At 38.1% G+C, this 72,089-nt stretch overlaps 1 protein-coding gene, 1 long non-coding RNA gene and 1 pseudogene across 3 annotated transcripts; 1 reads left to right on the top strand and 2 right to left on the bottom strand.

Moving 5' to 3' along the window:
* Positions 1-13,383: 13,383 nt before the first annotated feature.
* LOC146477057 (dedicator of cytokinesis protein 7-like) lies at positions 13,384-59,576 on the bottom strand (annotated as a pseudogene). Its single transcript, XR_014865521.1, has 42 exons — positions 59,500-59,576; positions 58,699-58,846; positions 58,069-58,154; positions 57,742-57,808; positions 53,918-54,142; positions 53,185-53,358; positions 51,811-51,978; positions 50,446-50,539; positions 49,439-49,509; positions 48,395-48,486; positions 48,116-48,230; positions 46,958-47,028; positions 46,501-46,651; positions 44,652-44,753; positions 44,091-44,177; positions 41,968-42,190; positions 38,289-38,465; positions 35,906-36,171; positions 33,162-33,232; positions 32,548-32,685; positions 31,907-32,020; positions 30,647-30,934; positions 29,680-29,958; positions 27,671-27,795; positions 26,674-26,873; positions 25,915-26,002; positions 25,208-25,304; positions 24,699-24,837; positions 23,924-24,090; positions 23,451-23,521; positions 22,470-22,557; positions 21,997-22,065; positions 21,723-21,766; positions 20,929-20,992; positions 19,583-19,855; positions 19,234-19,368; positions 18,145-18,325; positions 17,401-17,549; positions 16,904-17,046; positions 16,239-16,364; positions 15,137-15,292; positions 13,384-13,817 (listed from the first exon to the last, which is right to left on the bottom strand). The product of XR_014865521.1 is annotated as a dedicator of cytokinesis protein 7-like (transcript).
* LOC146477058 (uncharacterized) lies at positions 42,781-48,188 on the top strand. The gene is made up of 3 exons (XR_014865527.1): positions 42,781-43,430; positions 43,605-43,785; positions 48,088-48,188. It is a non-coding gene; the product is annotated as an uncharacterized LOC146477058 (long non-coding RNA).
* LOC146477056 (dedicator of cytokinesis protein 6-like) lies at positions 58,065-62,255 on the bottom strand. Its single transcript, XM_085113917.1, has 4 exons — positions 62,214-62,255; positions 60,791-60,969; positions 58,699-58,846; positions 58,065-58,154 (listed from the first exon to the last, which is right to left on the bottom strand). Exons 1-4 carry the CDS (start codon positions 62,253-62,255, stop codon positions 58,065-58,067), a joined length of 459 nt encoding a protein of 152 aa, XP_084970043.1.
* Positions 62,256-72,089: the final 9,834 nt, after the last annotated feature.

Genomic DNA, 72,089 nt, shown 5'->3' with positions numbered 1-72,089 from the left:
CACTTATTACTTATGAGTTGCGCATGAGCATCAGCAGTCATTACTGATGAGTTGCGCATGTGCAGAAGCACTCATTAGTCTTGAGTAAGGCATGATTATGAGCAGTTATTACTTATGAGTTCATCATGAGCATCAGCAGTCACTATTCTCTAATAACGCATGAGCATAAGCAGTTATTACTGATGAGTTGCGCACGAGCATGAGAAATTATTACCGATGAGTTGCGCATGAGCATGTGCAGTTATTTCTGAAGAGTTGCGCATGAGAATGAGCACTTATTACTCTTGAGTAACGCATGAGCATTAGCAGTTATTACTTTAGAGTTGAGCATGAGCATGAGCAGTAATTACTGTTGAGTAACGCATGAGCATGAGCAGTTATTACTTATTAGTTGCGCATAAGCATGAGCAATTATTACTGATGAGTTGCGCATGAGGATCTGCAGTTATTACTGAAGAGTTGCGTATAAGCACGAGCACTTATTACTCTTGAGTAACGCATGAGCATTAGCAGTTATTACTTATGAGTTGCGCTTGAGCATGAGGAATTATTACTGATGAGTTGGGCATGAGCATGTGCAGTTATTACTGAAGAGTTGCGCATGAGCATGTGCAGTTATTACTAAAGAGTTGCGCATAAGCATGAGCACTTATTACTCCTGAGTTACGCATGAGCTTGAGCAGTTTTTACTTATGAGCTTTGCATGAGCATGAGCAGTCATTACTTATGAGTTGCCTATGAGCATGAAAAAATTATAATTAATGAGTTGCGCATGCGCATGTGCAGTTATTACTTATCAGTTGCTCATGAGCATCAGCAGTCATTACTTATCAGTTGCGCACGTGCAAAAGCACGTATTATTCTTGAGTGAGGCATGATCATGAGCAGTTAATACTTATGAGCTCCGCATGAGCATGAGCACTTACTACTCTTGAGTAACGCATGAGCATGAGCATTTATTACTTATGAGTTGCGCAGGAGCATGTGCAGTTATTACTTATGAGTTCTGCATGAGCATAAGCAGTTATTACTTATGAGCTCTTCATCAGGTTGTGAAGTTTTTACTCTTGTTGACTAACGCATGAGCATGAGCTGTTATTACTTATCAGTTGCGCATGAGCATTTGCAATTATTACTTATGAGATCTGCATAAGCATGAGCAGTTATTACTGATGGGTTGCTCATGAGCATGAGAAGGTATTACAAAAGACTTGCGTATGAGCATGTGCAATTTTTACTCTTTACTAACGCATGAGCATGAGCAGTTTTTACTTAAGAGTTGCGCATGAGCATGAGCAGTTATTACTGATGAGGTTTGCATGAGCATGAGCACTTCTTACTCTTGAGTAACCCATGAGCATGAGCAGTTATTACTTATGAGTTACGCATAAGCATTAGCAATAATTACTGATTAGTTGCGCATGAGCATGTGCAGTTATTACTGAAGAGTTTTGCATAAGCACGAGCACTAATTACTCTTTAGTAACCCATGAGCATGAGCAGTTATTACTTATGAGGTGCGCATGAGCATGAGCAATTATTACTGATAAGTTGCACATGAGCATGTGCAGTTATTACTGAAGAGTTTTGCATGAGCATCAGCAGTTATTACTCTTGAGTAACGCACGAGCATGAGCAGTTATTACTTATGATTTGCGCCGGAGCATGTGGAATTATTACTGATGAGTTGCGCATGAGCATGTGCAGTTGTTATTGAAGAGTTGCACATGAGCATTAGCAGTTATTACTTATGAGTCCCGCATGAGCATGAGCATTTTTACTGATGAGTTGCGTATGAGCATGAGCAGTTATTACTGAAGAGTTGCGCATAAGCATGAGCACTTATTACTCTTGAGTAACGCATGAGCATGGGCAGTTATTACTTATGTGTTCCGATTGAGCATGAGCAGTTATTACTTATGAGTTGGGCTTGAACATGAGGAATTATTACTGATGAATTGCGCATAAGCATGTGCAGTTATTACTGAAAAGTTTCGCATGAGCATATGCAATTATTACTGAATAGTTGCGCATGAGCATGAGCACTTATTACTCTTGAGTTACGCATGAGCATGAGCAGTTATTACTTATAAGCTTAGCATGAGCTTAAGCACTCATTACTTAAGAGTTGCGCATAAGCATGAAAATTATTGCTAGTTAGTTGCGCATGAGCATGTGCAGTTATTTCTTATGAGTTCCGCATGAGCAGCAGCAATTGTTACTGATGAGTTGCGCATGAGCATGTGCAGTTATTACTGAAGAGTTTTGCATGAGTATGAGCACTTATTACTCTTTAGTTACGCATGAGCATGAGCAGTTATTATTTATGAGTTGCGCATGAGCATGAGCAATTATTACTTATGAGTTACGCATGAGTATGAGCAGTTATTACTTTTGAGTTTTGTATGAGCATGAACACTTATTACTCTTGAGTAGCGGATGGCCATGAATAGTTATTACTTATGAGTTGCGCATGAGCATCAGCAGTTATTTCTGTTTAGTAAGAATGAATATAAGCAGTTATTACTCTTGAGTAACGCATAAGCATGAGCAGTTAATAGTCTTGAGTAACACATGAGGATGGGCAGGTATTACTTATGAGTTGCCCATGAGCATGTGCAGTTATTACTTATGAGTTCTGCCAGAGCATGAGCAGTTATTACTGATGGGTTTCTCATGAGCATGAGCAGTTATTGCTTATGAGTTGCGCATGAGCATGTGCAGTTATTACTTTTTACTAACGCATGAGCACGAGAGGTTATTACTAAAGAATTGCGCATGAGCGCGTGCAGTTTTTACTAATGAGTTGCTAATGAGCATGAGCACTTCATACTTTTGGGTAACGCATGAGCATGAGCATAAGCAGTTATTACTTATGAGTTGCGCATGACCATCAGCAGTTTTTTCTGTTCAGTAAGGATGAGCATGAGCAGTTATTACTCTTAAGTAACGCATGAGCATGAGCCGTTATTACTCTTGAGTAACACATGAGCATGAGTAGTTATTACTTATGAGTTCTGCATGAGCATGAGCATGAGCACTTATTACTCTTGAGTAGCGCATGACCATGGGTAGTTATTACTTATGAGTTGCGCATGAGCATCAGCAGTTATTTCTGTTGAATAATGCATGAGCATGAGCACTTATTACTCTTGAGTAACACATGAGCAAGAGCAGTTATTACTTATGAGTTGCGCATAAGCATGTGCAGTTATTATTTGTGAGTTCTGCATGAGCATAAGCACTTATTACTCTTGAGTAACACATGAGCAAGGGCAGTTATTAGTGATGACTTTTGCATGAGCATAAGCACTTATTACTCTTGAGTAGTGCATGAGCATCAGCAGTCATTACTTATGAGTTGCACATAAGCATCTGCAATTATTTCGGTTGAGTACCACATGAGCATGAGCAGTTATTACTCTTGAGTAACGCATGAGCATAAGCAGTTATTACTTATGAGTTCCGCATGAGCATTAGCAGTTATTACTCTGGAGTAACGCATGAACATTAGCAGTTATTACTTATGAGTTGCGCATGAGCATTAGCGGTTATTTCTGTTTAGTAACGCATGAGCATGAGCAGTGATTACTCTTGAGCAACGCATGAGCATGGGCACTTATTATTCTTGAGTAACACATGAGCATGAGCAGTTATTACTTATGAGTTGCGCATTAGCATGTGCAGTTATTAGTTTTGAGTTTTGCATGAGGATGAGCACTTATTACTCTTGAGTAGCGCATGACCATGAGTACGTATTACTTATGAGTTGCGCATGAGCATCAGCAGGTATTTCTGTTGAGTAACGCATTAGCATGAGCAGTTATTACTTATGAGTAACGCATGAGCATGACCAGTTATTACTCTTGAGTAACACATGAGCGTGAGCACTTATTACTCTTGAGTAGCGCATGACCATGGATAGTTATTACTTATGAGTTGAGCATCAGCATTAGCAGATATTACTTATGAGTTGCGCATGAAGATAAACAGTTATTACTTATGAGTAACGCATGAACATTAGCAGTTATTACTTATGAGTAACACATGAGCATGAGCAGTTATTACTCTTGAGAAACGCTTATGCATGAGCAGTTATTACTTGTGACATGCGCATGAGCATGACCAATTATTACTTATGAGTTACGCATGAGTATAAGCAGTTATTACGTAAGAGTGGCGCATGAGTATGTGCAGTTATTACTTATGAGTTGAGCATCAGCATTAGCAGATATTACTTATGAGTTGCGCATGAAGATAAACAGTTATTACTTATGAGTAACACATGAGCATGAGCAGTTATTACTCTTGAATAACGCATGAGCATGAGCAGTTATTAATCTTGAGTAACGCATGAGCATAAGCAGTTATTACTTATGGGTTGCGCATGAGAATGTGCAGTTATTACTTATTATTTTCGCATGAGCATGAGCACTTATTACTCTTGAGGAACGCATGACCATAGGTAGTTATTACATATGAGTTGCGCATGAGCATCAGCAGGTTTTTTTGTTGAATAACGCATGAGCATGAGCAGTTATTTCTGTTAAGTAACGCATGAGCATGAGCAGTTATTACTTATGAGTAACGCATGAGCATGAGCAGTTATTACTCTTGAGTAACACATGAGCGTGAGCAGTTATTACTTAAGAGTTGCGCATGAGCATGTGCAGTTATTACTTTTGAGTTGAGCATCAGCATGAGCAGTTATTACTCAGGAGTTGCGCATGAGCATGTGCAGTTATTAGTTGTGAGTTCTGCATGAGCATGAGCAGTTATTACTGATAAGTTGCGCATGATCATGGGCAGTTATTACACTTGAGTAACGCATGATAATGAGCAGTTATTGCTTATGAGTTGTGCATGAGCATTGCAGTTATTACCCTTGACTAACGCATGAGCATGAGCAGTTATTACTAATGTACTAATGAGCTTTGCATCAGAATGAGCACTTATTACTCTTGAGTAACGCTTGAGCATAAGCAGTTATTACTGATGAGTTGCGCGTAAACACAACCAGTTATTAGTTGTGAGTTCTGCACGAGCATGAGCACTTACTACTCTTGATTAACACATGAGCATGAGCAGTTATTACCTATGAGTTACCCATGAGCATGTGCAGTTATTAGTTATGAGTTCTGCATGAGCATGAGCAGTTAATACTGATGAGTTGCGTATGAACATGAGCAGCTATTACACTTGAGTAACGCATTCGCATGAGAAGTTATTACTTATAAGTTGTGCATGAGCATGAAGAATTATTACTTATGAGTTGAGCATGAGCATGAGCAGTTAGTACTTATGAGTTGCGCATGAGCATGTGCAGTTATTAGTTATGGGTTCCGCATAAGCATTAGCACTTATTACTCTTGAGTAAAGCACTATAATGAGCAGTTATTACTTATAAGTTGCGCATGAGCATCAGCAGTTATTTCTGTTTAGTAACGCATGAGCATGAGCAGTGATTACTCTTGAGTAACACATGAGCATGAGCAGTTTTTAGGTATGAGTTGCGCATTAGCATGTGCAGTTATTAGTTGTGAGTTTTGCGTGAGGATGAGCACTTATTACTCTTTATTAGCGCATGATTATGAGTAGTTATTACTTATGAGTTGTGCATGAGCATCAGCAGTTATTTCTGTTGAGTAACGCATCAGCTTGAACAGTTATTAGTTATGAGTAACGCATGAGCATGAGCAGTTATTACTCTTGAGTAACACATGAGCATGAGCAGTTATAACTTAAGAGTTGCGCATGAGCAAGTGCAGTTATTACTTATGAGTTATACATGAGCATTAGCAGTTATTACTTATGAGTTGCGCATGAGCATGAGCAGTTATTACTTATGAGTAACGCATGAGCATCAGCAGTTATTACTTGTGAGTAACACATAAGGATGAGCAGTTATTACTCTTGATTAACGCATAAGCATTAGTTATTTCTGTTGAGTAACGCATCAGCTTGAACAGTTTTTAGTTATGAGTAACGCATGAGCATGAGCAGTTATTACTCTTGAGTAACACATGAGCATGAGCAGTTATAACTTAAGAGTTGCGCATGAGCAAGTGCAGTTATTACTTATGAGTTGCACATGAGCATTAGCAGTTATTACTTATGAGTTGCGCATGAGCATGAGCAGTTATTACTTATGAGTAACGCATGAGCATCAGCAGTTATTACTTGTGAGTAACACATAAGGATGAGCAGTTATTACTCTTGATAAACGCATAAGCATGAGCAGTTATTACTCTTGAGTAACGCATGAGCATAAGCAGTTATTACTTATGGGTTGCGCATGGGCATGTGCAGTTATTACTTATAAGTTTCGCGTGAGCATGAGCACTTATTAATCTTGAGTAACCCATGACCATGGGTAGTTATTATTTATGAGTTGCACATGAGCATGAGCAGTTATTTCTGTTGAATAATGCATGAGCATGAGCAGTTATTTCTGTTGAACAACGCATGAGCATGAACAGTTATTACTCTTGAGCAACGCTTGAGCATGAGCAGTTATTACTTTTGAGTAACACATGCGCGTGCTAGTTATTACTTATGAATTGCCCATGAGCATGTGCAGTTATTACTTATGAGTTTTGCATGAGCATGAGCAGTTATTACTGATGAGTTGCGCATGAACATGAGCAGTTAATACACTTCAGTAACGCATTAGCATGAGAAGTTATTACTTATAAGTTGTGCATGAGCATGAACAGTTATTGCTTATGAGTTGATTATGAGCTTGAGCAGTCATTACTTATTAGGCTCGCATGAGCATGACGACTTATTACTCTTGGGTAACGCATGAGCTTGAGCAGTTATTACTTATGAGTTGCGCATGAGCATGAGGAATTATTACTGATGAGTTGCACATGACAATGAACACTTATTACTCTCGAGTAACCCATGAGCATGAGCAGTTATTGCTTATGAGTTGCGCATGAGCTTCAGCAGTTATTTCTGTTTAATAACGCATGAGTATGAGCAGTTGTTTCTGTTGAATAACCCATGAGCATGAGCAGTTATCACTCTTGAGTAACGCTTGAGCATGAACAGTTATTGCTCTTGAGTAACACATGAGCATGAGCAATTATCACTTATGACTTGCCCATGAGCATGTGCAGTTATTAGTTATGAGTTTTGCATGAGCATGAGCAGTTATTACTGATGAGTTGCGCATGAACATGAGCAGCTAATACACTTGAGTATCGCATTAGCATGAGAAGTTATTACTTATAAGTTGTGTATGAGCATGAACAGTTATTAGTTATTAGTTTCGCAGGAGCATGAGCACTTATTACTTTTGCGTAACACATGAGCATGAGCAGTTATTACTTATGAGTTGCGCATAAGCATCAGTAGTTAATTCTGTTGAATAACGCATGAGCATGAGCAGTTATTTTCGTTGAATAACCCATGAACATGAGCAGTTATCACTCTTTAGTAACGCTTGAGCATGAACAGTTATTACTCTTGAGTAACACATGAGCATGAGCAATAATTACTTATGACTTGCCCATGAGCATGTGCAGTTATTAGTTATGATTTTTGCATGAGCATGAGCGGTTATTACTGATGAGTTGCGCATGAACATGAGCAGTTAATACACTTGAGTAAGGCATCAGCATGAGAAGTTATTAGTTATAAGTTGTGTATGAGCATGAACAGTTATTAGTTATTAGTTTCGCATGAGCATGAGCACTTATTACTTTTGCGTAACACATGAGCATGAGCAGTTATTACTTATGAGTTGCGCATAAGCATCAGCAGTTAATTCTGTTGAATAACGCATGAGCATGAGCAGTTATTTTCGTTGAATAACCCATGAACATGAGCAGTTATCACTCTTGAGTAACGCTTGAGCATGAACAGTTATTACTCTTGAGTAACACATGAGCATGAGCAATAATTACTTATGACTTGCCCATGAGCATGTGCAGTTATTAGTTATGATTTTTGCATGAGCATGAGCGGTTATTACTGATGAGTTGCGCATGAACATGAGCAGTTAATACACTTGAGTAAGGCATCAGCATGAGAAGTTATTACTTATAAGTTGTTTATGAGCATGTGCAGTTATTGTTGAAGAGTTGCCCATGAGCTTGAGCACTTATTACTCTTAAGTAACGCATGAGCATAAGCAGTTATTAAGTAGTTATTAGTGATGAGTTGCGCATGAACATGAGCAGTTATTCCACTTGAGTAACGTATTAGCATGTGCAGTTATTACTTATGAGTTGTGTTTGAGCATGTGCAGTTATTAGTTGTGAGTTCTGCATGAGCATGAGCACTTATTACTCTTGAGTAGTGCATGACCATAAGTAGTTTTTACTTATGAGTTGCGCATGAGCATCAGCAGTTATTTCTGTTGAGCAGCCCATGAATATGAGCAGTTATTACTTATGAGTAACGGATAAGCATGAGCAGTTATTACTCTTGAGTAACACATGAGCATGAGCAGTTATTACTTAAGAGTTGAGCATGAGGATGTGCAGTTATTAGTTATGAGTTGCGCATGAGCATTAGCAGTTATTACTAACGAGTTGCGCATGAACATGAGCAGTTATTACTTATGAGTAACGCATGAGCATCAGCAGTTATTACTTATGAGTAACACATGAGCATAAGCAGTTATTACTCTTGATTAACGCATGAGCATGAGCAGTTATTAGTCTTGAGTAACGCATGAGCAAAAGCAGTTATTACTTATGGGTTGCGCATGAGCATGTGCAGTTATTACTTATGAGTTGCGAATGAGCATTAGCACTTATTACTCTTGAGTAGCGCATGACCATGGATAGTTATTACTTTTGAGTTGCGCATGAGCATCAGCAGTTACTTCTGTTGAATAACGCATGAGCATTAGCAGTTATTTCTGTTGAATAACCCACGAGCATGAGCAGTTATTACTCTTGAGTAACGGATGAGCATGAGCAGTTATTACTCTTGAGTAACACATGAGCATGAGCAACTATTACTTATGACTTGCCCATGAGCATGTGCAGTTATTAGTTATGAGTTTTGCCTGAGCATGAGCAGTTATTATTAATGAGTTGCGCATGAACATGAGCAGTTAATACCCTTGAGTAACGCATTAACATGAGAAGTTATTACTTATAAGTTGTGCATGAGCATGAAAAGTTATTACTTATGAGTTGAGCATGAGCATGAGCAGTTATTACTTATTAGTTTCGCATGAGCATGAGAACTTATTACTCTTGAGTAACGCATGAGCATGAGCAGTTCTCACTTATGAGTTGCGCATGAGCATGAGCAATTATTACTGATGAGTTGCGCATGAGCATGTGCAGTTATTACTGAAGAGTTGCGCATGAGCATGAGCACTTATTACTTTTGAGTAATGCATTAGCATGAGCAGTTATTAAGTAGTTATTACTGATGAGTTGCGCACGAACATGAGCAGTTATTCCACTTGTGTAACGCATTAGCATGTGCAGTTATTACATATATGAGTTGCGCGTTAGAATGCGCTGTTCTTAATTATGAGTTGCGCATGAGCATGAGAAGTTATTACTTACGAGTAACGCATTACCATGAGCAGTTATTACTTATGAGTTGCGCATGAGCATGTGCAGTTATTTCTTATAAGATAAATAAGGATGAGCAGTTATTACTGATGGGTTGCTCATGAGCATGAGCAGTTATTACTAATGACTTGCGCATGAGCATGAGCACATATTACTCTTGAGTAACGCCTGAGCTTGAGCAGTTATTGCGTATGAGTTGCGAGTGAGCATGTGCAGTTATTACTGATGAGTAGCTCATGAGCATGAGCAGTTATTATTTATGAGTTACCCATGAGCATGTGAGGTTATTAGTTATTAGTTCTGCATGAGCATGAGCAGTTAATACTGATGAGTTGCGCATGAACATGAGCAGTTTTCACACTTGAGTAACGTATTCGCATGAGAACTTATTAACTATAAGTTGTGTATGAGCATGAACAATTTTTACTTATGAGTTGAGCATGAGGATGAGCAGTTATTACTTATGAGTTGCGCATGAGCATGTGCAGTTATTAGTTATGAGTTCCGCATGAGGATGAGCACTTATTACTCTTGAGTAAAGCAATACCATGAGCAGTTATTACTTATAAGTTGCGCATGAGGATCAGCAGTTATTTCTGTTTAGTAACGCAGGAGCATGAGCAGTGATTACTCTTGAGTAACGCATGAGCATGAGCAGTTATTACTTATGAGTAACGCATGAGCATGAGCAGTTATTACTCTTAAGTAACACATGAGCGTGAGCAGTTATTACTTAAGAGTTGCGCATGACCATGTGCAGTTATTACTTATGAGTTGAGCATCAGCATTAGCAGATATTACTTATGAGTTGCCCATGAGGATAAGCAGTTATTACTTATGAGTAACGCATGAGCATTAGCAGTTATTACTTATGAGTAAGACATGAGTATGAGCAGTTATTACTCTTGAGTAACGCATGAGCATGAGCAGTTATTAGTCTTGAGTAACGCATGAGCATAAGCAGTTATTACTTATGGGTTGCGCATGAGAATGTGCAGTTATTACTTATGATTTTCGCATGAGCATGAGCACTTATTACTCTTGAGTAACGCATGACCATGGGTAGTTATTACTTATGAGTTGTGCATGAGCATCAGCAGCTTTTTTTGTTGAATAACGCATGAGCATGAGCAGTTATTTTTGTTGAATAATGCATGAGCATGAACAGTTATTACTCTTGAGTAATGCATGAGCATGAACAGTTATTACTTATGAGTTGCGCATGAGCGTGTGTAGTTATTAGTTGTGAGTTCTGCATGAGCATGAGCAGTTATTACTCTTGAGTAGCGCATGACCATGAGTAGTTATTACTTATGAGTTGCGCATGAGCATCAGCAGTTATTTCTGTTGAGTAACGCATGACCATGAGCAGTTATTACTTATGAGTAACGCATGAGCAGTTATTACTCTTGAGTAACACATGAGCGTGAGCAGTTATTACTTAAGAGTTGCGCATGAGCATGTGCAGTTATTACTTATGAGTTGAGCATCAGCATTAGCAGATATTACTTATGAGTTGCGCATGAGCATAAGCAGTTATTACTTATGAATAACGCATGAGCATGAGCAGTTATTTCTGTTGAATAACGCGTGCGCATGAACAGGTATTACTCTTGAGTAACGCATGAGCATGAGCAGTAATTACTCTTGAGTAACACATGGGCATGAGCAGTTATTACTTATGACTTGCCCATGAGCATCTGCAGTTATTAGTTATGAGTTTTGCATGAGCATGAGCAGTTATTACTGATGAGTTTCGCATGAACATGAGCAGTTAATACACTTGAGTAACGCATTAGCATGAGAAGTTATTACTTATAAGTTGTGCATGAGCATGAACAGTTTTTTCTTATGAGTTGAGCATGAGCATGAGCAGTTTTTACTTATTAGTTTCGCATGAGCATGAGCACTTATTACTCTTGAGTAACACATAAGCATCAGCAGTTATTACTTATGAGTTGCGCATGAGCATGAGCAATTATTACTGGTAAATTGCGCATGAGCATGTGCAGTGATTACTGAAGAGTTGCGCATGAGCATGGGCACTTATTACTCTTGAGTAACGCATGAGCATGAGCAGTTATTAAGTAGTTATTACTGATGAGTTGCGCATGAACATGAGCAGTTATTCCACTTGAGTAACGCATTAGCATGTGCAGTTATTAGATTTATGAGTTGCGCATGAGAATGCGCTGTTTTGAATTATGAGTTGCCCATGAGCATGAGCAGTTATTACTTACAAGTAACGCATGACCATGAGCAGTTATTACTTAGGAGTTGCGCATGAGCATGTGCAGTTATTTCTTATGAGTTCTGCATGAGCATGAGCAGTTATTACTGATGGGTTGCTCATGAGCCTGAGCAGTTATTACTAATGACTTGCGCATGAGCATGAGCACTTATTACTCGCGAGAAACGCATGAGCATAGCAGTTACTGCTTATGAGTTGCGCATGAGCATGTGCAGTTATTACTCTTTACTAACGCATAAGCATCAGCAGTCATTACTTATGAGTTGCGCATGAGCATGTGCAGTTATTTCTCATGGGTTCCGCATGAGCATGAGCACTTATTACTCTTGAGTAAAGCATGACCATAAGCAGTTATTACTTATGAGTTGCGCATGAGCATGTGCAGTTATTACTTATGAGTTCTGCATGAGCATGAGCAGTTATTACTGATGGGTTGCTCATGAGCCTGAGCAGTTATTACTAATGACTTGCGCATGAGCATGAGCACTTATTACTCGCGAGAAACGCATGAGCATAGCAGTTACTGCTTATGAGTTGCGCATGAGCATGTGCAGTTATTACTCTTTACTAACGCATAAGCATCAGCAGTCATTACTTATGAGTTGCGCATGAGCATGTGCAGTTATTTCTCATGGGTTCCGCATGAGCATGAGCACTTATTACTCTTGAGTAAAGCATGACCATAAGCAGTTATTACTTATGAGTTGCGCATGAGCATCAGGAGTTATTTCTGTTGAATAACCCATGAGCATGAGCAGTTATTACTCTTGAGTAAAGCATGAGCATGAGCAGTTATTACTCTTGAGTAACACATGAGCATGAGCAGGTATTACTTGTGAGTTATTACTGACTTACGAGGGATGTCATCGAATGCGCCCAGGTGTTGTATTGTCAACAACTTCATTCGCAACGAGAGAAAACGCATTGAAGACAGATGCTCCTCAAACGCATCCACAAAACAACTCCTGGGCGCATTCGATGACATCCTCCGCCTTAACAGTTACCCAGAGAATAGTATAGAGCAAACTAAATGCCCACAAAATCTTTAACACAACTCTCAGCCTACAGGCACGGAGTGGTCGTACCTTAAGATCCCTTACATTTTTGAGCGACTCAATCACAAGATCACTAACATTTTTAGAAAGGAAAACATCCAAGTACGCGTTGCGCACAAGTCCTACACGCTCAGACAAGCCCTATCCCACACCTCCACGGAGTGCAAATGCACCAGAGACAAATGCCCCATCGCTAACACTGGATTGTGTTTACGAAGAAATGCAGTGTACCAGCTTACGTGCAACAGCTGTGATCAACATTACATTGGTAGCACAACACGCTTCATCCATGACCGCGTAAGAGAACATATCCGTAACGATAGCTCCTCCGTCAAAAAACACATCTCTTCCTGCCAGAACAACGACCAAAAATTATTATGAGCGAAAACGATCCCGCTACTCTACGCCTCTACGAAGCATTTTATATCAGAAAATACAAGCCGACACTCAATTCCCGAGAGGAATGTTTTGAATTTGCGGAACTGCTATTTTAATATTTAATTTTAGACACTACAATCCATCATCAGAACCTTGTATAACGCTCGCAGTTTATTTCTATAGCTTTCACACATTCGTCACATTTTTTACACATTTCACCCTACACTCTCTTTGTATATATATATATATAGCGCGCGCGGAATATTTTCTCATCCCTGATGATGCCGTTGATCGGTGAAAGCTCGGATTTTAGTTTTTAGTTTTTAAACAGCAGTGTAAGGCCTCAATTGAACAGTTTTTATATATTTTAAACCATGCTGCTGAAGGACAACATGAACAGAATACTATCCTCTCAGTTTCAAGGCGGCCAAGGTTTTTTTTCCTGTTTTGGCGCAGTCTTCAGGAGTACGTTACAATTCTTGAATCCAGAAATGTAAGATCAGAATAGTTTCCTTTGCTTTTTAAGCTACACTGTGTCCTGTATTGAAACTCATTGAGATTTTCCTTAATAAAGCAGATCCTTCGCTGAAACAGTAACAACAAAACAACAAAAAGTTACCATAAGCCCTATAATTATCTCAACACAAAATGTGCATGTTGCTAAGTACGTCTTCTAGACAGTTGGCCGTCGGAGGAACTTACCCTATGCAAAAAAGAGCGCAACATTGCTAGCATTCCCTTTCTTGATAGCCTAGAGGGAGAAGGAATCACTTGGAGGAGCAAAACACACTCGACGAGGCCCGAGTTCTTTCTCGAGATTTCTTTCTCCTTTGTTTCTTAAGCTCGCTGTCCAGACCGTCAAGAAAGGCAATAGCTACGAAAAGAGCACCTGATCACAGATGGCACCACTCCCAACTGTGGCCAAGCTCAGAACTAAAAATTCTTGCATTTCTCTTCGATAAACGGTCATAGTAGCACATGTTCAGGGAAGTACTGCCCAATAGCTCTCATGGGTACACTTAAGGCCCCAGTTGTTCAAAGCGTGGATAATTTTATCTACTGGATACTTTGCTATCCGGCCGATAAATGTGTGCAACCTTTTCCCCGATAGCCCTACACTTTGTGAATACAGTATAAGCATATGTCAAATTCAAATATGGGATTGTGTGTAAAAGTTGCCAAAAGCGTTGGTTGGAGTAAGTTTGCTCCTCTGGATAGCGACTTATCCAGTGGATAAAGTTATCTGCTCTTTGAACAACGGTGGCCAGAATTGAATCCAACTAAAAAATAGAACCACATGGTGCAGCGTATAAAATAATAAACAGCTGCTCAATAGCACTCGTTTGAGTGGTTAGAACCACTCTGTAGGACGTAAGACATTATCACAGGAAAGTACTGCTTATAAAAATCAAAGAAATATTTTTGCTTGTCTGTGATTGGTCGAAATCCGTCACGTGAGGCAATATGTCCCCACTTAAATTGGCAATACAAGATGATATTCCCCCGCTTTTAAAAGTTAGAGTTACTTCAGTGCAACAAAGCTGTTGGAACAGATGAGGAGAGCAAATTCGTCTAAAGTGTTTCTGGAAAACTCCAAAACGTTAGTGCAGTGGTTCAAGAGGTTCGTTATCTAAACATCAAGACTGAAAACCACTGAACAAATAAGAACTCTAATACCCAAAAGTACACCCAATGCGCTTTCAGCTAAAATATTTGAAGGATAATAAACACAGTAGCTCTCATATGGTATTAAAAATTAAAACTTTTGCGTAATTCTTTCGCTTTGGAAAAACTGTTTGCTTCTCGGAACAGATAATGTGCGGGGACAAATGCATGTGAAATCTTCGTGCCAAATAAAGGTTGCTTTTTAGTCCCCGTTTCAATGGGAGAAAACAATACTGCACTTTTGTCTCATGGATCCTCGCAGAGTGCCAAACTTGTTCTTAAGGAGAGGTTCAAGCTGTTCTGTTAATTTTGTGTAATTCCTTTCCAACTCTTTCTGATAGGCACGCTGATCAACAGTAATCAGATGTTTGTTCTTCTGCAGTGCATCTCCGCATCTGAAATGAACGACCAACAAAAGAACACTAAGAGAACATTTTGGATTAAGAGTAATTAGGTGATACACTTGGATGTGTGTTTGGACTGCTTTCATCAAGGACGGTAGCTCCTACCCAAAGGTATTATTACGGGGAAAGCTTAGTCACAAACTGACAAAGGGCTATTGGAACCCAAAACAGAAATTTGGGGGGAACCACGCCATATGTAACGTTTAGCCGGAATAAGCCTCTGTTACCTCAATTTTCGTTTTGGACTCCACTAGCCCTTGTTGAACTATGTTTTCCCAGAGAAGTCATAAACCACACAAAAAGAGTTAATATAAAGAGGCACCATCCTCAAATAGCTCAAGTTTGTCAGACTATCCAGTGATGCGCAGAAGGAACGCACAATAACAAGTGGAGGTACCAGTTCAATAGTAATTTTTCCATGTCTTTTCTTAAGCGTAGAACATGTTTGACAAATGCTCATTCATCAAACAACTGCGATTCTGTTAATGACGTTATTGCTAAAAAAAGTTAGCAAGATTCCGAGAGACCAGCTGTCATTTCTCGCCAATAGTTTGTCAACATGTTACCACGTTTGATGTTTTTCGGTGTCCGCACAACAGAATTCTCAACACGTGCTTGCAAACTATTATTTGTGTTTGAAACACCCTTCTTATTTCAACAATAAGTGTATGTGCTCAGTATGTATGTAGATGTCTACATTTGAAATGTAACTAAAGAAGACTAGTGTCTAACTAGAAAACTATATGGTTAACTTAGGCACTACGACAATAAAAATAAATACCTATAAAACTTTAAATTAACTAAATAAATTATATACATATATCATATTAATATGGTGTAAGGAAATGTGAAATAACTTCCCAACTATCGTTTATAAACTTGGCTCAAATCATGGATCCCAATGCAACAAACTGCCTATGTGTAGAGTAATATTAACCTTTTGACAAACTCTTTGAAGCAGAGCCTCAGTCTGTGATGGTGTCTGGTGAACATCTGAGATTCGCCTTCTTCGTTAGAATCCTGACTGTGACAAAGAAACACCAGAGCTTTCTCCAATGGACCCCGCCGCCGAGAAACATAATCAAATATTGCAACCGGTCCATAAATTGACACCATTAACATGTTACCAATTGTCTTAATTCTTGCGAACATGCTGGACATCATTGGTACTGACAATGAAGTGCTATTAGGATAGGGAAATGCTATGTAAGACAAATCGGCAATTGCAATTGTGACAACTGTGACATGTTAGATGGGGGGGGGGGGGGGTGGAGTTTCAAAAGCAACCTAAGGAGAACAAAGACTATAAATATTTAAGGTAAATTAACCGTCAGCAAGGTGAAGGCCTGAGTGGGACTCAGGATGAGAGGGGGAGCGGGTACCCATAGAGAACGACCACGAATAGTAGGATCAAGGAAGCTGGTAACGGCTGGGAAGCCGGGACAAAATGACTCCGAAAAGAGTAGCCTGCAGGAATATGTACCATGCATGAGTGTGCGAGCGACGAAACGAGCTACTAAACTTCTGAGTAAATGAGTAAATAAACGTTGAGGTGAAAAAGAAAAGTAAATTCACCCTTACAGAGTGAACAAGTAACACACCTGGTTAACTGTAGTACCAATAGAGCCCTGTAGTACCATCTGTAGCATCTCAGGATCAGGAGGCTCCTGTTGTATTGCACTCAGAAGCTCTTTGGTTCGTAACTCCATATCTTCGATGGCAACTTCAATTGGACTAAGCACAATCTACAAAGCATAAAACAAGCGATGTAGAGCAGTTGAGTTTGAGAACAAGAGAGGAGAAGAGGCATGACTGAGTTGCTTACCGAGAAGACCGACACAAAGCCAGTTTAGCCAGAAAACTGACAAGCACACATCTGATAAGTTAATATGCAAACTATGTCAAAGGGTGATAAATGTTAACAGGTCTGATTCAACCACAATGACGAACATTACGCCTCGCTGTAAAACATTTCTCGTCAGCGGAGTCATGAACCCATTCCTCATTCCCACAGAATATCATTGTTCAGTTCCCCCTCCCCCCCCCCCCCCCCTCAACCACTACTGTCTGCCATGAAAAGCAAGTTAGCAACTAATGACCTGTTCACGATGTACAACATTGACTCGGGTCTTGACATAAGGGAATGAATTGGCAGCTGCTGTCAAGATGGTCTTTCTCTTGTACTGGGTTACTAACTCGCTATGTGCCTTACCGCTTGGTGTGAATGGTGTTTCATACACGAATCTCCCTAGTAATACAACAACAACATATTTCATTTCATCAGAACATAAATTTTTTAACTTATCACAACTGTCATCAAATTTAGACAGTAACGAAAGGGAAGTATAGGGAGTACAGGAAACAAGCAAATTAAATTTGGCCAAAGATTGACTAAGATGCAGTCTAAGTGACTTAAATTAACAAATTAAACATTGATGAAGATACGACAGTGTAGCACTCACTTTCTCCATATCCGCAGTGGGTTTGGAGACAATTGTCAGACTTTTACAATTCGCATGTTGCATTCTCACAACTCGCATGCCGGAGAGCACCTACAAGCGTCCATACTAATGTTGCAGGGATTGACTAAAAGCTAATCACACAGTAGCCTCTACACAGCTGGCCACTCTCTGAACAAAAATTGGTTGAGAAGAGCGGAACATTGAGCACAGGCTAAGCACACAGGCAAAAATTTAATTAATATTTCACCACTGCATAAGAAACGCACAAATTCAGTGCACTCGCTCCATTACCTAACAGCAAGTTAGCATAATTTCTACACTAGAACAATGCTACTATAACCTATCCCGTTAAGTACCTGGTGCAGAATAAAAAGAACATACTTAAGTTGAAATTCTTGTCAAAGTATGTAATACGGTCCTTCAGTTCATATTCGTCGAAGTAAGGATCCACAAATGTTAGCTGAATATACGCTTTATCTGGATCAAGCTTGTCCTGTTCAACAGCATTGGAATCTTTTATCACTTCAATGACATCTGGTCCAAACTTTTCTCCGTAAAAAGCCTGAAAACAAACAGAGTTTAAATTTGACAGTTGCAAGGATAAGCGCAAAGGCAATGGAACAATTTCATTCCCAACCGTACTCCAAATGTTGCAAAAACAAACAGCAGCGTTTAACTCGTGCTTCCTACACAGAATGAAAAGTCAGAACCACCTTAAACAGCATAGGTGCTGTTATACCACATACATCACATGTGTAATGAGAATCTATGAGAATTTAAACTGGTTTGACTGTCATCTGTGAGATGCAAGCATCAGGTCTGAACGCCAGGGAATAAGAGTAGACTAGCGGTTAGTTAAATTCTGGATGCCCCAAGTTGAAATCTCGCCCTGACCACTAGCTGAATAGGCCATTTCCGAGTTGCTGTGAGCCTCATTATGAAAGGGAGGCTAAGTGCAAAAGCTTTTCATGTGAAACTGATTATTTTTGTTTGCATATGGATGACAACTAATTTTTATAACAAAAACTTTGCACTTAGCCTCCCTTTCATAATGAGGTTCACAGGAACTCGGAAATGGCCTATTGTTTCATGGCAAACACGTGTTCAACTCTTCAGTCACGCTTGGGAATAGTTGTCAAACGGCCAACGTGATATTTGCATTTGTGTTTTCTTGAGAAAAGGAGTACGTAGATTAGAATTGTACAAAATAATTCTGGCCTTTGATGATTACCCAAACTACTCCATTTTACTGAGAAACTGGAAACAGCGAGCGGCAAATATAGGATAAACATGTTCACATGGTCATTTCTGCAATTTGCCGTTTAGCGTAAACAAAATTCTAAATCTTTCTATTACGTTTTTCTTGGAATAATTTAAGGATTTACTGGCAATTGAGTCACCCCAAAAAGTATTTTTGGTAGACTCTTGTTTTGTTTTTTCTTAAGTTCTTGTTAAGGACTGTCAACAAACCTGCAAACGATGTGAAATTTCTGGCAGCTTTGTGATGGCCGGTTCTTTGTAAATGTACTCTTCACCATCCAAGTCGCCAAATTTTGATCCGTAAAATCCAACTCTGAAATATGTCCCTAACATACGCTTTCCTTCCTATGAAGTCACACAAAAACAGTCTACATCAATAAAATACTTTACATGGAGGGAAGAATCTCCTGGCTTGCAGTGGTCTAAGGAACTTCAATAGTTGCATCACATTCAAAACAAAAGGTACGCAAATGTATAAATTGTGTGCTGGGGGTGGAGTGGGATGGGGAGGACCACTGCGGAGGAGAGGGTATAGGTCAGATGAATTAGAATCCCTTACCGTTTGTATAATCTTACTGAAGGCTTCTGAAAGTTTCTGATGAACGTGTGTTAGCTTTTTGTAGTTACGTCTGGCCTCTAGTGTAGGTATCAGTAGTTTGTAGACTTCATTTACACACTCAAACAGCTGAGCACGGAAAAATGTAGTGGCAGCCTTTTCCAGAAGGGACACCAAGCCATTTTCACAAAAGTACTTTCCGGTACAAATGCCCTCCTCATCCTTAAAGAAAATTATACGAAATGTACACATGGCTGCTTCAACATGGTTATTAACCTACCAAACAGAGTAAAGAAGAACAAATCAACTCTCGTCACTCAAAACCAATGCATACAAGACTCACTCACAATGCCATTTTCATATCTTGAAATTTTCAAACTTGTCTTGAAAAATCAGTTCAGAATGACGAAGGAGAGGAAGTTTCATGATTGGCACTTCTTACTTGTTTAAACCTGTTCTCTCCTGTCCTGTTGTTTTACTAAACAAGAAACTTTGTTCCATAACTTGGACCTGACAAAAACCAGTTGAAGCCTACCTTGGGACTCATTTTAGCCCTTAGGTGCGTTAGAGCCCGTAAAATTAAGGCCATTTTGGCCCTTAGTTAGTGAAGCCAAATTAGATCCCAAAATAGTATTGTTTTTATCGTAGGGGAGTAGGGGAAGCTTTAAGTGCTTTAACCCTTTCACTCTCATGGGAGTTGTCGTATTTTTGTAAAACGGCAACTGTGAACCCCTACACCAACTGTAATACACCAATTAAAAGGTTTTATCTGGGGCATTGTATAAATCATTCCAGCTAAGACAAAGGAAGTAACAGAAAAGAATGAAAAGTGTTTAAAACGAGAAAATATAAACCTTAAAATACATCTCACTTCTTGTATACACTGGGTATACCCCTAAACTATAGCTTAATTTGCAGATCTCAGCACATAGTTTCTTGTCAAATGGTGACTTGGTCTTAAAAGTGTAAGAGGAAAAAGTTAAAAAAAAAAATGGAGGGGTGGTTAATCATGTCTTATGTAGGAGGGGGCTAAGATTGTATGCTTCCATTGTGCAGATCTCTCCAAGATCTGTTTGGTGTCCAAATTTGATGCAAATTGACCCAATATTGGGCACGCAATGACTTCCTGTGCCATATGGCACTCTTGGGAGTGAGAGGGTTAAGTCGCTTTATTATTCAGGAACTTGAGTTCCTAATGGATGATAACGGCAAATAAATAGATAAAATAATAATAATAATAATAATAATAATAATAATAATAATAATAATAATAATAATAATAATAAAACAATCCTATGTGCTTCGGGCGCACTGCTGACTTTACGACTATCAGTCAGCAAAAACTGTACCTCGCCATGCTTGGCAGCCATGTTGTATAGCCAAGTGAGTCGTAAATCCGGCGAGTTTTGATATCTGCAAGGTATAAACATCATTTAGAAAACATAAGTAATGTTCCAAAATCACGACTCAAAACAGCAGCGCATCCCAGCTTCATTAACACTCTTAAAGATTTCATCCAAAGCAAGCACACTCAATGTTAAGGCGCTTTCCAATTGTCAGGTCTGGATGGCCGGAGCGGTCAGTTTGCAGAAGGACTGCTTACATGCCACTTCTTTGAATTACACGGTGCATGCTATTTTCGGAATGTATCATTTTGAAGAATGTTTCGAGCCAGTCCTTCACAAATGACACATTTTATTAACAGACTGGCCAGCCCTATCAGGTCTGATGACAAAAATGGAAAGCGTCTGTAGAATGACCTTAATTGTACAGCATTACAATAAATAAATAAATAAATAAATAAATAAATAAATAAATAAATAAATAAAGCAGTTTCAAAAACCTCCTTTCAATGGTCAGACATAAGGATTTTGTCGTACAATTAAAACTTAGAACTACCTTGTACAGCAAAACAAACAGCACCACTGGAGAGTACTTACCTCAGTTCCTCAACGAGCAGGTAAGCTTATCAAGCGGATAAGTCGCCAAAAAACGAAGAAAATGTACTCCAGCTAATGCATTTTATCCACTGGATAAAGTGGTCTACTCCTTGAACAACTGAGGACAGTTCCAAACAAGAATGGTTGGGGTAGGGAGGGTGAAGCACATAAATGAGTACATACTGCACACCCAGGATACCCACCCTTTGGCAATCCTGTACATCAGATCAATCAACATTTCTGGATCCTGCATAAATACAAAAGTTGAAAAAGAGTACCACTTAATATCCCTATATAATTTAATTTAATTTAATTCTATTCGACTTGATTTAACTCTATTCCATTAAATTACATTATTCAACTTGATTTAAATCTATTCAATTCAGTTTTTCTATCCTCAAGATAAAGAAAATACAATGCAAATTAAACTTGTTATTTGAGCTTATTTCTAATAGCAACACAACAAATAAACACTACCTCTTGATATTCCTTCATCTTGACTGTATCTGACAGAATCATGTGAAGGTTGAACACCAACTCTCTGACCTGTGTGGGTCATATTCAAGATAAAACAATGCCGTTAGTTACACAAGACGGATGATTATTGCGCAACTGAGTCCAACCGAAACACAACTGGCCAATACCAAATAATGGACACAAAAATATTAAGTGGCCACAGCTTACCAACTAAGCAACTTGGAAAGCACTTTTGATTAGGAGACTCATGTGAGCTAGTGCCATTAAAATAGATTAATAGGTTGATAAAACATGTTCACCAGTCACAGTATTCAACAAAACTAAACATAACATCACATTTCTTTCACAAATACCACTCACCAACATTCAAATTTTAGTTTTTCAAATCCTTGCAGTATGCAAGATGTTTGTCACGTGAACCTATTTAAATGACCTAGAGCTGTATAAAAACCATTCACATGTGGTTTCTGTACCTGATCCGAGAAAGTACTTGCTCTCAGCTCCTGATCAGATTCAGCATAAGTTATGATTGTCTTCAGTGAACGCCGGAGATGTTCTTCACTAAATGTAACATTAAGTCAACATTCAGTCAGCCTTCACAGACTGTAGTTTGTATAAACGCACTCGGTGATGCAGGTTTATGTTAAACAAATCATCCACGGTACGACTACAGGTTTTCATTGAATTATTTGCAAAAAATAACTGAGGAGAATTACAAAACCACAAAAATAACCAGCTCAGGCTCTGCTCTTTCAGTTTGGGATATCTAAAAAGAAATAACGTCACTCAATTTATCTTATAGCGAACAATATAGTATATTTTCAAGGGGTAATTTTCCAGTTGTAACAGTGTTTCTACAAAAAGTCCCTAAAGGTTTGCAAGAACAGCAGCGGAAATGTGAAATTTGTATTTGGTTCAAAAATTTTCAGTTTAACTAGCTAGTTCAATTTTAATTTCTTCGTCTCAGATTCATTACAAAAGAGAGAGAAAAAAAAGGGGGGGGGGAGGGGGCAAAGAAAGATAAAATCAAACTGATTGACAAAAATCAAACTGACAAAATCAAACTGGTTGACAAAAATATACTTGAAACAAAAAACAACCTTAAATTACAAGAGAAACAGCAGGCTACGGTTGTATTTCAACAACTCGTCACTCGAACCAACCTCTACAAATACGGAGTGCTGCTACTACAATAGACCATATTCATATTCTCGGTATTGAACTGGATCAAGCTTGCAATGGAGGCTTATGCGGGGGAATATATTAGAAACTATTTGCATGTGAAAAGATTTCCCCGCAGAAGCCTCGTGTGCAAGCTAGTTCCAGTTCAATACCGAGAATACGAATACGGTCTATTGAGCCTGTGGTCAAATATTCTCTTGTTAAACTGCCTCGTTTGCATGTCTTATGGCTCAAAACTGTAATGACAGTTGTTTGATATCAAGATATAGTACAAACTAACGTGTGAAGTTCCAACAAGCGTGGACAGCGACATTGTAACCTACATCTTGACACGAGCAAAGTTCTAAATAACATAAACAAAAGAAAGGAAACTTAAATTTCAACAGCTCTTTACACAAACTTGGGCCCTCAAGTAAGTTTTATGCAACTAAATTCAACGATTCTGTGTTAAACCTGGGAAAAATACCTTAAGCATTTAAATTAATTAAACTCTTTTTTTTTTAATAAATACAGTTTATTTCAAGAACACGGACGCTACAAAATAACATTGGAAGAAACTCAGTGGAAGAAATGTCTGTCAAACCAACTCGTTTCTCGTTGACAGTGACGGATACAAAAGTTCGGATAACTTTATGAAGAAACTTCAAATGTTTAACGCGACATTAGGTTGTTTTTTGCGTGAGAGGGCATGCTTTGATTCAATCAGTGATAGTTATTTCCAGTTATAATTTTACTGCAGACTTACATTTCCAATTTCAAAGTTCTGTCTCATCAGAAGATAAAGAGATGCGCTGGCCTGGGCTCGAATACTGCTGATGGCCGAGCTGCAGTGGTTCAGGAGCCTGGAACACAGGTCTGCACAGAGTTCTGTGTCATCTTCAAACAGCAGTTCAGGGAACAGTTGTGATACACCTTGGAATGACATATGCACCAACATTGAGCACTCTGCTATTCAACAGCTGGTCAAGTTTGATGTTCCACGCGCTTCAGACAGAGCGGTAGCTGTAACTTTTATCTTTTGCGTTAATCTTAAACTCTATTTTATAAACAGGCCTCCACAAGCTTTGTAATTAACATTTATCCTGTTTAAATAAAGGTCACGATCATCCATCCATTTAATATGTAACTTGTGACACAGTTGAAACAACCTGTTTTGACGTTTGGATCTTTATTAAAGAGATGCCATTATCGCATGTTCTGATTTTTTAAGAGCCGGCTGGTATCACCTAACCTGTGAAAATAGGGATTGAAGATAAAGTAGGCACCCACTTATCTGGAACATTGGAGGAAAACAACAATTCATAGGAGAAAACAGAAGTTTATGATAGGAAACTCGTTCTGTTTGAGAGCTCAGATAACAAGCTCTCCAGATAATGAATAACAACCTCGTCAATGTTAAAAAGATGGGTGTCCAGAGATAATTATGGTATTATGACCCACTAATTAGTTCATAAGTAAATAAGTAAATAAATAAATATGGTGATTTTGTGAATAAATCTGTCAACTATACCATTTCGAACTTACCTTGTACACAATGGATCTCTGTGTTGTAAACATGTTTTGTAGCACTCTTTCACTTTGGTTGCAGTTTAAACAGTGTAGCAGCACTTGGAGAATTCCACTTAGAACCACACGCAAAGAATCCGATGTTGCCACCGTCTACAGGACACAAGTAAATGTGTAACAATCACTTATTCACTGACACTGAGGTGAATAATTGTTTTAGTACATACCAAACCAGTGGATAACCAGCCCCAATGAACCACTTCAAAGAAACTCTCAAGGGCATTAAGCAGGGTAGTCTCCAGTAAAGGAGTTTTTTCTGAACCCTATATTCATGGATCCATAAACCGAGACATGGTATGTGCCTCTATCATTTACTGAAATCTGTGGATGAAATCCTTTACTGTGCACACTAAAAAGTTGTTCATGATGGTGATGGTGCTTTTCTCCTTAAGTTAACAAAAATGTCAAAAAAGGAAAAGCGAACTTTGCTAAATGCACCAGCGAGTGATCATGAGTCACACACCTGGACCAAGTGCTCCAATGAATCAAGAACAACTGAATTCACTTCAGCCGCAAGGGCACCTTCAACCTGTGCATTCACCTCTGCCTCGGGACGAAGTCTACCAAGAAGGTAAAGGAAATACAGACTTAGGTCAGTATTACATTGTTTTATTTAATCTCTCCACGTTCAGTCTAACATGGCGGTTTACTGCTACATGATTCAGCGTGAAGATAAGTGCAAAATATTTATTCTTGTCCATTGTAATTTTATACTAACACATAAAGTCTACCCACAGCTTGCAAGCCCACACAAGCAACCAGCACACAGCTGGGTAGAATATTTATAATTTACATGTAAGGTGATTCCATTGAATAGCATAGCGCATTCTTACTGCACATAATTCCCTCCGTCATCGGTGTGCGCTTAGAGCACACATGATGTGTTTCCTTGATGTGAAGCTCAGCCAATTAATAGATAATAATTTCCTCCTAAATGAGCATGGTGACCTATCTTGTTTTGTCTCGTTGTTTTAACTTAGCTATTACCCTCTTTATGTTTAAAGATTTTTACAAAAAATTTACGACAGAAAAATGAGTTATCACCAGAGATACGAGTTTGCCCACCACTTGAGGGGATACATTAAAATACATATAGAGCTTTTTTGTTGCATATGTAGAATTGTGTAAAATAATCACACATGCACCGTTTATGTCGGAATCAAACCCTACCTGTCTTGTTGTTCAGTTGCCTGTCTCCATTGTGTTTGATCTTTACGCCATCTTAATCTGGATTCTGTTGCTGGTGACTGACCCTTTTCTGTTTTTATCACAGTAAAGGTTGTTTATCAGGTGGAAATACTTTATTTCAGGTATCTATTCTGTTCATCAATACCTTAGTGTTAAATCTTCCAGGGAAAGTAAATGTAAAGAGACAAGGCTACCGACAGGAAATTTGGAAAGGAACTCCTAACAGCACTAAATGCTAACGCCCATAAGACGTACAAGAAGAAGCCTTGTTTGGGGAGTCCACACTACATCATACAAAATTACACTGAAAGACTGCTTTGAGCCAATACCTGTGACGACTGTAATGCCTGTACAGTCCACAGCTCTAGGGGCATATTTCTCCTTGGTGACAATATTACTAATCTTTTAATCACGTTAACTTTAAATTTTGATGCGGGCAAGCTAACAAAACTCTACTGACACTGCTGGCCAATTTTGAGAGTCTTGTCTTAAAAAACTGAAGATATACTTCAGATAAGATTGAGAATTTTACAGACTTTTGTGTGTGCTGTTCTCTGACAAGTTTATGAATTGACGGAACTACGTCTTCGCTATTTTATTGACATGAATCTTGGATAATTTCTCACAGTGTCATCGGCTTTTTGTTACCTGGCCTACACAAAACTGATAAATTATTCTGATAAAGGTCTATTGGATGGTGAGAAGAGGAATCAAGAGTTTAGTTCCATGATGTTACATTACCTGGCATGAGTCTGCTGTGACGCTGCATCATTTCCTTTGCAGCTCCCTTGTTTCCAAGCATCATCTCCTCTAGCTTGGCTTTCATCTCTTGTTGTGCTTTTGGCCTTGGTGCAGTTGGATACTGTGATGACTTTTGAATCTTGCCGCCATACTCAAACAGAGTAACACACAGCCGAAGAACATCCAGTAACAAGCCCAATCTAGATAAAATAGATAGCTTTAGACTTAGTGAAACAGGATTTTGCTGTACCAGTTTTCAATGTTGCTTTGTCGAAAATGTTTTATCAAAGCCACAGCAACGCGTTTACTCTTCATGGGGTTTAGAAAGAACTATCGGCTAAGTGTGGGGCACATTACTACTCTACATTTGTGTTATGGCTTGTTATGGCATTTGTGTTAGGTTAAGACCATTTAAATATGTTTTCTGTGAATTAATTTGCAGATTTAATTTAACAATATGTTACACAGTCAACTCCCTTTATTTCGGACACCCAAGGGACCGCGAGTTAGTGTCCTTAATAGCGAGAGTCCATAATAGCGGGAATTGATTCCAGTCAAACGTCTGTAATCTATTTTTGCAAGGGATTTAGCTACTGTCTGCATTATCGGGGGGTCCGTAATAGGGAGGTGTCTGCAAGGCGATAGTTGACTGTGATAAGTAAACAAAGAAAACATAAAAGGCATCAAATATCACCTTAAGGTTAAGGTGAAATTCAGTTTAGTAATGTTATTCTAATCACACTTTGAACACCCAACCTACAGACATGCTGAGCACCTCACCACAGAATAAATAACTGTCTCAAGATGAATTGCAAAGGAAAAGGATTGAATAAAGGAGGTTAGACTACACCAGGAGTGAAATAATGCCGAGAGACTTGGAAAAAAACCCAAAAATTACTGGGAGCTACCAAGCAAGTTAATGTGCTCAGGAAATAATCAAAAGTAAGAAACAGGCCTTGGGATGCCTTAAGCTGACTCAGCCCTCAGTTAAACAGACCTTGAGGATGGCTGGTCTGCCCACCAATCCTTCAACACTTCACTGTCCACATTCTTCAGCACCCATAACAGGCACACCAGAAGGTTCCTTGTTGTCTCCAGACTTAACTGCTGTGGTTTACTCTTCTGGGGATATGCAAAAGAGAAAAGCTGTTTAACGCTTTTTTTCTCTCCACTGTTGCAGAAACTGCTTACACACATCCACGACATACGGAGACATCGTTTATACAGATTTTCTTTTAAATTACCTCGCTAAATACAAACAACAGACACTTTTCAGTTCTTGTCTAGACGTAGAAAATCACATACAATGGTATCCTTATTACTAATTTCAGGCACTGAAATTTGTGCAATGCGCCCTGGCAATAAGCTACACAATATATTAGTAGTGTACCTGAAAGGAGTTGAGGGGATTTTGTCAGGTCGCTATTTATTATTGATTTGAAGGGATTATACGTAGTACGGTAGGGAACTTACCTAAGGCGCCTACATTGAGTAAAAAATGAGAACCTACTCAATAGCGACATCCAGTTAATATTTATTTAACAATTTATGTGGTTCCTATGGGGTATAACAACGGCGTAAAGCCAAAAACAACATTAACACTCTGACCAGTCTCAGCAGACACAAACAACATAAGGAAACAATCAGATCTCGAAGCAAATACATGCACACGGCACCAAACGCAGGAAAACGTGTGCGAGTAAATCACGAGTGGTTTGGTTTGACTTCTCATTGGTTGAGAAAGTGGCGCGAATTTTTAAAGGGACACAGTCACCTTTGTGACCGCGCTGACCTGGACGCTAGTTTTTCTCAATTTTGAAAAGCGTCCACCTCAACCCGAAATCAAAAGTACGCGTCGGCATCTAGAAATCCGCTTCAATCTTCCCAGTGTTTTGTTGGATTTTCAATCTTTTACTGGAAACCTGTTTCTGAGTATGCTTTTGCTCATCCTATGATATTATTTTATCATATTTGGTTAAAAACAGTATGGATCGCGTCTCCAACGGAACATGAAAAGAAGAGGTGGGAAACGTGAAGGCGCCGGGCGGAAGAAATCGCCTGCGTTGACTAAAATAACGAGAGAAATCAATCAAAAACATTGGAGAACAAATCAACATTATATATATTTGGAAAATTACATTTTCTCAACCTGGCGAAAGGTTCGTGCGGTGGGAATCTTCGTAAACGATTCGAACTACGCGTCATGGCTGCTTGGTTTGGAGCTCAGATGAAGACAAGCTTCTCTACACGGTCGATTATCTCCTCGACAAGGAAAACCTCCAGTAGGACCTTGTTTTCTACGGGTCGAGCAAGCGTTCTTGCAACGACATGGGTTTGGTTCCTAAATTTAGATAATGGAGAAGTTGTAGAAACGAAATTATAAAAGCAAAATATATGATTGAAAGCAGAAATAAAGCTTACCGGTAGTTTCGCTACAAAGTCGTTTCGCTACACTGCAGCTCAGTCGATTCGCTACGTTTTAAAATTGACATATTCTCTAATATTTGAACTCAATTTGCTTCTCATGCAAACACTGTGAAACGCAGAAACAGCTAAGATAATTTTTCACACGACCGGATACCGAAATAAACGATTTAATGATTCTTCGACTTCAGAGGTTTTCGTTGACGTTTGACTTTCCCTGGACAAGTCCATCAGAAAATTCTCCATGGTATCAAGAAAATGAGTGTTCTAAAATGACATTAGGTCTATAATCACTATATAATTATATAATAATTTTTGACTGGCAAATACTTCGACTCGACAAGGTTGTTTACATTTTTCAAAGGATGCGGTTCTCAGCGCGAGACTTGTGATAAAGTGTGATATGCAAATCAGCTAAGAAATAGTATCTAATGCGCATGTGCACCAGGTGACTGTGTCCCTTTAAACCAATCACAGAATGAACCAAAGCGAAACCAAAATAAACGCAAAATAACTTTTCACAACCAGTTTCAAGAAAACTACTCTAGAAGGCAAGTGATCAAGTAGTATTAAGCTACAGACCTGTGAAGCCATGTCACCCTTGCTCTCCTTGGTCGCCATGACACCTGTTATGCTGGAGGTAGCTATGGCCATTGCCACATCTGGAGTGATGCTGGAGTTTTCCTCGCTGCCATAACCATGCAGCTGCTGTAACGCTCCAACAACTAAACCAATTATGGGCAGATAAAGTGCAGCCACAGCAGAGCGACACGACAAATCACCATAACGAGTGTCTGAGTCGTGACAGGCAATCAGGTCTCTTGTGGTGTTTGTGGCTTGGTTTATCAAGGTCATGTCCCCAAAAAAAAAACAAAAAAATTGTTATGCACTGTATTACCCGCTTGTCAAATGCCATTCCCTTTATTCTAAAACTTGGAAACAGTGCATAAAATTTTTTTTGAATATTTGAGGTTTATGTTCCTGAATGTTCTGCACTCTATGTAGTCACACTCTATGTGTGACCACTCACATCAATTCTAATGAGGTTAAAAGGGTATTACTTAAGAAGAAGCTGATTCCTTTTGTTTTGTAATTAATTAAATAAAAACGTATAGATTTTTTTTCTCATTGTCTGAATTTTCAAAATTACAGTCAAACATCTCATAAGCGACCACCCAAAACACCAAAATGTAGTGGTCGCTTATGAGAGTTGAACCAGAGGAGGCCTCTTACAAGAACAGGTCTCACACATCTACTAATTCCAAGACAATTCATTGCATACATATTCCTTGTCTGACAATACCACAAGTGCTAGACTGTCACAACAGTTCCTCGTAAACACTGAGTGGCATAGTACATACATTCAACATGAAGATCAGACAATGAGTATGGTCGCTTAACCCTGCTTACGAGAGGTTCTAATTATAGGCTTTTGACTGGGAAAAATTGGGTGTTTTGGATAGGTAGTCCCTTACGAGAGGTGGACGCGCATGGAGGTTCGACTGTAGGAACAAAAAGGTTTAATTTACTAGAATGTTAAATCTTACCCTCCCTCCAAAGCCAAAGCCAGTTCAGATAAGACCAAGCCAGCCATGAAATGCTGCTGTCTAAAGGCAGTTGACAGCTCCGCCATGCTGTTACCAATGATCACTGTGTACGTAGAGGCCGCAGAGCCAATCGCGGAGACTGAATTTGTAGGGGAGGGGGGTGGGGATGGGTACAATGGAGATGGGAAAGGCAGATTAAGAGTTACATAATGTTCATGACGAGAAACAATCCTCAGGAACTCGAGTGTGAGCTGTGATGCTTCTGGATCAATGGTGCCTTGATAAAGCATCTGAAAGGGAAGAAAGTACACCAGTTTGATTTAGATTACAGCACAGCCAAACCCTGTTCTACAGACACAGCCGGGACCAGAAAAGGTCTCTCTTTTAAGAGTGGTGCCTACTTTTGCTACTACGCATACGTTCTGCGCATCTCGAGATGGCCCGGAAAGTCGGGTTTCTTAACAGCGATGCCTCCTAAAACAGACATATTTTTGCGCAGTTTATAACTACAGCTGTATGCAGGAAAGGCAGATCTTGGCAAGGGTTATTGGAATCCGAAAAGAAAATTTGGGGTAACCATGCATTTTTCAGAGATAATTAAGCTCCAAATTTTCGTTTTGGAGTCAGGTAGCCCTCATTAAGATTTTCTTATTCTCATAGTCAAAAACAGCCCAAAAATGCCTCTGATTTAGGAATCATCATCCTTAATGATTGTTTTTTGGTGACCCTTACACCGTGGAGCTCTATTTATACTAATGATTATTTGAGTAAAATGAAGCATTTTTCGTGCTAAATGGTCTCATAAAACACAAAGGTCTTGGAACTACTGTAATTTTGTGATAGATTTATGTGGATTTGCACTTGAATAAGAATAAATTCTATAACACTGATTGCCACAGCACAAATACTATGATAATAAAGGGAATGCTAAAAAGGTGGCATTTCACATCTAAAGACCATTTACTGCATCTTTAATTTAATTTACACTTCTTCGATACGCATTTTGCCGAGCCTCATCTTTCTATCACACATGAGCCCTGAAGTTTAATACTTAACCACTGGTTCCGTTTTTCATTGCTGTCAGTCAGTACAGAAAAAGACTGGCAAAACAAAGACGTTAAGCTGAATGGGCTCAAAGGTCGCATTCGCACCCTGTGATTGGTAGATACTGAGCCACATTTTCACTTTCTGCTTTTCATGGTCCACTAGTTGATGATGATGGGTTCAGAGTTCACATGTTATTGAAAGGCTTTGTTTCATACCTCTTTACAGTAATGTCTGACAAGTTCGAAAACAAAGCCTCTGTCAATCAGTGAAAATAGGTCTTACAAGAAGAAGGCAAGGCTGGAGTTTAGCCTCTGAGCAAGAACAAAATCCTGCAAAAAACAACATTGAGAATATCCGTTAGTACATACACTTTATCATCCAAATCTGGAAACGAGTACAAATATGACGAGATATTTGTGCAGTCAGTTAGTTGTACTGGAAAAAACCAGTTAGGTTCTTCGTACTGTGAAAAAAGGGTTTTCCAACGCACGCGCGAGCAGTCATTTTGTTTCTTATAGTTCTCTAATAATACACCAAACAAATAATGTTTTAGGATATACTTTGGATATACTTTAGTCCTTAAGGTGAAGTTTCGCTAATTTCTGTTTTTCTTAAGCTATGACATCTTACAATATTGTGGCTAATTACTGTACAGTCAAACCTCTTTATTGCGGACACCAAGGGGACAGGAATGAGTGTCCGTATTATAGAGGTTCACGTTTTAGAGAGGTAGGCTTTATATGGATTTCGGTCTCTCAGGGACCAAGTGAACTGTCCGTAATAGAGAGGTGTCCGTATTATAGAGGCGCCCGTAAGGAGAGGTTCTACTGTATCTACAGGTGTCTACAGTACCCACCTCAAGTTTAGTGGTGATTTCATAGACTGTGGAGTTAACCATGGCTCGTATGTCACCCAAGAATTGATCAGGAAAACGACTCTTTCTTGTCCAGAAGAACTTGTCTGTGTTCTCAAGGTGCTGGGCCATACTTTTAAACTGCAAATGCAACAATCAAATTTGAAAGAGCAAAGCATGTCACATCGGATGTCTTCCAGCTGCAACAAAAGTTTGGAACCTGCTCCTCACAAGTAAGATGTTGTTACCTTACTGAGTCAATCAGGGTACCCTTATTTGGTGGAAAATTTTTTTAAACTTTTCAAGGACGTTTCAGGACAAAAGTACAATTTTAAAGGGTACAACAATGTTTATTTTGTCTTTTTAACACGAATTTGGCCATGGAGTCAGATTTTCATATTTAAGAACTTTCAAGGTACACTCCAACCCGGATCAACACATACCGATGCAGTTTTTGCTGAAATAAAATAACCATTGAACAAAATGTCTCTGAGACATAATTGTTCTGGCTTTGTGGAGAGGTTTTCATTATGGAGAGGCTTTGTTAGTCAGAGCGGTGGTTAGGATGTACTGTAATCCCAGATTGCCGCCAGTAAATTTCAAATCTGAAACATTACCATGAGGTCAAAAAAGAACCAAGAGGTCCACTGGCCAGTGCCCACTGTAAAGCTAATTCCTCATGCACTAACTAAAAAAACAACAACAACAACAATACCGTTGAAAGCTATACACACTGCATCTTTTCCCACACATTTTACCAGCTACAGTACATGATCATAAATCCTTCAACTAATCTCGGAGATGGTCTATTAACTCTTGGACAACAAAGAAGTACCCGACACCACCCCCAGCAAATGTAAATGCCCACTTTACTTGTAAAGTACAGTTAACTACAAAGAGCTTAACTGTGTTGCTTATCACTATGGTGTGACCGCAGAGTTACCATTTTGTTGTCATAGTGCGTTACGGACATTCTAAGGAACTTGTTATTGGAACAATGGACGTTGTTAGCTACATTAACTTGCTATTTATATCAGCACTCATACCCATGTCATTGTTCCTAGATCGTTTAGGTTTGCATGCATGTGCGTATCCGAATATTATCAGTTTAGCCATCTGTTGTGTATCAGGTCTCAAAGAACAGCGCTTTCGTGCATCTCACAGTTTCCGCATTGGGGCTGCCACTACCGTTGCAGAGGCCGGCTTGCCCCCCTGGCTTATTCAAACACTTGGCCGATGGTCCAGCAACTGCTACACCCAGTATATCAGGACACCGGCTTCAATACTCCAGTCAGTCCCTGCCCAACTAGCTGCTACCCATAATACTCCACTGCAATCCTGGGATCCAAGCACAGGACAATGTAGACCTCTTTAATGTTGCAAATGTTATTATTTTCCTGGCAGTATTTGGGGCTATATTTGGGTGCACACCTTCCACTTAGCTATCGCCCGTGGCAGGCTGGGTGGGTCCCTTATCCCACCTTATTATTAGTTACCTACAAGTACTGGGTCGGGGGGTTTCGTTCTCTGGGTGAGTTTGCTACCACCCCTAATCATTCACTGGGCGTCTGCTACCGCCCAAGGGTTTCTGTCCCCATTCATTATCTCTGGGTGTGTCTGCCAACCGCCCAAGTTCATGCATTGGGGTTTGTGTCCGCTAACCGCCCCACTTACATGTAGTGGTTGTGCTTTGGGGTTTGTGTCCGCTAACCGCCCCATTTATTTTGCAGGGTGTGTTCGCTAGCCACCCATTTACACCTTCCTGGGTGTGTCGCTACCACCCACGCTTGTTGCTATCCTAGGGAGCACCCAGTGTCCATAGTCCCATTTACTGCCAGACCTGTCTAGTTGTTATTTGAGTACTCTAGAGCGAAGCTGTTGTTAATTACAGGGAAAAAACAAGACACAATTTTCTGAAGTTGCTTAAGTAAGGGAGCGGGGACATGGGCTTCGTACATGCTAAAAAACTTGGCAAAAGAAACACTCTACTAGCAAGGTGGGGGTGGGGGGGGGGAAGGGGTAGTCAGGAGACAAAGGGATGGGAAGTGTATGGGAAGCACTCCCAAGATGGGAGAAATGGAAAAACATTTTGCAATAGTGTTTAATATTTAAATGTGGTGCAGGCAGGCAATGAAGAGGAAAGGAAAACAGGATGATTGGATGCACTGTCCACCTCCCCCTCCCCCTGTAAACAAAAAGTCTTTTTTTTCCAATTTTTTAATTTTTAATATTTTTTTTAATACCTGTATTTAAGCTATAGCTTATGACTAAAAATAATGATGGTCGCAAACAATTTAGGTTTGGCACCTTGCGTAAAAAATTTCACAGCTGTGCCTGTTCCCTTAATAAATCCAGCCAAACCTTTAATGTTTGCGACCATCAAATTTTTAGTCATAAAGTATGGCTTAAATACAGGTGTTTAGTGTTTGAATGTAAAACTCCCTGTAGAAGTCTATGTTAGTTAGACAGAACGTGCAGAAGAATAAAACAAGTTTTACAGCTTCAGTTCGCAAAGTGCTGCTCACTAGTTTAGTTTATAAAAATTTAAAAAATTTAAAAAACAAAAAAGTGTCATTTATATAACTGCAGGTGACAGCTACAAAGTCACTGTTCAAAAGATATCAATACCAGACCAAGACAATGGCTAACAGTTTTTATTATAATGGTTTTTTTTCCAAGCGAATGCAATTGCTCACCAAATTCAGTGTACATGGAAACTTTATAACTCTAAACTAGAGTGTAAACACCATAAAAAGCATGGAATTGAAGAAAGAAAATTGCCGTGCAATAAGTCTTCATCCACCAGAAAGTTGTGTAATAATAATAATAACAATAATAATAATCATAATAATTATAATAATTTTAATACAACTGGATGTTTTTGCTTGTTAGTTTTTTTTTGGGAACCCAAGAAACTGACATGTGAAAGTACCCAAGTCATTTTGCATAACTTTCTGCTACTTATTAAAGGGGAAGTATCATGAAAATTTGATGCAATTTCAAAACCCAAAAATGCTTGTCTGACAACAGAAACAAAACATAATTGTCTAGTTTTGTTGTAAATTATCACCCCAGTGCAATAGAACTGCCGATGAGTGCCCCTGGCCAGAGACAGAGTACGTCGGAATGGATTGAAACTTGAAAAATGTTAGGCTAATGTTTTTCAAGTTTTTGTATTTTTGTTTCCAAAATGCACTAGAACACAGTACGAGTTGTTCCTGTCAAGAATTGAGTTGATTTCTCTCATCTCGTTGTTCTAGAATTATTTTGTAGCAAAGTGAAGGTCTTATTTCACCATTTTTAACAAAAGAAGTCAAAAATCCCATGATACTTCCCTTTTAACATCTTTTTAATTTTGTACCTTTCTACTACTGTTACTGCTATGGCCAAGACCAGGGACAGCAAGCGAGCTTGACCGTGCTTCTGCCATGCTGCTTCTATTGCCAGGCATGTTCAAACCCTCACATATCATCGGCTCGTCATCACCATCAACCCATTTTCCAGATCCATGTGACTCTTGCTGTTGATCAGTCAATGGTGCATTGAGTTGGGGATTACTGCTTGAGAGCTTCTGCCAAATTTTACCCTGCAGGCCTATTGGGATACTTGCTGAACGTCCTGGCTCTCCTAAAAAAGGTAGATTAAAAAAGTAAATCTCTATCCCTGAGAGTTTGGAGGCAAAATAATCTTTGGACTACAGTGACTTGGGGCTATTCACATGATTCCGGAATGAAACTCATTCCGGAACGAGTTTCGTTCCAGAATGAAGTTCGTGCTGCATTCACATGTGCAAATCGACCGACTCTGGCTCACATGGTTTAAGTTCCCGCGCATCAGTAAACAAGATGGCGCGAGTTTGCACGAAACATTGTTGTGCATATTAATGGCAATAGCTTTTTCCAAAGTCTTCAGGTCACTGTTCAGCTAAAGCACTTCGAAGGTGCTCGAACAGCACTACTTTATCCGAGTCCCATTCCACTTCTTCTCCCAACTTTTGCCTTTTATAGCTAATGAAAACGTCCAGCAATCTTCTGTTTTCGTTGCGTCCCATTTCCATCTGCAAACCGAATCTTTCTTCACTTTCATATCCGCCATCTTGAAAAAGATACGCATGCGCTACTCACCCCAGGCGATTTTTCATCTCGGAACGAAGTTCGTTCTCACTTTACATGATACCAGAATGAAATGTCATACCAGAACGAAAATTTCATTCGGATTGAAAACCGGAATGAACTCATTCCGGAATGACTTGTGCGAGGGCACAATTTCGTCTCGGCATCATGTAAATAGATGCAGAGAAATATATGGAGATGGAATGAACTCATTACGGAATGAAACTCATTCCGGAATCATGTGAATAGCCCCTTACTCTAACTAGGACGCTTAAGGTTACCCCACACCTTCAGAGGTGTCTCGCGTTTAAGCGATGTAGTGCGTCCAGTTTAAACTGTAGATACCTAAACCCCCATATCAAATTAAAGCTTATAGAGCTGGCTATCAAACTAAACCAAGAATTTTGAAATAAAATGCATTGTCGAATTTTTCACAACCTCGAAACGGGAGCATCCGAATCACCTTTTTAAAGCTACAAGTCAAAGCCAATTTTGATTTTCGCTAATTTAATTTTCTCCTGAGTTTCCCGACCCAAAGCGCTAAAAAATGTGTCTGTGTTTTGCCATATTCAATCGCAATGAAACGTTATGGAGCATTTTCGAAATAGGATGGAAAAAATGTGGAGTGATCTTACAAAAATCGCTCTCGGAGAAAAAATATTTCGAAAGAAAAAATTCGCAGACATGATTTTGTTGTTTATATGTTAAACTAGCTACTGTCCAAATTTGAAGGCAAACGAACAAATTCCTTTTGAGTTCTGGCTCCTCCAAGTGAACAAATTGATTCAAGAAAACAGCGCTAAAACTTCAGCAATTCATTTTATTTCAAAATTCTTGGTTTAGTTTGATAGCCAGCTACATTGCTTGGACGCCAGACACCTCTGAAGACACCTCTAAAGGTATAGGGTAACCTTAATATAAGAAAATGAGCTCTGTTAATTGTTCTACCGTGTGGCATGAAATTTTGGGGGGAGTATAATTTTGTGGATTACAGATTTTTTGTGTTTCGCAGAAACAAATTTTCGCGAATTTGGATTTCAGACTATAATGCTGGGAAAAATTGAAGACTCTATTACAACTGTAAAGAATACAGGTCGTCGTCGTTATATTGTTTGCAACCAATTTAATTGAAAGTAATGTAAATAAAAGGAGTACATTTTCGATGGCTTTTTTTTTTGGCGGGAGTTTATTTACACGGGATCTAATTTTCACCGATCATGGAAAATCCACAAAAATTTCAAACTACAGGATAAGTATTAGTCATTCATCTGCCTTGATTAGTCTTTGCTACTTGCAGATAACTGACTATAAGATCTTGTTGTGACATGAAATAAGGTGTTGTTGTTGTTAATGTTATATCTTTACACTGTGGGTGAAATAATTAATGAGAGGCCTATGCAGTTATACAGTATATCCAGGCTTGAATGGGATTCGAACACATGACCTCTGCAATGCCGGTGCAGTGCTCTACCAACTGAGCTATCAAGCCAACTGGGAGATGGTCATTCTTTGAGTTCATAATATAACCGTCAAGGAGGCAGGGAAATAAGTAAAATGTAGAAAAAATATATGAATTCTATGCAAGGTTGAAAAGTGCATAAGGCAGCTTAAAACTATTGAAACAAATCTAACCTGTAAAATGTTCAGGTGATGCTGTTGGTGAGTGATTATAAGGTGCAGCAAACACATAAGTGATGTAGGATGCCAGTAGCTGGTTACGGCCGTGTTCATCCTCGCTGTTCTCCAGCATCTGATGAAGCCGGCGAACAATCTGTGTCGGTGACTCAAACGCTGCTTGGCCAATGTTCACTGTTAAAACAAGCACACTCTGTCACCTATTAAACATTCACTTATTTCTACCAAACTACCAATTTTCAGTAAAGAAAAATTGGAAAGTGAATAGCACCACTAGAAAGCTATGATGAATAGCTTTAATTTGAATAGCTTTTATCAGAAAGATTACAACCTAGAATTTCCTTTACTGACTCCTACGATACAACCCCGTTGTACAGTGGTCATAAAAGGCAACAACACTGTGTAGTACTGATCAGTAGCTTTCATGTGTGTGAATGGTTGGCTAACATCTGTTGGACAAAGGGATTAAAACAAAGGGATGCTGAAGACAGGGTGGGGGGGGGGGGGTACTAAAGTGTATTAGTGATGGGGAGGTGCAAATGAAGTCAAGTTGTTACATACAAAAAATTCACTTTAGGGCTTAAACTGGACCTTCAAAAAGTCCCAATGGTTTAGAATATAACCAGTTCATTATTTTCTACAGAAAATCCCTCAAAATGTCCCAGTCCTAATCCCTCCACCCAATAAAAAGTCCAACAGAACTTGTCTACCCTCAAAAAAGTCTACCATCACTAATTTCAAACCTGTTTAAGGTCTTTGCACCACCCTGTCACTAATACACCTGAGTAGAAAACTTCATCAAGTGGGTACATCCTTATTCAACAGATAAATGGATGGCTTGGGGGACACTGTCTGCTGAGTAGGGATGTAATCTCCATTTAAGTTGTCCTCTCTTCAAACAACAAAGCTCCAACCAAAAGACAATGGGAAATTTGCAAGATCAAAGAACTCCTTGAAATCTTATTTCAACTGGAATATCCAAATGCAAAAATAATTGATGTGTGTTCCATCTCTTGCTATCACCAGCCATGGCCATGTACCAATCAGTCAGTGTAAAATGCAGACTGTAGGCTAAAACTATATTGGTTACTGGTAGTTAGAGATGTATTGGATCTAACCTACAATGCAGGTCAAAAGTAGTTGGGACACCTGTCCAATAATCATGTATTCCAAGTAAAGTTGGCTTTTTGGGGTCACAATTGGAGCGTACCACCCCCCTCCCCCCCCAAACAATGTTGGAAGATGCAGATAAACAGTATTTTTGTTGAAATCTGTGTTGTAGTGTCAAATCTCAACATTGCTTGGGGGGGAGGGGGTGGGGGGAGATTATTTCAGTAGTATCTCACTAAGTGTCCCAACACTTTTGACCTGCATTGTCTGAAAACGACTAGTTGGGAAAAAGTGCTGTTAACGTGGTCAAGGGATACCAAGTTACCAAGGGATACCAAGTTTCTGGCATAACTATAATACGGAATTTGCGACGGTAATAAACGATGTTTGGCGTGACCAAACGAGTGTACGAATGCGCGCGGACGGCGTTCTAGTGAAATTTTGACTAGTGTGACGTTATGTATATGCATTCGAAATGACTTAAAACTGCGCTGTTTATTGGAAAACGTTTGGAGTGTTAGTTCTGTCAATGTTTTAGCGTGAAAAGAAGTGGAATATGGTTTTCACAAAACAAATAAAACAAACAAGCAGGTTAGCTAGGGATGCGTTAGAAGAGATAGAGGCTGAATTTCATGAAATCCCTCCGCGTTCACCGGACCTAAATCCTATCGAGAACATATTTCATCTTGTAAAGAGATATTTAGAATCCGAAGCAATATCTAGAAATATCACAAGGGAGTCGTTTGAGGAATTTCAAGCTAGAGTTTTAAGAGCTTTTGATTGTATTTGTACTGAAACTATAGATAACACAATTGCCAGTTTGAACAAAAGGATAGAAGCTATCCTTGCCTCTAAAGGCGGTAGAACCAAATATTAATCACGCAATGCGGAACTGTGAAAACTGAACATGCTTTATTATTTACACTTCAGTATATTCTGTGAATTTCTAAAGCGTGTAAAGTGTAACTTCATTTTCATGCTATCTGAGGAAAATGCTTGTGTAAATTGTAATTGTCACTTTGTAAAACTCGTGACAACGAGAAGTTTATCACATGCGTGACATTTGCATTTTGTTGACGTAACGAACTGAACATTACTCACTACAATACTCACTTTAAATAGTGGAGATTTATGCAAATTGAAAACGTATTTGACATTAAATGAACTCAAATTTAGAAAGTATGTATGTTTTCTTTAGTTTGAAGAAACTATTTCTTTCATTATATGAGTTATTGCGCATTTTCAACTCAGTACTCAGTAAAAGCACAAGAAAAGAAAGCTATTAATTAGCTCTTTATATAAAACATTCAATTTACTGAGTAATGTTGTAAACTCTATTCAGACACGTTCCTTTGGAGCGCATTATACAACAATTGTTTTTATATACTCAACAAGAGTAGCCGGCCATAGTTTATTTTTAAACACTGTTCTTCATTGATGCGAAATGAATGCAAACGTTACTGAGTATTGTCGCGAGCATCATGTCGCCGTCAGTCAGCAATGTAAACATTGCTAGAATTCTCTAGAATGAATCGTGCAAAACAATGTCCACAGGGCGCGACTGTACGTTATAATGTAAACAACTCTCTGGCTTTCTGAAGCCTCCATTTTCTCATTGAGGACAACACTCTAAAGAGCTTTCAGAGCCGCGCGCTCACAGTATAACACGATTTCTATGTAAACAACAGACCTTGTGGGCAGCGGATGGCATATCCGATTTAATAAACAAAACACCACGTTTTGAACTCTTTGAAAGTGAAATAAAGCTCATCGTTTCTTAAGCGTTACAACAGTGTGAACATGCAAGTTGTTATTTTTTACTCCGACTCACTGATCTGCATGGTATTCATTTGTCTATCTTTTTCCTGATATACACCTGTTGCGCCTTTCCCGTATCCATACTCTAATATGACAATACGAAAAGTGCGGCAATTGAAATTCCTTGTATATTGTTCACAAATATGTTCTTCTTGCTTACCAAACAAGAGTTCTCATAAGAAGCCCCGCTTTTCATCGACCAATAGGCCACAAACCTGATCTCTTTCAAATACTCACTTTCAGACAATGCAGGTCAAAAGTAGTTGGGACACCTGTCCAATAATCATGTATTCCAAGTAAAGTTGGCTTTTTGGGGTCACAATTGGAGCGTACCACCCCCCTCCCCCCCCAAACAATGTTGGAAGATGCAGATAAACAGTATTTTTGTTGAAATCTGTGTTGTAGTGTCAAATCTCAACATTGCTTGGGGGGGAGGGGGTGGGGGGAGATTATTTCAGTAGTATCTCGCTAAGTGTCCCAACACTTTTGACCTGCATTGTAGGCCTAATACCATTATATAGGCTTGTGCTGGGCCTAACAAGGTCTAAATCTAGTCAACTGCTAGTGAGCCTCAGTTGGACTATTTGAACCAAGCAGCCAACCACCCTGTTTGGACCTGTTTGCCGGCAAATAAAAAGTGACTCACAGCTTTCTCAAGGACTTGGCTGTTGACAAGACACCCAACCACCCGGTGTATGTGTATGGAATATAACAAGAAACAACGAAACACATAACTTGGGGTTTATACCTACAGTTCCTGATTTAATAGGTGGCCTGACTAGAAGCAAGATAAGCTTGTCCAAAACAAGGTACAGAAACCTCACAAGAGGCTCCTCCCGTGCCTTGGACAGGTCAACAATGCTTTTTCTCAATGCAGTCTCCAGATTTCCTTCAGTGCTACGGCTTGGTGATGATGTAATCCACCCCTCAATTTGATGGCAAGTCTTCAGAAATTTGTGAATATGTAGCTCCTGAAAGCAAGAAATAAAGGTTTATCTAGCTAATGTATTTTCTAGTAATGTAAGTTTTCTCTGCGGTTGGTTTTTAGCACTTGTTTATTTCTTAGCAGATGAATGCTGGATTATTTTATTCAATTGTGTGTTTCAAAGACATCTTGGATTTGTCAATGTTTTATTGTTTGTTTCTGTACATGCCCTAAGTTCATCTGTTTTCGTAATCCATGGAAGACTAAATATCAATTTTCCCTGTTAGCAGAGGTCTCTCACAGGGAGAAGGAAGAGAGACCTCTGCCGGCCCCCGACGTGTTCTCTCACGTAGCCACCGACCAGATTTTTGGTCGAAACTGACCCGTTTTCAAAACCGGTTTCCGTTAATGTGTAATGCGCATGCTCTGTTCAGATTGTACGCTGGAAATCTCTGAGTCCACAGTTGTTATGGCTTCTGCTAGTTTACAAGTTTCGCACTTCAATTATTACACGTTTGCCATCTTCAAAATCCTTACTTTGCTTGATTAACGCGATTCTACTTTGCAAAAGGATTCCTTACAGAGCCGTGAAGATTCCTTTTAAAAGTCAGGAGTGATATCCAAAATACCGCAAACCTTAGCTTTCCAATCTCCTGTAGTTAGCGATCGCCAGGTGCTCTGGCCGCTTAACTTGAAATTTACTCCGCACAAAAGGCAGTTTCCATCTTTGCCTACAGCTGCTGGTTTTACTGGTGTCCATGGACAATTATGTTCTTTGAATTTGGGATGTTGTTGAGGGGTCCGTGGCAGTTCCACCTACAGCTAACAGTAATTTCACACATCGCCCTACCGCGGCTGCTGTTTTGTGTGCAAACCGGTTTGCGAAGCTCGTGTTACATGCGGCTAAAATGTCACTCGTTGCCAGGAAACACTAGCGCATGCGCGACAAGAGATTTGTCGGGGGCCGGCAGAGGTCTCTCTCCCTTCACGCCGTCAGAGACCTCTGCTAGCAGGGAAATATCAACTCCTCATCCCCTAAGAATAAGTTCTCCCAAAAAATAAGCCTTTGAAATCTTAGCCGAAGCAAGCAACTCCAACGCTCCAAGGGCTTGTATGAGTATAGCTTTTTTAACCTGGTTTAGGTCCTTAACTTAGCACGTCAAAGTAACTAACGTTAACGTGAAACCTGACCCAAATTAAAATCAGGGCTGTCATATCACACTTTAAAGAAGCTGGCTCCACAAGGACATTGTGCCTTTGGATTGTTATTCACTATGTAACACTTGGTATGTATCTTTACTAGTGAAATAAAGATTATTATTATTATTATTATTATTATTATTATTATTATTATTAGCCATTCATAAGTAGAAGTAAGTCTTGATTCTAAGTCTTTCAGTCATTTTGACACCCTATAGGCCAGTAAAAATCCAGTTATCTTTGTGTTGATTGTATTTCAGATAAGAGTGGGTGACAAATTGAATGGTAAACTTAAGAAGATTTGGAGAGGTCCATGTCTATTGACCCCTTAAAATGATTCATTGACTCATTCATTGACTTCCTGACTTTGAAAGTTATTTGGAACACAGACTTCAGTGTGGTTGCGGGCTGTGATAGCCGGACCCTCATTGATAATGACAGGTGTGGTGATTTTGTAATCTTTGGGGTCTTTTGGTGTTTGTTAAAAGGACTGTAGTTATGTTGAGGGATGCACGATTTTCACACTGGCACTTATTGTTTTTCAAGAGGCAAGTCTTGGGACTCAATGACAGCAATAACAATAATTTTATTATTATTTGTAACAAAATCACTGTGACAGCCCTGTTTGAAGTGTACAATTCCCTCCAATAATTAATCCCTCCCCTCAAAAATGAGCATCTGAAAACATACTTTGAAAAAAACATCAGAATTACAGGTGGTACATGTAATAGAAACAAAATGTTTACCTGTGTATAAATGGAAGACACTGCCCTAACAGCAACATGGAAAACTCCTTTGTGGCCCTCCACCCATTTCATACCAGGAAGTGGAACCTTTAAAGAACAAAATAATGATACCATGTCTACACAGATGAAACCACAGGGTGGACTCAAACATGGCAGTAATTAAGACTGCTGTTCTCTATCTCTATTCACATTTAGATTTGGCGACTTGATAAGTAGAAGGAACCTGTACGAAAATTTACAGCTAGACATGGCACAATCTGGCCGTATCCTAACCCATAGTAATTTTGGGGCTGAATTGAACAAGACAAAGTGTCAGACACCAGATTTGTCTCAGTACAGCCATAGACCAAGATATTAAATTTGCAAGTATTAAGGATTTAATATTTGGAGTTCAATACACACAGAGTTAAGCTTTCTTATGACTAGATGGTGATTTTTTTTTAAATATGGGTAATTTTTTTCCAAGATTTGAGTTGTTCTGTGAGTGTAGTTTTCTGCTAGTGTTTCCGGTGAAACATTATTATAGTACCAAGATACAATCAGACAGAGTGAGTCAGTTACCTCTGGGGAAAGCATACTATAACTTGGGGGTGGCTTCTCCAATGAAACAGGAAGATGAAATTCACCCAATGACAATCGGCCATCCTTCACAGCAGGGATCCACTGTAAAAAGGTTAAGAGCAGAATTTCATCACATGCTAACTCATGGTAACTTCATTACATAAAAGCAAAATTAAGGTTAGTAAAGTAAACACAAAGACTGAATGTTCCATGCATAAAAATCAAGGTAGGTCATGACACAAACTCTTGAGATAAAAATAAAATCAATGATTCTTGGAGGTTTATAATTCATGGAATCCAACAGGGTTTATTTAAGAGCGTAGCTTTGCGGGATTTACGCAATTTGAAAAAAAAAATGCAAAAATTTTATGTTGGCGTGTCAAATGGGGTGTACAAAATTGTGCCCAAGGATAAGCATCGAACTTATTTCTAAATAAAGTATTCAAAAACACCACTGACAATACAATTGACATGACCACTGCCTCTTAATGTCTCTATTGCCTTTCTTTTCTTTCTTTGTTTATATGTTCGTATTCCGCACTTTCTTGAATTGCTTCTGAGTAATTCTTTTTCCATAATTATACATGTAGTCACTATTCCCATACAAATTCATCTTAAACACCCAAACTTACCAGGGTGTCATATTATTTAAAATGCATTATCAAAAATTGTGTGGGTCCAGAAAATATCCATACCCCCACCACAGAGGGAATTTCACACAGGTTCCCCCCCCCCCCACTCCCCAGGATTTTCCATTTTTCTAGGTAGTTTTCTAAGCAACACCCCCCACCCCCCTCCCCAACCCTTTTGGAAATTTATCAAATATAAATACACCCCTCCTCCCTCTGGAAGATTTTCATTTGACAAAACAGCCCAAAACTTAATCCATTTTCTGCAAACATAACTTTTAGAGTTGGAAACCTTGAAAATCTGCGTTATTGAAGAACCATTCAATTTCACTGGCAGAGTTTGTTTAATTAATACTCTTACATACTCTTGATACTGCATCAGAATTGTTGTGTTTGATATTTGCTCATGTTCACAGACATCAAACATTATTATGCCAATTTTTTAGAGACCAAACTGATTGTCGCTTTAGCTCTACTGATCGATGATTCTCAAGGTAATCACTCAATTTAGTTATTTTAGTCAATAGTTTTCACTTTGAATTGGAATACCTCAAGCAAAATAAGCGTCTTCAAGTGCCTTCTTTTGTTTTTATCTATTTACAAGTATTGATATTAGTTTATTGGTGTTGGGCACTATTATGTATTACCATCATTAAATAAAGACTACTACTAAGTATACTACTACTACTGCTACTATAAAGATCTACAAAGTTGTTTATAAATGTTACATTTAACAAATCGATGGTAGTTTTCTATGGTCTATACTCTTATAGAATATAAAATGACGTCAAAAAATGTTCAAAACTCAAGTGGAACCACGAGCTGCAGGCGAGTGGTTTCACTGCGAAGAAAAACTGCCGTCGATTTGTTCCTTAAAATAACATGGAAAAAATACCAGCGGAATTGGCTATTTTTTTTCGTTGAGAAAGCGCGCGCGTTACATCTGACGTCATTTTTATTGTCTGTACTCTTATAGACAATGGCTACGAGCCAATCAGTGACGGGAATTTGGACAATTATGGTGAAATACCATTTAATAAGACATTGATTTCTTACTGAATAGACTGTACAAAGAAGTTCAAATATCTTTTTGGGGAGCCCCCTTTCTTGGGCCCCATTTCTTGAAAAGGGGCCCTCTTAAATTACAGAAGAGGGCCAACAGGGCCCTCACTGGCCAATCTCTACAGATGTAGAATGAACCCTTATCCAACCAAACATACCGTGTATCCAATGGGTGTTTCAATAGGTACTTTCTCATCAGGTTTCTTGCCTGTTGAACAGCTGATGTGATAAAATGTGAAAAGCAGATGGTGCTCAGCTGTCAAGTTAACTGGTAGCTTCATCTTCACTTCTTCATAAAAGTCTGGAGCCCTAAAATCAAAGACAGCAACTCACTTAAATGATTGTTAAAAAATCAATACCTTAGTTTTCTGAAAACCACTTAAAGGTATAAGGCATTTTGTTTGGACCACAAATGGAGCAGAAAAATAGATTAATATCATTGTCCACCAACAGGAACATTTTTATTAAATTATATCCCTCCTTGAATACTGTCAGGATAAAAAGTCCACAAATTAACCCAAAACAAAAATCCTTGATGATACATAAATCACACAAACTTGAAAAATTTAATAATAACAAGTAAAGCACAAATAAAATAATCGAAACATGCCATACTTATTGTGGTAAGTCACTGCAGACCAGACTTCTGACTGCAATGCAGCCATACTTGATTTGCCAAACAAACACTGAAAACAAACACAACAAAGCCTGTCTCACAAGGTTTAAATTACTCTTTCAATATACTAAAAGGAGCACCCTTATTCCACATTAATTTTTACCACAAGGTCTCGGTAGCGGGAGACAAGAAATGATTCCCAGACTGATAAAAAGCACAATGCTTCTGAGTTTTAAAGTTTTAAGTTTAAAATGAGACATGTTTTGGCTTGAAAATAAGCCATCTTCAGTTAAATTACCTTTACATGTATATAGCGATTCATGTAGCTTTGTAATTTTACTGAAGATGGCTTAAACTCAAAAAGCAAACTGTGCTTTTTATTAGAATCATTTATTCCACATTATTTTGATTCATGTCAGAGAACTAATCAAAGCCATGGCATTAGATGTAGAAGGTCCTCAGAAAAGATGCTGGTTGAGAATATAAAGGCAGTTCACTGATTGGACTGTTTTAAAGCCTTGTTGCTCCACAGTTTTCTGTCATTCGCAATACGCTAAACAACCCATTACACCACAAGAGCCAGTTAACAATGCACTGCTGCTGAATCCATCATGGAAGACCATGCCAACATGGATTGTTAAATGAACTTTCAACTTAAAGCTTGAGCTAGTTTTTCAAAAACTGTTTTGTTTTTATTTGCTATTTGTTATTTGTTATTCACTTTAATAATTTTTTCGGACTAGTAAATTTAACTTTCGGACAACCAGAATATGAACGTTACTCGTCCAATGGACAAGTGGAATAAAAAAAAGTTTTTTGCCCTGTTATAGTAGATAATGTAACTTAACTATTTGGGTTGGCCACAATGTTATCATAAATAAATTTTTAAACCATTGTTTGCTAAACTCTGTCTGAAGTTTGTTTAAATAATTGGCTGAAAGTTATCTTTTTATACTCTGACAAAAGTGTAATTTATAATTTGGCATTCCCTTGAATTTGCCACACTGATAAGAGGCTTGTACTCTCATCATTCTTCCATTTCTACTCCCCTGAGAAGCTTTTAATTCCTAATTTCACTACAAGATATCCCTCAGTGCAACACAGCCAATTTTTACTTTCTCATTCAAAGATGGACCCTGACGTTGTTCAACTCTTACCTCAAGAGGAGCCATTTCTTCTCCAGCCAGAAACTGTACCTTCACTGCAATGTTCCTGGCTGACGAACTGCGGCTAGTGTTATTGACACTCAAGGGGTACACATACAGCAAGTTCCTGAAAACACATTCATTTGCAGTTGTTAGCAATATTGGTAAATATCCATGACTGGTATTACCAAGAATTTCAAGATGAAGTTCTCCAAACACTTCAAGCCACTACTACCTATTTCTTCTCATGATATTATTTTTTGTTAATAAGTTTACAGACAGATGTCTTACTTGTACGTGAGGTAAGGTGTAAACACTTCTTTGGGGGCAAACTCTTCAATTTCTTTGGTTGGTCTACCCTGTCCATCAGGGTATGGGTTTACCTGAAGAACAATAATAATTCATGGCACTGATGTATACAACAAATAACAATATTTTAAATATTGCAAAGTATTCAGTAGTCACAAGCCCCCACAGCTACCAGAAACCTGCCATTCAAGATAATGTTAAAGGGGAAGTATCACGGGGATTTTCAACTTTTGTGATGAAAATGGTGCAACTGAACACCTTCACTTGGTTACAAAAAATTCTTGAACATCAAGAAAAAAATCAAGTGAATTCTTGTTAGGAACAACTCATGACCTGCTCTGGTGCATTTTGAGAACAAACTTTTTTCGAGTTACAGTCCACTCTAAACTCAGTCCATTTGTGGCCAGAGAGGCCTTGATAGTCTTACATGTAGTACACTGGGGTGACACTCAACAACACATTTGTATGAGCGATACTTTTAGGTTCTGTTGATACTTCCCCTTCAAGAAAGCACTAAAACAAAAAATGAAAACTAGGAAGGAAAATCATACTACTTGACACACAAATACAAAATAAAAACATGGTAATTTGTAAAAGGCAATACTTTGATAACAGGATGTCCACAACAAGGCAACAAACTTTGAGGGTTCGGTGGACCATTTATCATATATTTTACTTTATGTTATGTGTACAATGCACATTTCAATAAAATCAGATAGCAGTAATATTGCAGGGAACAAGATTGTAAGGAACTTACAGTGCAACGCGCCTTACCGTGGCCACCCAATAAACTTTTTTTACAAGTTAGCCAATCATGTTATTTTGTATTTTATGAACAAGGAGGAAGATGTCCTGATTGGCTAACTTGTAAACAAATTTTGTTGGGTGGCCACGGTAAGGTGCGTCGCACTGTAAATGCAGTTTCCATCTTCTCATCAGAAACACATTTATTTAATTTTTAATGAAATTTCAATATTGTTTTCTCTTCTTGTCAAAAAAAAAGAGCACATAAAACTTGATGAATACCTGGTGTAACTCAGAAGTTAAACAGTAAGGTGGTTTGTCTCCAGGAGGAGAAATGTCCAGCTTTAGTGTACCTGTAACATAACAAAGCTAATTGGTAAGACAATAATACAAAACACAGTACACTCAAAATTAGCCAGCAAACTGTGTGCCATACTTTCTCTGGCATATAGGCAGGAATACACTTAGTTACTCCTGTTGGTGTAACTTTAATTTCCTTCTAACCTCTGAAGGTTCTCAAAATTAATTTTGGTATAATTAACTAATCAGGTTAGTAGACAGACAAGTATCCATAGCTTGACTTCTACATGCATCCATTTAATAACAATGTATTAAATAAATACAAAGAATACTATTACTCATCTGATTACTTTGTTCGAGTAAGTCATCAAAACTATAACTAAATAATTTAACACATGCATGATAACCTTTCCAGATCCTCATATGTTTTAGACACATTACATCTCTTACACAATTAAGACATTAAACAACAATTTTCCAAATCTATAGAAACTGATGTTAAGGCACTAAGGGGCGTGCACATCAATATTTGGTAGAAGTTAATAAAGTATTTGTCTGGATGAGATACATGCAGTTATCATTTTAAGGAAACTCGGTTTACCATTTAGTTAGTGTTTGCTACCACTTGGATTGTTTAAAATTTAATTAAAACTTCATGTACCCTGGTACCTTTTAGAACACAAACTAGGAAACAATATCTCTGGGTAAGGAGCAAAACTACTGTACTCATCAGAATTGGTAGCCATTAGAAGTGAAAATGAATTGGACTTAATTTGCCCACAAAACACAATAACGGTCTGCTAGCTACAAGTAACTTCACAAAAGGTTCCAACAAGCACCCCACTCCCCAGACATTTTTATATGAATCTGAGGTCCACCCTGGTACTTGATGGACTTTCTTAGTATTATCGTTGAGATGTTTCACTCAGTGAACAAAAATTACCTGGATTACACAACAAAAGGACTACAACACTAAACATAAAAATCACCTGGAATGCACTTGAGACGTTTTAATACAGATGACGGTCTTTTCAGGTCAGCTAAGAATTTGTACAGGTCATCATCTTTCAATTTATCTGATTCCTGAACAGAAGAAAAAGGATGATATAAGCACAGATTGCAGTGTTCCAGATAAGAGAGGGGTCTCAGGTCAAAAACCCGAGAAGCCTGGTTTCCTGACCCGACAAAATGAATGGCAAACTTAAGAAGATTTAGAGAGAACCAGAGCTATTGACCCCTCAAAATTCTCCATTGACTCTCTGATTTTGAAAGTTAACTGGAACACTGGATTGCCTGAATTCGTTTTATAAATCATACTATTAAATAAAAAAAGAAACATTAATTTAACTAAAGTCAGGTTTTCTTCATGAGACCTGTACCATAACTTGAAGCGTTATCACTTATGACAGAATGAGAGCTACAGTCAACTCCTGACAACTCGAACCTTCAATAGAGGAGTTGAGCACAAATGACCGAAAATAAGGAAAAACGGTATTTACTGCTTCTTTCTATTCACACAAGGTACATTTTAATCAAATTTAATTGTAGAGAAGTCGAGTGAAAATGGAACAATATTTCTAGATTATAAATCAGAACGTAACCGAAATGTAACGTAATGCAAAACAAAGCAAAGCAGACTAAGTACCACGAACTTTGCAGGTTTTAAAGATATCAACATGCCGCTACTGCTACAAAGTTCATCATGCAATTTATTTTCACAAGAAATATAGTCAGTTAATATGCCCTGGCGCTTCTGAACTAATCTATTACTATTGATTGTCTTTAAAAGTGCTGTTTTCTAAGGAGAAGGAATTAAGCAGCAAAGCTTGATGAAGATACAGTACACTGTAGTTAAAAGTACCGTAAACCAGCAAAACCCTGAGCTGGAATGACACGGTGTAATGTAAAGAAAAATTAAAAGAATACACGGCTGCTACAAAATATTTTCAATGTTTTGGACTACAGTATTAATAATTATTGTTTTGACCAGTCATGTCATGATAAACATAGTTCGAGTTATCGAGGGTAAAATTATATAGAAAATGACCTGAAGGGAAACTAAAATTGGTTTGATTAAGCTGGAGGTTCAAGTTATCAAGGGCTCGAGTTACCAAGGGTAAGTAAAATGACGCAAATCCAGGGGAAATCAATCTTGGTTCGAGTTAGCACGAGGTTCAAGTTAGCGAGGGTTCAAGTTATCAGGAGTCGACTGTACTTCCTGTTATACTGTTTATTATCTTGTACAAAGCGATTTTAAGTTTTTAAGGCTTGGATAAAGTCCTAAGGTATGACCACTGAAATCAAGGCTTGCAACTGAGCATGGTTGTTCTTTTGTGTGCTGCTAAGAAGCATACCTGTTTGAAGAAACTGCTGACTGTAAGTGTGACAGGTCTAAAATTTGTAAGATCAGGAACTATGTCTAATTCAGCATCATCACCCAGATGAATTGACTTCCATGCTTCATAAATTGAACCTCTGCTGGAACGTAGCATTGCAGATGGCGCATCTACCATACCAGATTGCTGTTAAACAAAAACAAAAAACTTAAACCAAGAAGAAACAAAATACACTCAATTGAAAAAACATTGTCACATGCAAACATGAACCATGGCCCATCAAATGTGTTCTTCCAGGTTATAAAAGCCACTCTGAAAATTAAGCTCCAACTTTTAATAATCTGGATTAGCTAAGTGGTAAAGTATTGGAGAGTTCTTTTCTGCACAGGGTTGCCATTAATCAAGAATTCAAAAAAAAAATCCTGAGTGACTTGTCCCTGGCTTTTTATGGATCACCAACAAGTTTCCACTGACCGTGCATGATGAATCATTTGGTCATAAAGCCAAATAAAAAATTATTCATAGACATCTGTCAATAACTATACCTTCCCAACAAAAAATAAACTTTATCAAAAGTGCATGTAATGGCAAGGAAAAACTGCAATATTGCCTGAGTGAGTTTTTACTGTCTTTGAGGTAGAATTTAGAATTTCCTCAGCTTGATGCAAATTTCCCTGATCTTAAAAAATAATTTGCTTTCCCTGGACTGCACCAATTGGCAACTGTTGCTGTTGCATTTGCTTTGAGGTCTGGCTGGACCTTGTGTTGTTTACGTTTGTTGTGATTGACTAGGGAGACTACAGGGGGACAATACAGGTAAAAATCAAAACTATTTTTTCCAGCAGAAGTAAATGGCATCAAGCAGAGAGAAACAAGCACAAGCAAGTCATCATTACTCTTGGCTTGACTCCTAGTTGGTTGAAAAAGTGAAAAGGTTTTTTAAAGCAATCCCAAAATATACAGAAAGCAAAACGACAGAGCTGAGGAGGGCATTGGGCATCCTCTGAGACCAAGGGGCGGTTAGTCGGGCAGAAAGGATTTACATGGGCAAACGTTGGTTTACTATAAAAACGGGAGAGCCCCTGGGCTTACTGAACCAGTTCCAGAAGCATTTAAATTCCCCGATTTTGATTGGCCCAAAAATTTTTTCTGTTACATTACAATTACTGAACTACTGTAAGAAAAATGGCCTGATGCCACAATACTACTATGTTAACCTTTTAGCCCTAACGCCAGTGATCGGCATCAAGTGTCTCCTTGTAATATCAATGCTTCATTAATTTTTGGGATATTTTAATAAGTTCTCCCCAGTACTTTTATAATAAAAGTATGAGACCAAGATAGGAGAATTTTGTTCTTTGATATTAGGGGTTAAAGGTTAACTGCATGTACCCTTCTATTTGGAGCAGTAGCTGCTGGACTGTCTTTCTCCTGAACAGGTCCTGTGTCAGTGTTCTTCCCAGTGATAATGTCCACTAGATGTATAGCAGTCCATGCAAATGGCATGCGATACTTGCCGAGCCTGTCACAGTTTGATACAGCTGCTAAACGCATCTTGTCTCTATGCTAGTGATTAGAGACAAGGCAAAATAAGTCTAGGAAACCAACACAAATAGAAGTGGGTGTCCATTTTGTGGGCCAAGTTGAGCAATAAATTGTATATCTTTTCACTTTGCCTGTTTCAAATTCCAGCACCATGCCAAATTATTCTAGTAATTGGTTCAGACATTCGTGTTTTTTCTTAAAATCACTGAGCTGCATGATTTCTTTTGATGAAACCACCATCACATTCTCATAGTTTCACCAGGTTTTTAAATTCATTCTTTGTTTCACAATTTGCATGTGCACGTGTCCAAAATGTACACCAGCATGGCACCATTCAAAAATTTTTGATCACCTACCGGCAAATTAAATAAATTGCAAAAGGTAAACAAAACTCAAACCTTTCTTAATTTTTCATGATTGTAACTAATGATATGCAGTTTTTTATCACCAGCTATTAACTAAGACTGTCTAGTATTTTACTGTACTAATTTTGCATTGTACATGTACCTCATCTTATCTTAACTTAAATTTTGTCCTTTATAATTTATTTTATTTATTTACTTACTTCACCCAAACTAACCTTAGGGTTTTCAGTATCCTTCAGGTATGGTTCAGCACATTCACTGATGTCTCCTTGTTGCAAAACGTTTTCTAATTTTATGACAAGGAACACATCTGTTGAGGGGTATGTGATGGAAAATATCGCTGAGCGACTGAGAGTAGAGATGTCAGTGCGAGGATTGTGCTCTTTAACCAACTTTCTGCACCACTCACTGTTCATGTCAAAGTAGAAGTTTTCTGATATCTAATGCACAGTAAATCAGAGAAAATCAATTATTAATAATTATTAACGATGATGGCCATCAATATTGAGCACAACTAGAGAATAAATGGAAATATTATTTTTTCCCCAAAAAAGAACAAAAATACATCTTGAAGACTTTACAGATTAACTTATGACTGTATGGAACAGCTTTGTCATGTTACCTTTTAATTAATAAAATGCCAACTCTGAAGTTCAAAACTCAAAGAAAGATCACTTTTTACACAGCTTTCAAATGAATCATATTTGTCTACATTTCTCTCAAAATTGAAGGATTGAGGGTGTTATTATTAAGGGCCTATGTCTTAACTTTAGGTTGATTTTTGGCTTTTAAATAAACTGTTGTAGGTCGATTTTTTATTTTTCTTGAAAATTACCAAATACTAAATTCTGTGAGTTAAATAAGTGTGAGTAAATGTTAAATGAACTCTTGTGGGCCATGTGCCAGGAATGAGGTTAACCAGAAGATAACAGGAAAATATTATGAAAACCCATAAGATTTGACAGTAAGGGTTGTTTTTAGTACATGTACTTTGGATTGCCCTTAATTTTGATATGACCAGAACCTCAATTAAGCAACCATCTGTCATTATCATCATCATCATCATTATCACCATGATAAGCTTTACTTTAATCAGGGTATCATAATCATGTAGAAGGTCTTAAGTACTGCGAGCTGTGCTAACTACTTTAAGGACGGTGCCTACTAATACCAAAGTATTTTTGTTCGGTTTATGACTATGCGGGAAAAGCAGATCTTAGCAAGGCCTATTGGAATCCAAAAAGAAAATTGGGGGTAGCCACGCATTTTTCAGAGATAATTAAGCAAAAATATCTCTAAAAAGCGCCAAAATATAAAGCAATGTATGAGATTTTTTCCTAAATTGAAGCTTAATTTTCTCTGAAAAATGCATGGTTACCCCCAATTTTCTTTTGAGATACCAAAGGCATTTGGTAAGTTCTGCTTTCTCAGTATAGTTTTAAACTGGCAAAAATATTCCTGTATTAGTAGGCACCACCCATAGGAAACCCGAGAATCTCGCGATGCGCAGAACGTATGCGCAGTAACAATAGTAGGCACCGTCCTTAAGCTAATAAATATAACCTTAAAAGTATTTTAAAATAGGCCACAAGCCAAATAGAAGGGCAATCAGAAGATTGACTTAATTAAGCAGCCTCACTCAACCAAGCACCACCAACGTGTCACAAAAACTGAAACTGACACCAATAATCAGTCTCCAGTGAAAAGAAGTTAGAAAAGTACAGAAGGCAAGAGAGGGCTGAATTCACTCCACATTTCACTGCCAAGGCAATAAGGATATAAGCCAGTTTATTGCAAGCAAGGGTTTCAACATTTCTGGGGATGGGAAGTATGGCTCACCCAAACTCTGAAAGGAATAAGTTTGGGCAGGTGTTAACTTTGAAGGATCCATGGAGAATTTCTTGAAATTCAAGGTCAATGTTAAACTGCATCATAACATGAATATTTGCCATTTAAGGTGGCCGAACACAGTTTTTAAGTATACAGGTGTTAGTAACCATTTGAAAACCACGTACTTCTGAGTACCCAAAATAAGCATGGTGCAAAATTAACTAAGAAGGAATAAATTTTGATACTTCTCGTTGAGCAAGGCAACGTTGCCATGGCAACACAGGAAGCTATTAACCGTCCACAAATAAAGGTTTTCCTTAATTTTTAGAAATGCACTCGTTAGATTTTTTTCCATTTTTTGTATCCAGAATCAAAGGCCCCTGTGAGCCAACTCGTGAATGCAGATGACACATAGTAATTGAAATTTAGACGGCTACGGAAACTTCCTTGAAAGCTAAAAGAAACTATATCTTTGCCCGATTATGTAACGAAAAATAACCATTCTTGTACTCTTGTATTCTGATGTGCCAATTAAAAAAAATCACGTGTTTTTTTATTCAAAGTTGATAGAAGCACGCCATGTGCAGCTACGTCAAGCAAATTCGTGTCCCCGATAGTCCGGGGCTACTGGATTTTGTAATCAGGCTAGCGGATTCTAACCATCACTTGCCCGATGGGCAAGTGAAGTTTTTTTGGGAATTAAAATTACAAAATTACTGTAGGGCAAGCCGATCTCACAAAGGGAAATCTGTTCAACAAAGTATCGCATTACATTTCATGCTCGACATATATGCGTGAAATTTTTCCTTTGGAGTTCAGTCCACGTAATCCTCAAGTAAAAATAATGAACTATGACAAGCTCTTGCTAAATAAGAATTATTTATCGACCGCGTCCTTTTGCTTCCCCATAAATTATCAGTTGTAAATTTCGAAAATGAAACATTTTTCCCTTTGAAACCTCTATGAAAGCTGACAAGATCTTAAAGTGTTCATTTCACCAGAAATTTGCATAATTTTGTTTACGACGTCAATGATTTGTGACATGGCACGTTCCGCTTTCGCGTGAAAACTGACAAATTAAATTATTTTTTAATTAAATTATTTCTAAATTAAATTATTTTTAATTCTTAAAAGAAACCGCACTCTGTAGAATAAAACGAAAAAAACCTAACTTTGCTCAGATTCAACGAAAAATCTCCACTCTTACACTAAAATGATTGTCAAATTATTCTCTACAGAATGAATGAGAGAATTTTGACGCGTCGTGAAAAAAATTGTCACGCTTTTTTTTTTCACTAATTGAGTTTACGACCCCGGACTTTCTGAAAAACTGAAAAAACTTGTAACTTTGCTCATATTGAACGAAAAATCTCCATTCTTGCAGTAAATGATCATCAAATTATTCTCTACATATTGAATAAGAATTTCCTGATGCGCCGTGAACAACAAATATTCGCGGGTTTTTTTTCACTAATTGAATTTAAAACTCATTCACTGCGCACGCCCCAAAGTTAACGACAAAACCGACCGACCCACCGACCCACCAACCAACCAACCAAGTCGACAGTCAGCTATCGCTATAACTCGTTAATTACGCTACACGCATTCACGAGTTAAAAACTCACAAAATACTGACATAGTGACGCTGCTTTCATGTAATTTTAACAGCTCTAGAGATCTCCTGTAAATGTTGCTTTTGCACTTTAATGTTTTTTTAACACACCCTCTGTTAGATTTTGTTTTTTGTTTGTAGGCGAGTTACGCTTTTAGAGAACTACTGTTTTGTCAAATTTCACGAAATTCTAACGAGCAGTTCCTTAGAAAACAGTTCATTTCCATTAAAACAACCAGTCACAATTTTTTGCTCAAATGCGCATGCGTGGCTTTTAATTAGATTTTCTCAGCAAAGATGAAAGGCGTACAAAAAGGCTTAGCTCTTCGTGAACTTACTTTTTTTGTTTGCCGATAAATGAAGAAGGATTCACAAACAAGAAGCTGAGTTATTTTAAGAGCTAAACTTACCTTTGTGATCCATTTAGTATAAAATCGAGGGATCCTTAGTATTTGCTTACCACAACCCTAGCGCGCTTAATATCATCACTAACAGAATCTGTAAAGCGTGCGCAAACTGTGTTCGGCCACCTTAACACTGTACAGGAGACCCATAGTGAGACAGAGTGAAATTGAAAATAATCAAAATCAAGTGCACCTTTTTCTTCACTCTTCCATCATACAGAGCCATTGATGCAAATATTGGCTCCACTTCCAACTCAAGCCTAAAATTAAAAAACAGAAACTTGTCAGTAAATTAACATTTCATGATCGTGTTTCGTATGGTGAACCTTGGATACAACCACTTTTCTCCACACAGACCAACACGGGCCAGATAAAAAGGTCAAGCTAAGAAAAATAATCACTACGTTTTTATTTACCCGGTAATTAGTTTCATTTTGTTTGACAATAAAATATTTTTGCTTTATATGATGTCAAAATGCAATGAGACAACAGTCATATGCAGGTGAACAATCAAACTTACTTGAGTTGAAGACACTTGACCAAAATTCTCTGCCCAAAATGTTCTTGAGGAATAGTTGCAGGAACTCTCTTTTCGATCCCTTCTTCCTGTACAAAAATGAACATAACAACATGAGGTGGATCAAAGCACAAAGGGTCACACATCCCAGTGTTTATTTGCTGTTAACTAAAGGTAGATGTAGTAATTACTGTGTCAAATCTAACAGATCAAACATTCCACAAGTTACATCATTAACATTGATCTACAAAGTTTGTATCCACACTGTCTTATTTCTTTAGCATGAAGCAAGTAGGAGTGATTTCTTGAACAGGATGACAAACCTATCTTCATTAAAATTTACTTAATTTAATTTGTTGGTACCAATAATATTTATACATCTTGCTGGAGAACTACAATGTGCAGCTTATTATTAAATTTAAGGCAACACTAGGCTCAGTAAAACCATAAAAAAACATAAAACATAACATAGTAATGTTCATTTAATCAGGATTCCAAGCAAGCAATGAAATTTAGCTTACTAGAGATGACTGACTTTGTGACCTTTTATCAACAAACTGCTAAGCAAATCATAATCCATGAAGTCCACCATATTAACAACTACACTGCCGGCTCTGAGTCATATTTATTTACCTGTTGAACAGAATAGATGGAAAATAGAGAGTGTATTCTGTGTTGTTGGCGATCCTCTTCATTTGCACGGTCCACCTCATCTCCAGGAGTGCGATCAAGAACAGCAGGAAGAAAGGGATCAGGGTTACAGGACTGCAGGTCAAAAATGCTAAAACAATAAAACAGCTCACTGTTATGAATGCATAATGATTGGAAAATTCTAATATCAACCAAAATCATGCCATAAAAATGGTTCACTCAAACAATAAGAGGAAATGAACTTGTCCAAGATATATATTAGACATTTCTTATACGTTATTAAAGGCAAGCAGTAAATAAACCCCTTTTGGCATCTGCTACAAGGTGTCCCAAGGAAGAATGTCTGCAGAATATACAGCTAGCAATGACACAAAGTTTTGAGAGAAAATGTCAGATTTTGGAACAGTCTTGCAGCCAAAGGTATTATCATTCAATAAACCAGCATGATGGAGCAAGGCAAATGTTTTTTTATTTTATTTTGCCCTCTAAGAAAACAGCTAGTGTTGGTCAAAGTGTGATTGTAGGAAAATTCAAATTGATTTGTTTAGTTGATTTTCGTGTTCTCTAAGTTAAATGAAAAATAAAACCACAACAACTCTAAAGAGAAATAGCCCGGCTGTTGTATCCCAATTACATGTTCACTTACACTTCAAAGCCTCAGACTGTGAAATGTGAATGCCAATAGGTGACAACCCTGCCTCAAAGTTCTGCTTAACTGATATCTCACACAGACTCCACTGTACCAGTTCTGTAACTGAATGGAAAATCTAGAAGGAATATTACCTTGATGCCCAGCTGCCCCTGGGTAAACTGTCCTCCTTTTCTTTGCCTGTTTGTGTTAATTTCTGCTGTGATGCACTCTTACCCTATCAATAAAAGTTACTTTGTGATCCATCATTTTAAAGAAAACACTTTATTCCCAGTATCTTCTACTCCACCTTGTCCAGTTATTGAGAACAGGGTTAAGCCAACACAGGATTAGCATCAGATTTTAATTTTGGTTTACACCTGAGGAGAAATTAATGATTAAAATGAAAATCATAATAATTTCATGTTATTGTAAACACTGGAGGACTACATGTAGCTTATCCAAAAGAGCATCTAGAAATGTTTTGTAAACTTCCCGAATTGAGGCAATCATCACTGTAAGAGCCCGGAGTTAATGAAGCAAAGAATTTAAAAAGTACAGTTTTTATTAAGAAAGTTTTACAATACAATTGTAAAACGTAGTTAATGGAACGTGACGCCCTTAGCCCCGGGTGGCATCTCTACGTACTGTACTTTAGACTTATCACTGTATCATTGTCACGTTAGTCAATAGTCACATTGTAATATGTTGCGACATTGTCTGGAGACAAGTTAGTTCGCTTTTTCTGTATGGCTAAACCAGTGAATGGTGCATTCATGTCGCGTTTGCTATGATGTAAAGTCTATCATAAGCATAGTACAACCCTGGCCATTGGCCCTGACATTGAACGCTGTCTAGCTTTAAATGTGTGATAGAAGGTTCTAAGTCACACTTGGTTATGACATGGTTTTATCTACTGTTACGCTGTAACAGATATGCATGTATCGAGATATGCATGTATGTTGGTAACAAATGAGGCTAATATGAATGTCCTACATTACATCTCTCTGTATACTTCAATGGTTAGAACATGAAACCAGTGTCCAGCCTGTGAATACAGCCGCCTCTCATCGCTCCCGGCCCCAGTGTCTGGTGTATCAAGGATTCAATTCCAATCCAAAAGGAAAACTTGCACAAGAAGCCTAATTAGCCCACACAGCCAGGGCTTAAAAAGATTTCTATGGCATGAAACAAATAGGAGTACCTATTTATACACCTGGGAGAAGAGAGACAATGTGGAGCGAAGTTCCTTGTCTCAGGAAACAACACAGCAATGCTGAAATCAGCCTGTCCTCGAATTAACGTCGGTCTGTTAAACGTTTGATGCACCAACCACTACCATGGTGATTTGGTTCCAATCTGGCACTCCAGTTTTCTTTCTATGTAGCACAACATAATCATGACAAACTGAATTTAACATTTTAATTTATGAGGTTCATTAGTTACCCTGTATCTTTAGGAAAGCATGGATTGACTGTGCGACATTGTCTGGCGATTGTAGTGACTTCTATATCATCATCTGGAAATTCCAGCATTTTACTGTTTGGGTCATTCTCGTTAAAGGGTTGTTGTGCCAACACAATGTCTTCAAAATCTGGTGGTTCTACAACCTCATTAAGGGGGATCTGCAAAGAAATGCAAACTTACATATTAATTTAGCTTCAGTAAGGACTACAGTCGACTCCCGATAACTCAAACCCTCGCTAACTCGAACCTCGCGCTAACTCGAACCAATTTTCCTTTCCTTTCAGGTCATTTTCTATATAATTGTACCCTCGATAACTCGAACTCCCGATAACTCGAACCGTTTTCAATTTCCCTTGAAGGTTCGAGTTATCGGGAGTCGACTGTACTTGTTTTCTGCTCTTTGGCAGGGGCAAAAGCAAGTGATATTTTGGACAATAGACCCTTCTCCAAAATGGCGGTAGAAAATTCAAATAAGTAAAAATTAAAAACGTAAACCAGCACTAGAAAGAGCACTTCTACCTTAGTAACCCTGCAAAGTTTCAGAAGAAGAAGAAGAAGGGTCTATTGAAGTATTTAAATTGCAAATATCTCATGAAACCATAGAATTACATAATAGGCCATTTCCAAGATGCTGTGAACCTCATTATCAAAGTGAGGCTAAGTGCAAAGCTCTTGCATATTGTTTACATAAGAATGGAAACTAATTTTCATAATAAGAACTTTGCACTTAACCTCGCTTTCATAATGAGCTTCAACACAACTTGGAAATGGCCTATTATACTCATGAAATTTAATTTAATGTCCAGTTGTGTTTGAACACTTTGTAATGTTGGTTCAAGGCGGAGTTTGGCAAAAGTAATTAAGCAGAAAATCATTGAAGATAGCAGCAAGTTTGAGAAAACCAAGTTCAAGATAGAAAATAAGTAAAAAAGCAAGGGCAAATCTAAGGTAACAAGTTTGATTGCAAGATACATGTCTTATCCAGTTTAATAGAGTATTGACCACTGTGGCAATGTTTTTCTCTGCATAATGCCCACATTAAAATGAATATAAAGGAATTAAAACTTCAAAATGCAAGAAGCTGGAAAAATATCGATCAGTCATGCAATGAGAAAAAAGCATTTTAATTTAGTGAAAAAAATCTCGAGGAAGATTTTAAAACATGAATTGTTGAGGTCAAACTATCTTTTTTCTTTGTAGGGTTGAAATTATCTACAAGGAAAGCAAACAACAAAACCTGAAAAATTTTAATGAAAATTGATACGGAAATAGAAATGGTGGTGGGCCACTTCCTGCACTCTCAATTATTTTCTAACTCAGTACGTTACGGTTTCATAAAGGACCTCGTTGACGTTTTACATGTAATTAAACGGAATTATTGTATCTCCTTACTTCCCATTACCTTGGAGCCTTTTTCTGCTCCAATCAATCTCAGTTCATTCATAAAACAAACAATCAATACATCCTTGTTACGTACAAATGTATAACTCACAATGTGTCATTCACTATCGGAATTCCCCGACTGTTGTGTGTATTTGTGTATGTTACAACATGACACAGCAAAAAGACTTCTAAGGCTACCACTACAAAAGATCTGAATATCCAACGCCTATATTATGCCAGAAGAAACATACCGTTCCCGTGGCGAAATGAAGGAAGGAGCTTGATGAAGACGGTGATTTAGTGAGACTTGTCTGAGTGCCAAAACTCGCCGATCCATTGCGCCGATATCTAAAAGACGATAGAAGTAGGCGAGTGAACTATAATAAGCAACGAGTCCTACATATGTTTTAGCTCTAATTAAAGTATTAGGTGACTTACTTGTTAAGTTTTTGGGCAAATGCCCTTGTTGAGCCCGAACTTATCAACACAGCCTACTCGTCCCCAGTGTCTCTCTTATCATATGGCTCTGCAGCCGCTATGTAAGGGAGCATCAGGTATATACTTCATGTAGCCTGCAGAAAAGGCGTGATTTTTTTTTTTTTTTTTTCTTTTTTTTTGCGTTCTTCAGGCGAGCGCGCGGAGTCAAGCGCAAGTCACGTGCGACGGAAAGGGCGCAAAGATCGCGTGTGACTCGCGCCCCGCGCTCGCCTCGTGCTTGCCGCCGCTCGCCTGAAAAAAACGCAAAAAATAACGCGTGTTCTCGGGCTATACTTCATGCTACAATGACTCTGACTTCAGAAAACTGAAAAAACGTAACACAACGCCTTTTATCAAAAACTTAGAAAAGAGCTTTGTGCTTTACAGACAAACAGTCTAGCCACTTACAGCAACTGGATAAAGCAAATTTTCCATCTTGGCACGGTAGAAGGCTGCAAGATATATGTGTTTTACTGTAATGTATAAGGCTAAACTCAATTTGTGTTCCATGGCCGGGACAATCCATGATTTATTTCAGGCTAGCAACCACATTTATCAATTAAGACAAACCGACTTTGTGCTACCCAGATTTAACACTGTCACTTCCAGCCAATACCTTGGTCCCGATAAACTGTGGACTAACCTCTCCAGTAAGAAGAGAGTTGCGAGCAATCTAAAAGAAGAAGGCGTAATCTATCGAGCTTTCTACAAGATGGATGCAAGGACTGCCATCTATACAATTCTTAGTTTTTGTAACAGACATTGTAATATTTCTCCCAATTTCTTACAAAAGTTTTTATGGAGTTATCTCAGTGACTCAGTTATAGTCACTTAATTGTTAGTTAGGTGTACACTGTTAGAGGTCGGATCTCTGCTAGATACTTCAGTTTAGACACGTTAATAAAGTTCATAGACCTTATTCCAAAATGCCGCTACCACTGATTTAACATTGTTTTGTTTGCATTCGAATGAGCCCTCCTTACCTCGTTCTTAATCTCAAAAATCAAAAGAAAATTTTACCTTGAACGAGGCAAGAAGGGCTAATTTGAATGCAAACAAAACTATAGTAAAATGGGAGCCATTTTGGAATAAGATTTATTGATTCCGGGGGGGTACTCCCCTAAAGGGTGTGGGTTTTTTTTGCCGTTTTGGTCTGAAAACGGGTATAGATTTTGACCATTATGGTGTTAAGTCGGGGGTGGTTTTCAAGGGAATCACGAGAGTGTATAAACGTATTTGTCTTTTCAACTCCAAATAAATAGTAGAGAAAGAGAAATATCCAAAATATATCATTCGAGCTGAATTTTCGGGTGAATTTTACCAATTCTTGACTTCGGGACTGTTGTGACGCTTAATTACGCTACAAGCCAGGTCTGAAAACGGGTATGGATTTTAGAGGCCAGGTCTGAAAACGGGTGTAGAAAACGGGATGTTTTGGTCTGAAATAGGGGTCAGGATTTGGAGAACTGGGCGGCACACCCCTACCGAGAATACCGAGGAGACCCCCCCCCCCCCCTCCCTCCGGGGATTGATTGATTGATTGATTCGTTTCTTAAGGTCATATATAAATAAATATATGCGAGCTAGCAAAACCCTGATTGTTTCATAACTTAGTTCAGAGTATTAATTGTAAAGTCTTTAATAAAGATTGTTGTTATTGTTATTACCACATACAGCTTGTGCAAATTCTGACAGTATCATGAGAAAACGATTCGACTAAGATGAATATAAACGTTTACGCAGAAATGGCTCATAAAAATGAAAATTAGAAACAACTAGTAGTATAAAAGCACTATCTAGCTTTTAACACGCAATGCTTATCCTTCGTGTTCAATAGAGATTGTTTTGATTATAATGGTTGTTGCGAAACCTAAGATCCCCGAAAACTGAGACCCAATGGGGTCTTCAGGAGCAGACTTCAGAAGCATTCCAGCTGCATTTGACCCTCAAATTTAATTTTGAACAAGTTACCCATTGCAATTATTTGCTCTTTTCTTTCAGGACGAAATCGCAAATACTATTTGAGAATTATTTTGCAACTACGTGTAACAGTATTTTCTTTTGTCATAATTTCGAGAAAAACTTAGACGAGACAAGTGCCTGGTCTTGAAGCTACGCCCCCTACGGAAGGCGGAAGCAAAGACACCTTTAATTTCTGTATTTTTTAACAGAAATCTAAGACCTCTACTCAGCAGACGTTAAAGATGCTCTGATCCGTTCCTAAGACTCCCTAATTTCTTCATTTTTCAACCAGGCTCTCGGTTTTCGCAGACACAAAAACTTTCTAAAGACCTTCTAAGTATTTCATCTGTATGGCTTTCGTTGTTATATCCTTCAGTATCAGAATTTCACAATAAGTTAAACCGCCATACGCCATTTGCTGGCACCGTCTGCAGTTCACACATTCCCGTCAAAATCTACCATTTACGTCAATATTATACAGGAATTGAAACAATGAGAAAAGAAATCCAATTAGAAGGAGCTTGAGCTGTTATTGATCTTGCCAACTGATACGCTTACAAGGGTAAAAATACGAGGCCACTGTTTCCAGCCAAAAGGGAGAAATTTAGAGTTTGGCCAAAACGAAAACTAACACTGCTTTATCATAGGCCAAAGAAATATAGTAATTAGCGAAAAGGGAAAAGCACATGATCTTTTACCTGATAAAATACTCTCTTCTGTGAACAGGAGCGATTATTTTTAATCCTGAAACGAAAAACACACGTTCTACTGAGGTTGATCCACTCCTTTATCATAAGCCACAGAAATAAAGAAATTACGGAAAAGGAAATAGTACATGATCTTTCAACTGACAAAAGGTTCTTTATTTATTTATTTATTTATTTATTTATTTATTTATATATTTTTTTATTGATACTGAGAAATAAAAATAGAGAAAAGAAATAGGGTCCTGATTAATCAGCAAATAAATAGACTCCAGTGTAAAATCACTGGTTCACAAGTTCACTGGCGCTTGAATAATTGCTTCGCAAGTGACTTAAACTTGTTAAAGTCACATACCAATCTTATTTCAGAGGGTAGCAAATTATAAGCATGCGCACCATTGATCTTAAAACTGGCCTGGTATTTATGCCAGAAAAGAAAAACACACGTTCTACTCAAGTTGATCCACTGCATTTTCGAAAGGCAAAGATGAATAGTTATTTGGGGAAAGGGAGAAGTCCATGATTTTTTAATTGACAAAATTCATTTTGCTGTAAAACCGAGCAATTATTTTTATGCCAGGAAAGCTAAACGCACGCCTTACACAGCTTTGTCTGCGGCTTTATCGAAAGTCAAAGAAATCAGGGAAAAGGAAACCTGTAAACCGGAATGATTATTTTTATACTAGACTAAAAAGTACCAAGCACGTTCTACTCAGGTTGATTAATTGCTTTTTTGAAGGCCAAAGGAAGAAAGTCATTAAAGAAAAGGGAAAAGTACATGATCGTTTAACTGAGAAAATGCTCTTTGCTGTGAAAACGAGCGATTATTTTTATGCCAGAAATGGAAAACGCACTCTGTACGGCTTTTTCAAGAAACGGAGGGACGATTTTTATGCCAGAAAAAGAAAACGCACCATCTACGGAAGTTAATCCAACGCTTTTTCTAAAGACAAAAAAAAAATAAAGTAATTAGGGAAAAGGACATGATCTTTTCACTGACAAAATGCTTTTTGCTCTTAAGCGGAAGGATTGTCTTTATGCCTGAAAGGCAAAACAAGCGTTCTGCTTTTTCGAAAGCCAAAGAAATATAGCAATTAGGGAAAAAAGAATGAGTGCATCACCACTGAAAAAAATACTTTTAAGTGTTGTAGCGAAATAGATTACGTTTTGCTATCAGCTTGTTTCGAAACAATTTTTTTATTCCGCTTGTAAGCCGCCCCTCCCCGGATACAAGGGCATCCAAAACCACTCATAAAATTGCATAAGTTAAGGCTTACTTATGAAAGGATACCGCTTGACACCTTATAAACATATTTGGAACAATCTACCGAAAAATTGATTTAGTGCCCAGAAAACATCACCAGAAAGAAAATTCCACGGAAAAATATTTCGACGTTGCTAACCTAACGCGTGAAAATTTGTTAATCAGCGCATCAAAATAACCTTATTCAATGAGTTTGCAATCATTTTTATGGTATAAGAATGGTTATTTCTCGTTACATGATAGTGCAGATATAATTTCTTTTAGCTTTGAATTCACAGGGAGGCTTAGATTTTAGAATTGCAGTCATGGGCTCTTGTGAAGGTCATGTGACATTTGGTCACGAACCCACCGCTGGTGAATTATGAGACTCGGGCGGAATTGAATCTCGTCACTGTAAGACCCATATCCCAAAGATGACGCCATTTTCGCTGATCCTCGGAAGTCGTTGAATACAAAACCAGTAAGCAAAAGTCCATTTTATTAATTAACTATTACAGTCAAATTCATTACCACGCGACCTGGTTTCAAACCTTGCAAAAGACGTCCGTCAATCAAGCATACACACGGGTTACCGAGGGGTCAGTAATGCATGTTTATCCGTTTGCCTTGGAGAGGAAAGTATGTTTTCCTATGGGTTTGCCATAAAACGCATAGGACACCCTCCTTTGTAACAATGAACACCTCTTAAACTGGGTCCATTTTATATAAAAGTGCCGTGTCGGTATCTGTATAGGAAAGATTTTCGCAGAACCCCATACATTAATTATGGGATTTTCGCAGAACCCCATACATTAATTATTTAAACATTTTTTGACTTAAAAACTCTTAATACTGGCCATTTTTGGAAGAGGGTTTATACTGTGACAGCGGTGCATATATAATTAATGTAGGGGGCTGTGCATAAATCTTACCTTCTTTTTTTTGCAAAACGTGAGGTCCACATTGATTGATGGAAGACAATATATTTTTATTATCATTCAAAGTAGCTTATAATTCTTTTCTCTTTCTATTTAAGTCCTTAAAGAGCACAAAAACATTGTTTCTGATCATGCAGGATTAACATAAAATTATATATTACAAATCTGTTGCTATGACCTCATAATACCATGACAATATCTTGGCTTTCTGAAATGACTTGTAACACCTTCCTTTGTTTGCAAATCATGTGCAAATTTACAACAATAACCTGCAGTTTTGATAGATTTTCTTGAAATGTCACAAAATGTTGAGCACAAAAATCTGCAACTACTGTGACACTGAGCATGGCAAAACTTTAACCTATGGAAATTTAGTTACATTGGAAAAAAGCAGCTTCTGTGGAAACACCATTAGTAACTATAGTAACAGTCAATGTCTTTTACAGAAAATTCATTTGAGTAACTTTTTTTATTTAAAGGAAGATATCAAATGTTGCATAGATGCAAAAGACCAAGACATATTGCCCATGGGAAACTCTGAGGCAAAAGCACAGGCTTTCATCTTTTGTCTGGTCAACTGTGCTTTTAAGTTAAAACGTAAGCCTTTCTTAAGGCGCCATTTTAATAGTACTTCAAACAGATCAAAAGAAAATAAAAAGCAAACAATATATAAACAAATAAAATTTTAATAAATAAACACATTGTTGAAATGTGTTTCTGTGCTTGCTAAGCTTATTTGAAGCCTGCAAGGACTGTTTTACAAACTTGAAGCCGCATTTACACTGATATATTTCTATATTTCATGTTGTAAAACCATGTCACAAGCTTCAAAATTATAAAGTTCAACTGTCTTTGTCTTTATATTCCAGAGTATTTTCATTTCATCTGGACCTGTTTAAAAGCCCTAAATAATTTTAGTAGAAAGGCTTTTTTGATAACTGACACAGTCCACCACACAGTTGTTCAAAGCCCGATTAAGCTAATCCTGGGTTAACATGATTCCAGTATATTTATTTATTCATAAGGATTCGTTCAAAAGATTTTGTCCCTAACTTTTGTCTTAGACGTTTCTTTACCATTGGCTTAAAATGAGCCTTTAAAATCATTTTTAATGAGCGAAATGAAAACCTTGGTTAAGTTTTAATCGTGGATTAGTGTTAATCGGCTTTTGAACAACCCAGCACTGATGAATATCATAATTCTGTAGGCTACATATGAATATTTTTGACACTGCTTCCTTGGCCTCAAAAGGTAAGGTGATAAGGTAAGGTGATCAGCATTAATCTCCACCTCTCCTTCTCTGAAATCAGCCCATAGCAAGTGTTCACTTCAATTGTAACGTTTTGTAATCTTAATAACCCAAATTACTGTAAAGCAGTTTTGTGCTGTTTCAACATTGTATTGTAAAAAAGTGTTCACTTTGCCAACATATGAAATCTGAGGTCTTTTAGGGAAAATTCGGTTATCACACACGAAATCAACCCCCGAATCCCAAAATTATATAATATTATAAATTTTATCAAAATAAATGTTCTGGTTATTTTAAAGGCGCCAGACAGTCGCCTTCCGCCACTGTTGCTCGGCTGCTTATAAAAGCATTACCAGGGGCTACGAAATCGAGGACGTGCAACAAGTGACTTCACTGGCAGAGCCTGTATGAGACGGAAAGGCATTTCTCAGCAATTGTGAGGATAGCATTGCTATTCTCCCTGAGACCTTATTACCAGTGCTTTAAGCCCCCAAAACTATGTTTCGTGGTGAACATGTACAGGTTGTTTTATGGGTGACACAATAAAATATTGCATGAGTCTGAAAACTGTCTTGAGGCAACATGATGGCTAATCACACTATCAGTGTAACTCATGATTAAAGCCTTTAATTTTTCAGTTCCAAAGAGAGAATCTACAGTGAAAGTCCCTTCTTCAAAAAACCACGGTTCATAACTCTTATTTTCTGTACATACAGTGAGTTTAGTACCTAGAGAGAAAACGGAAACGTTTGGGAGAGATAAAAAAGGCCAGGGTAGACAAGAAGGTATGAACATACAAGCTTTATAATTAATTGTACATCTACATCTTGTCCCATTTTATTATGTGATACAGGTGACAATCTTTAGTTTTGGTATTTAACTTGCATTTGATGACCTGCTATATTTTCTTTGAACCTTTATCTTATTACCTTAATTAATAACAATATCATTCATTTTTTATACTGCATAAATATTAACATAACTGTAACTTTTAATCTTATTATGATCATTATGACCACGGGTTTTAATTGGAAGTTAACTTAAGTTGTAACAGTTCTTGTATCTCATAGATTCACTCAAACAGTAACAGTTTAATTTATTACAATTTTCGAATAAATTAAGTAGACTATCTCTTGTGTCAATTGTCTCAATGTTCAAATTCAAACATATTGAATTTAATATGTTGCTAGTGACCACAATTCCAGTGTAGTTGTTGGGTTTTGGTTTTCAGTTTGGTTGAGTAGTTGACTTACATCAAATAGTGCTGGTCAGTGATTACATGCAATGTTGTATGTAAGAGACACATTGTTGTAGTTCACCATGTTGAATGTTCAACAAATGATCAACTTTTTCAGTTTGATGGGAAACTATATTAACAGACTAACGGTGTGGCAAAAGGATCCCCCTTTGTCCTCTTATGGCAAACACGTTTATGAGCTCCATCAAAAAGAATCTTAAGCGCCAAGACAAGATGCCCTCCTTCTGCAAAAGATACTTGGATGACACACTGACAATTGTGTGAGATGTAACAGCTACAACAGGTTTCCTAGAAACACTTAGCAATTGCAATTCTTCTGTCTCATTGACCATGGAACTGCAGTCTATTATTTTCAACAAACTACTCTTTCTTGGAATGCAAATATAAAAAAAGAAAGGCTGTAGATTAGAGACAAAAGTCTACAGAAAACCAACCAACACAGGTCTCCAACAAAATCAACAACAGAAAAAAAATCATTAGTGGAAACAATGCTGAACTGTGCCTATCATCCCTTATCCTCTTGGCAATATTTCTCTGAGGAATGTGAACATCTGAAAACAATGTTTTCGAAACTCAAATATCCAGCAAACTTTGTAAACTCAACCATAACCCAGGTTATCACCTCAAAGGCCTCCCACGTGCAGATTATCCATAACAACAATTTAATCACACACAAATCAGATGACATACACTGCCAACTTAGAGATTTTAAGGAAGCAAAATCGGTAAAGAAATTCAGCCAGTCTTCACAAGGAGAAAAATCCAACATGATGTTAAGATACACAAACTGGAAGCCAGCAAACCGTACTGCCTCATTTATGAGATCCAGAGTGATCCTTGGGGTACGCCTGATGTGACAGAGGCCTCTCTGGAGGTGGCACTGCAAACGGTGACTCTTTGTTTGTGATGAAAATAAGTGCTGAATCAGTCATGTAAGCAGCCAGTAATGTTAAGTGGTGCATGCCTTGACAAGTTTTTTCATTACAGGAATGCAGCTAGAAGCTGTTGCACACCCTATGTGCACTGAGACCCAAAACTGATGTTTCATGTGCTAACACATACTGTTCCAGAAGCAGAAGACCTGCTCACCTCAAAGACTGTGCATAGCTGGTGCTGATCTTTAAGGCTTTTTCTGCAAAGCTGTTTATATGTCAGTTTTTTATGCACTTTTTTTAACTCTATTCATTTAAATTTAGGACAATTAAAACAGTTACATGTACAATGACATTGTTCCAGGATTGAGCCCTGTGAAAGTATAGGATGACATCTTTGGGACTATTGCCAGTAGATTGAAGTGCTGTTGCTCTTTAACATCTTGGTTTATCAGCAGCTTTCAAAATCATACATCAAGGGATAAGAATTACATGACTACTACATATGTACTGAATTAATTGATGATGTAATGATGTTATATGATACATGTAATATGATAGCTTGATTTAACACAATAAACGATTCTAACAACTCCGGTAAAAGGCAAAGGAAACCAAGGGAGACATCTACCTAACAGTCCTGGCCCTACAAACACTCCCACTGAATCAATGGATACCAGTCCAGCCCAGCTGTTGTAAGGCTGACAGTGTAAAACACAACCTACTTCTACCAAAGAATTGCTGAAGTAGTTAAAGAGACACGGGCATGACAAGCAGAATAAGCCAAGCACTACAACAAGGGTTCCCAATCCTTACCTACCTACAACTTAACAATAAGCCCTCAATGTAGTTCAAGTCATAATTAATTGAAGTCAATTTGTTTTCATGAACAGTTACCGGTAGTACCAGTTACTGTTATTCTCACATAATGTCTGGAGTGCCCCTTGGAATTGTTCTTCAGGTCTTGTTTTGCAGTTGTTGTACAGGTCTACACTTGGTGAAATTGTTAGAAGGAACCACATGAACTAGCATTTTTATGCAGAAAAATTCACAGATTTGTTTCTTTTTAAAATCTTGTTTAACCCACTTTCATCATACTGTCAATCTGGTTTTGCCTCTTTGGATGGTGTTGTTGTTGACAACAAGCCTGAGATAAATGGTGACAAGACAAAACCCTTAAGTTGTGGATTGC

This window comes from Pavona decussata, unplaced genomic scaffold, assembly GCF_977016875.1.
Source record: "Pavona decussata unplaced genomic scaffold, jaPavDecu1.1 SCAFFOLD_72, whole genome shotgun sequence".
NCBI lineage: Eukaryota > Metazoa > Cnidaria > Anthozoa > Scleractinia > Agariciidae > Pavona > Pavona decussata.
This window is presented reverse-complemented; position numbering and strand designations above follow the sequence as displayed.

What these genes read in the sequence shown, in the direction of transcription:
- LOC146477056 (XM_085113917.1), bottom strand. Translation starts at nt 62,255, where the DNA reads ATGAATGAACTGAGATTGATTGGAGCAGAAAAAGGCTCCAAG. An exon ending in GAGCAGAAAAAGGCTCCAAG is followed by an intron (nt 60,970 to 62,213) that starts GTAATGGGAAGT and finishes ATTTCTTTGCAG; the next exon opens with ATCCCCCTTAATGAGGTTGT. An exon ending in CCATCTATTCTGTTCAACAG is followed by an intron (nt 58,155 to 58,698) that starts GTAAATAAATAT and finishes ATTTTTGTACAG; the next exon opens with GAAGAAGGGATCGAAAAGAG.